Raw genomic sequence first — 71470 nt, 5'->3', positions numbered from 1 at the left:
GTGTGGAAGAAGAATAAGAAGTATGAGAGATAACAATAAAGATAACAATAGAGATATTTTTCAAGCACTCTAATAAAAGGAGGATGGGGTCAGAATTTTACCCACTACTGCACAGTCACTAGGCTTCCAGTGTACAGAGTTACATGTAGCATCTACAGTTTCTGCTCCTGAGCAGAATCACTGTAATAATTATAATTGTACTGGATAAAGATGGCAAAGCAGCGCAGAAGGACACTCACTAGCTTTTCTTCTGACTGTGTAAGATTTCTGCATTGCTTATGCGAGTGTGTGACGCAGCATCTGAACTGTGTGTGTGTGTTACATAACACACTAATGTGGGGTGGGTGTGTATGCAGGGTCTTCTCTGCCTGAATTAGACTGTATAGATACCACCAGCACTGTTACTCCTGCCACATGATACCAAAGGACACTTACACAACCCACAGAGGAGGAGAAACATAGAGACAGACAGACAGAGGGTGGTAGAGAGAATGAAAAGTAGTAAAGATCATGTCTTACTTTTCATTGTGAATTAAAAGCAGAGAGAATTTCACGAACGAACTATGTCGGCTTGAAAAAACCACCTTAAATACACTGCCAACTGATGCATTAAATCCTGTGCCATCTTAAATTTACTGATACCTTAAATTCACTGATGCATTAAATCTAGTGTCACCTTAAATTCACTGACACTTCAAACTTAAATACAATGGCACTTTAAAATTTACTTATACATTAAATCCTGTGCCACCTTAAATTCAGTGCTACCTTAAATACAGCTCCAACTTAAATCCATTATTTGTCCCTTAAGCATGTGAGTCTGTGTGTGCCGTGTATGAGTGTCTGTGTGAGTGATGTGAGTGTGTGAGTGATGTGACATCACTTGTGGCAGTTTTTTGACCTGATACTTTTGTATTTCCACTCATGTTGTTTTTCAGAAATGTACTTTTATTTGTGTTATCATATTATACCCATGTATAAACTTCACCTCAAATCAAATTTAACTTGTTAAGAATCCCTTAACACATTTCCCTTGCTTGATCCTTCACAGTGTGCAGTTGGAGGCTGAAGCTCAGCTGTAGCGCGCTGTCGCCCCGTCGTTCGAATACTGCAATGCCACGAATATGTTTATCACCAAAGTACACTGAGTACTTATTCATTAGTGAATATCAGTATTTTGCCCTATATTCAAGTTCACCCTGTGAAAAAGCTACACTCTAAAAAGTGCTGGGCTGAGTGGAATTTAATTGGGCTATTTTCACTCTGCTGGGTAGTTTTTGTGTAGAAAATGATATATAATAAATGGAAGTGGAAATTACAAACAAATACAAAATCTCAGACAGTAACCCAATGAAAAAGTCCAAATGAACCCGGTCCTGGGTCAGAGTAGCTATATTTTACTATATTTAACTCTAATGATGGTGATGAAAACAATCTGACCAGTATCAAATCTGATGTACATGCTTACCTACCTGCTTAGAGGAGAACAGGACCTTCTGTTTGAGTTGTTTGCACATGTGACATGTGAAGCATGTCGGCTCTTAAATAGTCTCTAAGGAGTGGCATTTGTATCTAAGACATTTGTATCTATCAATGTAGATTAGCAACATGTTTTAACTGATTTACTAAACTCTTAAAGATACATGGTGATATTAAGGATGACAACACTTTGGGTGGTTGGTTAGTGTAGTGGGTAACACCTCTGCCTTCTACACTGTAGACTGGGGTTCAATCCCCACCTGGGTAAACACACTACACCAATACAAGTCCTTGGGCAAGACTCCTAACACCACCTTCGCCTACCTGTGTAAAATGATGAGATTGTAAGTCGCTCTGGGTAAGAGCATCTGCCAAATGCCGTAAATGTAAACACTATCAAGGATGGCAGCTTTCAAAACCTTTCACACAGCTTGTAGTGGTATTGGTTTCATCTCATTTAATACTTCTGCACAAACAACAGAGCTTGATCTGTGCTGGAGCAAGCTGGCTTCAGATCAGGCAGCTCTCAGATTGACAACTATTTTAGTGGATTTAGTGGATCATTCATATTTTAAATACATTCATAATATTGTCTAAAACCAACCTGATACAGCAAAATAGGAAAACTTTTTCTTCACTTTTACTTGTTGTCTTAAATTCAGCTTCAAGGGCTCTTCCATATAACATGATGCCCATATGCTTCAAATCAAAATGATCAAACAATCCAAGCAATTTTTTGGCTCTAAACTCATTGGACACCATTTTACACGTGTCTCTGATGTCGACTGAATGGAGGGTTTTGTAATGCTGGGAAGCGATGATGAGGCAGGCGCATACGCTGAGAGAAGCGAGATTTGTTAGTGGCAAATCCAATATCAGGGTCTAGACAGTCCAGGGTCAAACAGCCAACACAGAGAGATGGAGGGACAGACATAACAAAGAGGAATACAGACTAAACACAAAAACAGAGACTAGGAAAAACAATGGACGCCAGAAGATACAACACCAAAAGACACAATACAAGCAATACACTACAAAGACCAGCAAACTAACAGTGGAAAACACAGGGCTTAAATACAGAAACAATAAGGGTTAACAATACACAGGTGGAAAACAGGTGAGAACAATCAAGGCCTGAGTCTAGAAACAAGGGGGCAGGACCGGGAAGAAACAAAACAAGGAATCACATGGACAAGACCACAACAAAACAAAAGCACATGGAGGACTGGGAGGGGCCAATCGTGACAGGTCTCCAGTATGATGGGTCACTGTCATTGCTGGCGATGCTCATGGGGGCTCGGACCCTGATTTCTTTTCTGGAAAGCTGCTTTGTGACGTCTGTTGTAAAAGGCGCTATATAAATAAACTTCGACTTGACTTGACGTACAATCTCATGATACAATGGAATGGAAAGGGCGACTCTATGGGTTCAGGAAACATTTTAACTGTATCCCTGCACTGTATTATTTAGATAGATGTATAAAGTTAGAGAAACATATATAAAGGAAAATGTGCCACTACTGCTGTGACAGTTCGTCCCTCAAAAGAGCTTAATAACACTGAGCAACACCACTGACGTCAATTTATAACTGCTCATGTATTAAATGTGGTTTAGATTAGAGAATCCCTTAGTCATAAGATCCAGTATCATGTGGAAACTTCACACTGAGTTCTGTGACAGGTCCCCCTTTTTTGTTAGTTGTTCTGGGACCACCTCAACCTTCCAGATCCATTGTTAGTTGTTCCCGGGCCTGGAAGTGGATGTAAGGCTCAGGCCTGTCTTGAGTTCGCCTTGCATGGAATCTGTATGAAGGTTTAAATGTGTGCACATGTGCAGGGGTCATGCTGCAAGCGCTGTGAGAGTAGTGCATGTGTGAGCTGTGGATGCTAATAATACCTTGGCCTTTGGATGAGCGGACAACCACAGCCTGAACACCTAATGAGAGAATTCAGGGGATTCTCATGATGTTTGTAGTTATGGCTGTGGTCGGGGTGTGAAAGAGGTCAGTGGTAAACTAAACTCAGAGCTTAAACTAAACATATAGCTTGAGTTACATGTTGAAAGCTTGAGCGCATGCATACAATCTGTTTTCTGTTTTCAACATGCCGATTTCTTGTCACGCTGCAGGCCTCAGGATTGGTGGGAAGTTTCCCTGAGTCTGTCAGTTAACGCTGGACTAGGTAATGTTGTAGAAATCAGGAAGCGTAAGCTGGTTGTTAAAAAATTCCTACCCCCTACTTTTAGCCCTCTCCTGAGCCCTCCCAGAGCCACTCCTAACTAAAATGCAGACATCATGAAACATGGCTAGCTAGTTTAGCATTGTTAGCCAAGCTGTAGGCATAGCTACATAAGTAGCTACATTGGCAACATGATTAAGACAAAACAACAAACCAGATAATTACCTGTCCAACAGAAAAATAGCAACCTCAGTTTTGACACTACTGGAAAGCTCCACCAATGTTCACTATGGTTTGACCTTTGGCTTTATCCAACCTCTTTTTATTCAAAGCCTCTTTCACTTCTGTCCTTTTTTCTTTTTTTCTTTAGCAGTGCATGCTGTTGTGTAACTTTCTCTGCCATTCTTGTAAACTCACTGCCTTTCAACTGAGTGTGTGTAGAGACTCTGCACATGTGCAAATGTACAGAGCGCATGAACATGGGCAGGTTGTGAGGTAGGTGGGTAAGGACTTTAGCTTGCAAAAAATTGTTATCCATCGAATTGTTAGACATTACTGAGATAATAATATAAAATATCTCTTTTTCTTTCAAGTTCAGCTCTGGAGACTTTCTGGTAGAACCTGTTTGTGCTTTTATTCGCCCCATTAGTCGCTTCCGATTGAGCTCCTGAACTGGGACATTGCTTCAGACCTGAGAAATTTGTCAGGGTTAAATCAGGGTTAAAATTAGGCAAAAACACGTGTAGTAAAGGACCAACTTTAGTCTATACACATGTGGAACTTTGGTCTGCTAGTTTAATTGGCTCTCACCTTGAAGTATGAACATATTTAATTTTAATTAAAAGGAACTACTGATCAGTGCCCTAACCAGCAAGCTAGATTCTTGCCCAGGATGCAGGCTTTGAAATCAAACTCCAGATGCTAATTGGACCAGTATTTGTCACCCAACTGATGCACAACCAATCAGGCATCAGTGTTGTACGTGTCAGTCATGGGAGAAGTCGTGTTGGCTGGTGAAGAAGGAGCTGTGAGTGAACATTATCACAGTGATGATAAATGTAGCAGTGGACGAGCTGAGGTTTGTAACATGACCCCAAAACAATTAAGCACTGCACTCTCAGAGATAAAGGTACAAAGGGCTGCATCCAGAAACCATAAATGTTACTGTTTTTTACCACCAGTCCTTCTCCTCTTCCTCTCCTCTCTGACCCAGAGTTCATGACATCATCTCACCAGCTGTCTGAGTACTGGAGGAGACGAGAGAAGCCACTTCAAGCAGCTGCTGAATAGACTTCCAGCCTTGGACACATCAATGTATGCTGTCCAGTAAGAGGGTTACAGATCTAGAGTGACATCACTGCACACACGGCCAGATGGTTTATATATTCTTTGGGTTGTGTTCACTGTTAGAAGTAAAGGTTCTGCGTTAAAGCCTGAAGCATGTAGTGTCAATACAACTTATGTTCCCTGACTAAAGGTACTGAGATGTACCCTTGAAGGTACCACCCCAGTGACAAAATAGGCACTGCCCCAGTGCCTTTTTTTTCTGAGAGTGTATCTTGTACTTGGTGCTATTTCTTCTGGTGCAAATTCCATCTTTTTCCGGGGAAGACGAGGAGCAGTAGGAAGGGAGGGGGAGGACAGAAGCAGTAGCAAGAGTTTCTGGACATGGCCAAACTGTCACTGGGGTGGCACCCCTCACATCACTGGGGTGGTGCCCTCAAGCGTACGCCTTCAGTATTTTTAGTTAGGCCACATAATTGTGCCATAATCTATGGCAATTATATATTTTTTATTATATTGTATTCCATTGCACACTATGAATATGACTGTTTCACCAGTAAAGTGAAGGTCATGTACCTTTAAGCCTAATATTCAGATAGGATCTCATTATTGTTGTGGGTGTATTGTCATTCAGACATGAAATGAAAGGAAAATGTTTGAGTCCCGTGTTCTAAGTGTGGTTAAAATTTATGGCCTCCCCCATCTGAATCTGAACCCCTCTGTCCTCCCCCCCACCAGTGGACTCGTATTGCGTGAAGTCAGCTGTAATCCCTCAGCACTGCAGCTAGGCTTCTCTGGGTCCGTCCTGCTGATGACCCCAGACTGTGAACATGTCACTAGACTGGCGTACAGAAGACTTAGGAACGTCTGAATTAGGAATGCAAGCATACTCATTGGAGTTGTGTTGAAGTTTAGTGCTGTTCTTGCTCAAACCGCTCTGTGTGTGTGTGTGTGTGTGTGTGTGTGTGTGTGTGTGTGTGTGTGTGTGTGTGTGTGTGTGTGTGTGTGTAATGCGAGTCAGTACAGGTTGTCCATTTTATTAACGACTAATGTGTCACTGGGTGTGGACAATGTCCAAAGCTACCAGCTCAAGGCATCTATAAGGGCCAGGGATGGACTGTCCATTGGTAAGAAGGGGACAATTCTTGGTGGGACGCTGAAAGAGCAAGAAAGAGAAACTACATTAAAGTAGTCATGTTTCTAATGTGGTGGGAATATAGACCACCCAGGATAAGTACTGGACTGCATATACCTAGAAATGTTTTGGAGAGTAAGTAAGTAAATAAGTAAGTAAGTAAGTAAATAAGTAAGTAGGCAAGAATTTATTAATAAAGCACATTTAAACCTAAAGAGCTATACAGACAGGATAAGTTTAAAACACCCATTAAAAGACAACAAAGAACAAGATCCAGTACAATCAATTCACAATCAAAGCTAACCAATAAAAATAGCCTTTTAATGTAGATCTACAAGCATCAGTAGAGGATGCAGTCCTAAGGTCCAGAGGTAGACTGTTCCACAGACTTGGAGCCGTGACAGCAAAGGCCTCGTCACCTTTGAGTCTCAGCTGAGACAGCCAGTAGCAACTGACCCGATGATCTCAGGGCCCTGTAGAAAGGCTAGGGTTGGAGCAGATCTCCATTGCAAGATGGTGCAGATCAATTTATTAAATAAATACATTTTAAACAAATAAAATTAGAATTTTCTATATTTCTGCACGAATTTGACCTAAAACATCATCATATTTTCACACAAGTCCTAATTATAGATAAATAGAACCAAATTTACCAAATGAGACAAAAATATGAGACCTGGTCATTTATTTATTGAGGTAAATGATTCAATATTGAATATCTGTGAGTGGCAAAAGTATGTGAACCTTTGCTTTCAGTGTCTGGTGTGACCCAGACAATAACTGTGCAGCAATAACTGTAACTAAACATTTCCAGTAACTGGTGATTAGTCCTGCACATCAGCTGGGTGGAGTTTTAGCCCTCTGTACAGAACAGCTTCAATTCTGTTTTGTTGGTGAGTTTCCTCTCATGAACTGCTGCTTCATTTCCTTCCACAACATTTCTATAGGATTGAGGTCATTAACCGTATTCTTCTTTAACCTTCTTTGGTAGAACAACTTTAGGGTCGTTTTCTAGCTGCATGACCCACGTTCAATCAATGATGACAAACCGTCCTGGCCCAGATGCAGCAAGACAGGCCCAAATCATGATACTACCACCACCATGTTTCACAGACGGGATAAGGTTCTCATGTTGGAATGCAGTGTTTTTTCTTTCTTCAAACATAATGCTTCTCATTTAAACCAAAAAATCTATTTTGGTCTCATTTGTCCACAAAGCATTGTTCCAATAGTCTTCTGGCTTGTCCATGTGATCTTAGGGAACTGCAGACGGACAGCAAGAGAGTAGCGCTTGGAGAGTAGCACCTTTCTCTGTGCTACCCTGCCATGCAGACCTTTGTTGTTCAATGTTCTCCTGATGGTAGACTAATGAACATTAACATTAGCCACTGTGAGACAGGCCTTTAGGTGCTTAGAAGTTACTGGGTTTCTTTGTCACCTCACAGACTATTACAGGCCGTGCTCTTGGGGTGATTCTTATTGGTTGACCACTCCTGAGGAGCGTAACGATGGTCTTGAATTTGCCTGACGGTGGATGGTGGAGTCTGAACTCTTTAGAGATTATTTTGTGAACTTTTCTAGCCTGATGGGCGTCAACAACTCTTCTTCTGAGGTCCTCAGAAATCTCCTTTAATCATGCCATAATGCACTTCCACAAGTGTGTGGTGAAGATCAAACTGTGATAGACCCCTGTTCTTTAAATAAAACAGGGTGGTCACTCACACCTGATTGCCATCAAAACCACCTGATCCTAATGTCGCCTTCATATTATCTGCTAATCCTAAAGGTTCATTTACTTTTGCAGTTTATTAGCATTATAATCTCAACTAATTACAGTCAGTTTAATTAGCATGTGTGCTAGTGGACACAGAGCACTAATGAACTGTCATTCTCTCAATAAATAAAAGTAAGATTTTATTCATTTTTGTATATAATAACTTGAATTTCATGTGAGTTATATAAAGTAATTACTTTTTATATAAAGGTTTTGCAGCTAGACCACACAGCTAACTGATGGGCTATGGGTAAATTATTATAAAAAAAACAAACTTGGCGAACATTTTTACAATATTACTAATAACATTCATGCTTTCATTCCTTTAATCCGAACCCAGTTCTTCAATAGTGCCTCATATCTCTTTATTTCAGATAAATATATTGTTTAGTAAGTACAAATAAATGAAAAACACTTTTTTTGTACCTGATTAGCTTCAAGAATGCAGTAAACATCTCCATCACTAGAGGGAGCTGCTAAACCAGTAACACATACGAGTCTTCCTGTAAAAAGTCATGTGTTTAAAAAGAGACGATCACAATGTTCTCAGGTCTGTTCGTGGACAGAAACACAGTAAATGAAGATTTAATTTACAGAAATATTACAAACACTACTCAATCATTCTGGTGTTAAACTCTGTAAATGATCAGAAGTTTACACTCTTGAAGTGTTTGTAGAATTAAAGATGAACAGATCACAGACCCTCAAACACACTTTGACCTGGTGGTCATTCAGATCACTGTGTTGTTTACTGTGTGGGGTCACCGGATCCAGTTCATTAGGTAATGAGGGGAAAAGACCATGAGCCCTGTGCAGTTTGTAGGCTGTGGGGGATAAAAAGTTCTTTGTAGACTGAGGATCATCACAGACGCTGCAGTCTATCCTGCCTTGTCCTATTTAGCCCTGGCCTTTACATCGATGTTTCCACTTATGTGTAGTTTACCTTTTTCCCAGGTGGCTGCTGTTGTTGTCTTTGGTATAAGAAGCTAAAATTAGCTTCATACTTTGTTTTTCAGCCTTTGTTTTTGCCTCAAGATTATTAAAATCAATAGGCCTGTTTATTGAGGTAATTTGTAGAAAAACAGTGGCTGTTTTACTGTAAAGACGTTTAGAAATGATTTATAGGCATTTATAGATGTTTATGTTAGTGTATGTTAGTGTGTAAACTGATTTCTTTCACTTTAGAATATAAGCTGCTAAAATGTTGGTATGTAGTTTACATGAACTTACACACCGTTTGTAACAAAAGTGACTTTTCTTGCCAGTGTGATGAGGGTGCTATCCCACATCTGACACCGGTTTAGAAGAGAAAGCACAGAACAGGTCCTGCTTTTGCTGCAAATATGTGTTCTTTATTCAACACTGAACCCACAGGAGAGGTCACCACTATCCACACACTCCACCCTGATGGGTGGAAGATTCTGAATCTATTCACAAGGTAACCATGAAATTTAACTGACAAATCATTATTTATCACATAATCTCACAGATGATCCAACACCATAAACCAAGAACCCGGCGTAGAGCGGCTGAGTGAATGTGGTGTGGACTGTGTGTAGGAGGGTCATTGTGTCAGAGACGCTGTAGAAGGACAGAGTTCCTGCACTGTGATCCACATACACTCCTATTCTGGAGGATGATGGTCCTGAGATCTTAGTCTCAATGTTGTTGTGCAGGAAAGTGAGAGAGGAAGAATAACACAGACTCCAGGACTGACTGTTGCGTCCAAACTCAGAAACATTACCCCGTCCTTTCCTGCTGATCCCTTTATATGAGACTGATATGCACACAGACCCTCCACTGCTGCACTCAACCTCCCAGTAACAGCGTCCACTCACACTCTCCTTACACAACACCTGAGGCCAGCTGTTAAATCTCTCTGGATGGTCAGAGTATGACTGGACTTTATTACTGTCCGTCACAACTCTGTTCTTCTCAGACAGAATGAGTTGAGTATGTGCTGTGTTAGGATCCAGAGTCAGCTGACAGAAATCTAAAAAGAGAAAATTAGATTTTATTTAAATGATTTATTTGATAAAAATTCTGTGTCAGTGTTTTTCATCTTTAAACATTTCCATGTAAATAATTTAGACTCATAATTAAGTAATAATAATAACGAGTAATGAGAAATAATTAGACTCATGAATAAAGTTCACCAAAAACAACAGATCAATCACATTTAAACAGGACAGACATACCAACTATATCTGTGTGTGTGTGTGTGTGTGTGTGTGTGTGTGTGTGTGTGTGTGTGTGTGTGTGTGTGTGTGTGTGTGTTTGTTATTCTTACACTGCAGAAAATCTTCTCTGGTTTTTGGTTCTGAGGATAAAATCTGAACTGCTGCAGCTGTGGAGACACAACAGACCAACACAGTCAATAGAATAGAATAGAATAGAATAGAATAGAATAGAATAGAATAGAATAGAATAGAGGGACTGAGTGAGACGTCATGCAGATGAAAATAAACAAATGATCATGTTAAAACTGGAAAGTGTCATTTTGTGTGTCGTCTTTTAGTAGAACACAAAAAATAAACTTGATTTTATTCCCAAACAATTATTCCAGGATAAAATCTAGTTCTCTCCTGTTTATTCAGATCTTTCCCATTTCAGTAGTGAATATTAAAGGGTGTCTAATGTCGACTGTCACTGTAAAACTGAACAGGTTGTTGAGTCACTGTGTTTCTGTAAAAACGCCACATTTATGTTTAAACATGCTGACAAAACAAACAGCACTTAATATTCATCACAGGATTATTTCATGTTTATAACAGATACATAAACATGAGAGTTCTTAGTTGATGAACACAGATCAGTCACTATTACATTCCCTCTTTCCTTCTTCCTTTTTTCTTTCTCTCCATCTAACGAGAGGAATAAAAGCAGATTAGATCATTTCTACTGTGTTTGGGAAACTTCCTCTTTACTCTCTGTTCAAGTACAGATTTCCATCCTTATGCTCCACAGCAGGACAGCTCCTCTTACCATGAGGAGGGATTTTACTGAACTCCTCTCTGCAGAGCTCCTCTAGTCGCTCCTTCAGCTCAGAGAGAGATCTCCTCACTCCATCAAATGAGAGGTGCTGATGGACAGTGATGCTGGGTGAGTCCTCAGATCCAGAAGAGACACAGAGAGACTGGAAACTCTACAGAGAGAACAAACGCAGTGGAGGAAGATAAAGGAGTACAGGAGAAATGAAGGAGCTCCAATTAGACTAAAGACAGACTTGTGATCACAGACAGGTAGATTTACTGCTGCCTTAATGAACTTTAGCTGAGAGGAGCTTTAGAAGCTGGATGAGGAGCAGGTTCCTCTGCAGATCAGTGATTGTTACCTGGAGGAAATGGATGTGATCCTCTGTGTGTGAAAGCTGCTCCAGCTCAGTGTGTCTCCTCTGTAGATCAGCGATCTCCTGCTCCAGTTTCTCCAGGAGTTCTTCAGCTCCACTCAGTTCAGCCTCCTCCTGAGCTCTGATCAGCTCTGTTGCCTCAGAGCGCTTTTTCTCAATGGAGCGGATCAGTTCAGTAAAGATCCTCTCACTGTCCTCCACTGCTGACTGAGCACAGCGCTGTGAGGACAAGGACACACCAGATGGAGGAACATTTCACCTCTTAAACTGCAGCCGCATTATTCATTCATCTCAAGGTTTATCAGAGGAATTTTTCAGGAACAATATGAAACTAAAGGAAATCTAGAGTCACATTCAGGATCTTAAAGGGTTAAAAGAAAAGTTAAAATATCAAATATGCTCAGTTTTCCCCAAATGACCTTCACTGTAGTTTAAATGTAATGGAAGCTTATCTCTATTATCATGGTGTAAACTGCATGTCTATATTCTCACAGTTAACAAACCACACTGAGCTGTTAAATCATGTAGAACAGTCTTGTTTGTAGTGACTGACACTGAAAATAACATCTATAAAATAAAGAAGAAAACTTTTGTAGCTATGTGACATTATTTTGTCCGTGTTTACAGGTAACAGTGTGTCATACAGTGTCAGAAACCACATAAACATGTCTATCAGGCCTTTTTCAGCCAGACAGCCCAAAGGTGAGTTTTTGTCAGATCTGATTTGAGCTGAACAGATTTCCTGCAGTCTGAATGAAAAAAGCCACTTCAAACCACTTCAAGCCACATTTGTTTACCACTGGAGAAAAAGGCGCTGTGCAGGTTCGTATTTCAGTCAACAAGGTGCAAAAAATATGAAGCTACAACAGCGGTTTTAATGTCTAACTCTGTACCTTAAATAAGTTTTTCCCAGGAAAAAGACACATTATTACCTTTTCATGACCGAATGTTTTAAATCGAGCACTAAAATAAAAGGCTGGAGACGAGATGGACGGTGTGGAGTCAATACAACTTCAAGATGTACTTGCAGTAGAATATGATACATTTGTGCTTCCTGACTAAAGGTACTGAAGTCAGACCCTTGTCAGCACCACTCTGACAGTTTACGACCTTTTTCTGAAAGGGCAGGTGATTTTTAACCTGATTCTAATCAGATTTATGGATATGTGACTCAGATTGAATAGTCAGATCAGGTTTCATGTGTTTTTCATCATTCAGGGCGACAGTTAATGTTACATCGTCACAACTGGCCCCACCCAGTTGTCCATGTGCTTCCTTGTTTTGTTTCTTCCCGGTCCTGCCCCCTTGTTTCCAGACCCTGCCCTTGATTGTACCACCTGTGTTTATCACCTTTGTCTTGTTAACATTCGTTGTCTCTGTATTTAAGCCCTGTGTTTGTCTGTAGTTGTTGCCTGGTCTGGTTTTCTGTAGTTGTGGTCAGCGTATGTGTCTCGTGGTTGCTCCCCGGCATTACATACAGCTGAAACATGGAGAGTAGAAGCTTTTAACAGACATTTAAGAAACATTTAGTTTTACTTTATATGTTGTAGTTTACAGTGACTGATTCATTAAAAGACGCATACATTAGTGTCACATTCTCGTCGTACTGCAGTCGATAAAAAGTGAAACACTTTACTTTTATTTGCAAGCAATCAGATCAGATTTGTGTGTCCAGACATTACCAGCCTTTCTGTGTAGGTTGCCATGACAACGATGTGTCAGTAAATATGTAGCTAAGCTGGTGACGCTTATTTCAAACATGAAAAATGGAGGTACATCATCTCTCCCGCCAAACCCTTCAGAATTATCTGGAAAAACCATGAACTGCTCTTCTTGAATCCCAGCACATTCATCACTCTGGATTTGACCACGTTCGCGTTTGTCGCCTTGTGAGTGACACGAAATACACTTCACAATCTGATTTGAGCGTCCAGACTGAGACACATCTGTAAAAATCAGATTGGAATCGCATTTCAAACCACTTCCAAATATGGTTTGGATCCGATTTGCAAAAATCAGATTTTATGTGGCTTTTCTGTGTCCAGACTATCACAAATAAATCTGGATACAATCTGATTACGCCAATAATCAGATCTAGGCTGGGAACACAGCCATAAAGTCAGATCACCAGTAATCAACGAACGACACAACACCAGTGCTGTCAACAGTCTGACACCACTGAGCAGGTAGCAGCTGGCTGTGAGCGATGTACTATACGGTTCCCCCACACTATACACTATATACAATTACCCACATCTTAGTGGATTGAATACATGTACAAATCAGCTGCCAATCACCTGATACTGTGATTAATAAGTCAAATCATGTAAATCTGATTTTTCACCAAACAGTTCCTTTAAAGCTGAACCTTCATTTCCTCTCTTACTGTGATTCTAGATGACTTACTGTCCACACTGTGGAGGAGAGACTGACTGAGCTCTGAAACACCAAATCTCTGCTCAGTTCTCACCTTAAGAGTCTTCACAGCCTGTTTCAGCTCCTGCTGCTCCTTCTGTTTCTCCTGGATTCTCTGCTGGAATTTACTCTGAATCTCCTTCAGCTGATTCTATGAACAAAGACATTTTGTGATGTTTGAGTTTTTGTGAATTAAGACATAAAAACATCTTGTTCTCTGCAGTTTGCTCTCTGTCATGTGATCACTGTAAGACTGGAAGATGGGTGTTGGCTGGTCACATGATCACTGGCTGGTCTGACCGTTTGCTGAAAACTACCTCACGCAGTTTCTCTGAAAACTCACTGCTTGAAGTCAAGACCTGAAAGATCAGTTTAAACTGTTTACCTGATTAATGAAGCTCATTCTAGACTACAAACCCAATTAGCCTGAACTGAACACAAATGATTTCTAGTTCTCACCTGTTTCTCAGTTCTCTCTGTTGCAGCTGGGACTGTATCGTGACCTTTGTGATCTGCCATCGTACATAAATAGCAGATGCAGCTTCGGTCAGTACGACAGTAGATCTTGATCACTTCATCGTGCTGAGAGCAGATCTTCTCCTGTAGCTGTGAGGAGGCTTTGACCAGCTTGTGCTTTTTCAGTCCAGGAACTTCATAGTGAGGTGTAAGATGAGTTTCACAAAAGGAGGCCAGACACATCAGACAGGACTTGATGGCTTTGAGTTTTCTCCCAGTGCAGAAATCACACTCCACATCTCCAGGTCCAGCGTAACGGGGAGCAGGAGGAGCAGCTCGGAGTTCTGTCTTCTTCAGTTTCTCCACCACTTCAGCCATTACATTGTTTCTGCGTAGAACAGGCCTTGGAGTGAAAGTCTCTCTGCACTGGGGGCAGCTGTAGACCCCCCTCTGATCATCCTGATCCCAGCAGCCATTAATACACACCTTACAGAAACTGTGTCCACAAGGAAGACACACTGGATCCTTCAGCAGATCCAGACAGACTGGACAGCTGAACTGGTCGTGATCTACTGAAATACTGGCCATTGTCCTGCACGTCTAGACGGAGAGGGAGCAGCTCTCTGAGATCAATTTCGTTTTCTCTGAACTGAGGAGGAGGGACTTCCTGGTTTTCTGCTGGTTAATGTGTCACAGAGAGAGGGTGGAGAAAGAGAGGAGGGGGGAAATAATCAAACTTGTAGAGCCATTCAGATCAGCCATTGGATTAAAATGACTCCAAAAGTTCTAAGTTATGAAACATTAGCTAGTTATTATGCCAACTATTATGTAAAGTATTACCTAACTTGGTAGCTACCTAGCCTGTTGATATTTCTAGCTTTATCTCACTCCACCTGGTTAACTCAGCTAATGAATTCACTAGGCTAAACCTTTTTGTTTGAGAATGGACACCATCCATTTTCACCTCCAGTACAACAGCATTTCATAGCTTGAAGCTTGTTATTGCTGAAACCCTCATCTATAAAGTGCAACCAAATGAAGAACTGCAAGTTGAACATCAGTGGGTTCTGTTATCAAGACTTCTTTAACCACGATACTTTACATTGACTGTGTTCTGCCTTCACTAGATGAGGCTAGCAGGTAGCTAACAGGCTAACAAGCTGCTTCAACAATACTGGGACCTTTAAAGATGGATTGAAGGCAAAATTGTGCATTGAATAAAGAATGTCTCTTAAGTGGCTGTGGATGTTCAGACAATGAAGTTCAGGGCAGTGAAAGAAACATCAGGATGACGCCACTTGGGTAAGAGCACAGTTGAGTGGTGAGAATGAAACGGACTGCCACCACACTGCATGAGGCCTAAAGAGAGGATGTTCCTTCAGGAGGACTGAAAACAACAAAGCTGATTAGATATTTCACAATTCTATTGTTTACATCCTCTAACATGCCTCAGTCAACACGTGACAGAAACGCTCATCTGCTGTTGAGACAGGTGTGAGCTTAGTACTGATATCTGTAGCTGTTAAAAGCTGTGGTGAAAGAGAATTTCACCATTTTTAAGCACAATTTCATCATTAAGATGCAAAAAAGTAGTTTGATATAAAATGGTCCGTTGTGGAAAAGCTGACAGAGTCAGAGTTGTTCACAGTGGCGGTGACAAGAACCAGACGTTTGAAGGGTTCAATGCCTCTAATCTCTCTCACAGAGAATTATTACATTAAATGATTATTAATAAGAGCTAAACTCGATTACCACATGCTGTAGGGCTCTGAGACTTGCAGTATCACACATTACAGCACCGTGAAGAAGTAAATTCATAAATACTGATACAATGTTGGTGATACTGCCATATCAATATTTTGAACACAGCTGTAATGGCAAATAACATTAATGAATTGAAGGAATAAAGCACAGATATTTGAGTCCAGTAACCCAGCTTGACCTGAACATTCTGCTCTTCTGTACTACAATAAATATGGTAAGAAATATATTTGTTTGAAATACCCATCAAATCTAAACATGTGTCTGGCACTCATATAGTTGTATTGAAACATTTTTTAAAGTTGAGTCTCACCAGTTGCTCAGCTCCAGATGATTTCTGATGAGAAACATCTAAAACAAAACAGACACATGAGGTAAAATGCAACAATACAATAACAGCAAAGAATAAGAATGAACTTCAACACAAAACAAACTAGTCATTATGTATTACTGACTAAAATGTAGCTGAATAAACTGTAGATTATTAATGTAAAGCACAAATAACATTTTAAAAATACTCTGGAATGTACAAATCCACCAGTGTTACTAGAGTAAATAACAAATTACTGCCCCTCTCTGTTTACAGTGCGCTGCTGGGATGAGACAGCTGTCCAGATGTGAAGCTGGGCGGTCACTGTGTTTACAGTGCGCTACTGGGATGAGACAGCTGTCCAGATGTGAAGCTGGGCGGTCACTGTGTTTACAGTGCGCTGCTGGGATGAGACAGCCTCTCCAGATGTGAAGCTGGGCGGTCACTGTGTTTACAGTGCGCTGCTGGGATGAGATAGCTGTCCAGATGTGAAGCTGGCCGTTCACTGTGTTTACAGTGCGCTGCTGGGATGAGACAGCTGTCCAGATGTGAAGCTGGGGGGTCACTGTGTTTACAGTGCGCTGCTGGGATGAGACAGCTGTCCAGATGTGAAGCTGGGGGGTCACTGTGTTTACAGTGCGCTGCTGGGATGAGACAGCTGTCAAGATGTGAAGCTGGGGGGTCACTGTGTTTACAGTGCGCTGCTGGGATGAGACAGCTGTCCAGATGTGAAGCTGGGCGGTCACTGTGTTTACAGTGCGCTGCTGGGATGAGACAGCTGTCCAGATGTGAAGCTGGGCGGTTACTGTGTTTACAGTGCGCTGTTGGGATGAGACAGCTGTCCAGATGTGAAGCTGGGGGGGTCACTGTGTTTACAGTGCGCTGCTGGGATGAGACAGCTGTCCAGATGTGAAGCTGGGCGGTCACTGTGTTTACAGTGCGCTGCTGGGATGAGACAGCTGTCCAGATGTGAAGCTGGGCGGTCACTGTGTTTACAGTACGCTGCTGGGAGGAGACAGCTGTACAGATGTGAAGCTGGGCGGTCACTGTGTTTACAGTGCGCTACTGGGATGAGACAGCTGTCCAGATGTGAAGCTGGGGGGTCACTGTGTTTACAGTGCGCTGCTGGGATGAGACAGCTGTCCAGATGTGAAGCTGGGCGGTTACTATGTTTACAGTGCGCTGTTGGGATGAGACAGCTGTCCAGATGTGAAGCTGGGGGGTCACTGTGTTTACAGTGCGCTGCTGGGATGAGACAGCTGTCCAGATGTGAAGCTGGGCGGTCACTGTGTTTACAGTGCGCTGCTGGGATGAGACAGCTGTCCAGATGTGAAGCTGGGATGAGACAGCTGTCCAGATGTGAAGCTGGGCGGTTACTGTGTTTACAGTGCGCTGCTGGGATGAGACAGCTGTCCAGATGTGAAGCTGGGCGGTTACTGTGTTTACAGTGCGCTGCTGGGATGAGACAGCTGTCCAGATGTGAAGCTGGGCGGTCACTGTGTTTACAGTGCGCTGCTGGGATGAGACAGCTGTCCAGATGTGAAGCTGGGCGGTCACTGTGTTTACAGTGCGCTGCTGGGATGAGACAGCTGTCCAGATGTGAAGCTGGGCGGTTACTGTGTTTACAGCGCGCTGCTGGGATGAGACAGCTGTCCAGATGTGAAGCTGGGCGGTCACTGTGTTTACAATGCGCTGCTGGGATGAGACAGCTGTCCAGATGTGAAGCTGGGCGGTCACTGTGTTTACAGTGCGCTGCTGGGATGAGACAGCTGTCCAGATGTGAAGCTGGGCGGTCACTGTGTTTACAGTGCGCTGCTGGGAGCGGCTGCTAAGCTGAACATCCTCGTTTCTGGGAGCTGAGCGCGTCGCCAGGCGGGCGGCGCTGTCTCGGTAAGGAATGTAAGAGTCGGTCTGGACGAGGTTTAACACTCGCTAAACAAACACGATTAACCTGCCCGCGTCAGCGCCGTGACCGGGACCCTCACTGTAAACCGCTCCTAACGGTCGCGTTCGGCTTTAAACGGGAGAACACGGCGCTCGCGCTTCAACGATCAAGAGGCGGAGTCGAGCGCTCTGATTGGTCTAAACTCCCGCCAGTCATTTGTTTGTCCTCCCACAGATTTTTTCCCGGTTTGCGTCTCTGCTGGACTGAATGAACTGCGTTTGTTTGTTTGTTTGTTTGTTTGTTTGTTTGTTTTTTAATCTAGACCGAGCAGAAAAGTGCAAAGCCTTGAAATAAGACAGCTGTACATGATTATTATACACAGCATCGCTGAAGAGGCCGTGTCTTAATATATTAAAGTCAAAGTATGAAGTTGGACATTTAAACAAAATCTATTTATTATGTCATTTTACTTGGTGAATCAACAGCTCTTTATATTGCTACTCAAATACATTTGTTTATTGTTGTTTGTGTTTTCCAAATACCTGGAGATGATAATTCTGAAAGTTATACACAGCATATAAAAGAGTTTGTTCTCTGTCTGTTGTGCCATGAAAAGTCCTAATGGTCTAACTCTGGGCAGCCCTGGTCCACTTAAGAAGATAAACAGAAGTGTAGATGTTGAAGAGAGTGAACTAAACGGTCAGTGTGCATCAAGTTTTGGTTGTATGCGATCTCTAAAATACTCGGGTTAGCCGTTCATGTACTTTTGCTTCCTATTAGTCCAAAGTTGTTTCATCTTGTACAAAGTCCTGGACGTTCCACAGACGTCAAGATTCCTGCATACTTAAGTGGTTCAGTAATTAGGTGGATCCAAGCTTTTGAAATGTTTATGAAAATACTGCCAGATGCCAGAGACATTCTTTTGCAGTAGTTATGAAAAGAAAAGAAAAAATCCCCCTAAAACATTTTTTAAACTCATTCAGGGTGGAGAGCGGTGCAGTCAGGGGGTAACACAAAACAGCCCCCAAAGAAAATCGAAACTTCTCGGATTTACCATTTTTATGAGATTTTCCCATCGTCAGTATATAACAACGGCTTTGTGTTGTAGACATCGCTGCCCCTGGTTCCTCTCACCATCACTGAGTTGGTACGTGGGCGCAGCACTTTCTCAGGAAAAGCCAAACAAACAGAGCATCACCGCATTCATTCATGTAACAGGACTGATTTATTGTCTATGGTACAGCTCACATAGAGCTCTCCTGTCTCTCCTCCAGGAGAAGCTCTGCTGATGCTTCTTTTCATTTCACACCATTTACATCTTTAAATACATGTTATTCATAATTTCATGATTTTCAAAATACTGAAAAGTGGCAACCCTTTCTCCCAGTAAGGGTTTTCAATCATGCATGGTACTGAGTTCACCCCAAATCCATCCACAAAAAGAAAGGAGAAAAAAAAATGTTGTTCAGTATCAAAATAAACAGCATCCATCGAGTAAAAGCCAAAAACATGAGACATCTCACACGCACGAATGAACACCCATCGGCATTTCTGTATTTACTTCACTATAAAAGAACAATCTGTCTTGCTGCTGTGATTGTTGTAGAAGTTGCAAGAGCTGAAGTGATGCAGCCACACGGTCAGCCACCGCTCGCACTCTAGAACAGGACTATACACCCGTCATACAGCAGGGACAGCCTCCTTCCAACCTGACGCTATGCATTTGAAGCTCAATAACAGGGAGCAGTGAACTCCCGATGAATTAAAGGCAGAGGTACCAAAGAGGCTCTGGGACAGGTTTAGATGCAGACTAAGGGAACAGAAGCTACTAAATACCACCACAGTCATTCCCATCAAAGGTACAACGGTTCAAGTCAAAGGTTTGAACACAGCTGATTGGTTTTCACGGCATTTTTAACCCAGTGGTCACCAACTGTCCTCCTAAAGATCTACTTTCCAACCTGCATCTAACATTCTGCCCCTTCTTCACCTACCACTAATGCATCTGACCCAGCCCATCAAACCCTTCAATCGTGTCTTCTAACTTTTGACTGATACTGTAGGTGATGATCATAGAAAAAAGGAGCTATTTTCACATAAAAACCTGACTCATCTGCAGTTCACACCACGGTCACAAGAGGGCAGCAGATAACAGAGCCCCACCTAAAACAGAAAATGGGCCTGGCCAGGAGAAAACAATCAAAAGACACACCAGCGTTTTGGGAAAACTGTAAGACAACCAGGTATAATTTCTCTCGACATCCTGATTATAGGCATCATCGACCAGGCTGTTAGCACTGACGCTAAAACGGATCCACTCTTCTGAGAAACGTTAGAACTTTAAATAGAAAGCAAAATACCATCTGCAGCCACCGTGAACAGAGAGGGGACCCTGTTGAGTTATTTAAGCGTCAAGTCGTTCAGGACAACAAGTCCAGCATAGATTTAACCTCCAAATCAAATCACAGCACAATCACCGCCAGCTGCAGAATATTCTAGAACATGGATTCCCAAGTATGCAGCCATGCACACACTCATACGGGCTGTATCGACTCGGCTTGTGCACATTTCCAGAACGTCACAGGAGCTCATGTTGAACAAGACGGAAGGAGCACACCTGAACTCATTAAGACTGGATTCCTCAGTCTTAACTCACAATCCATGCCCACAAATGCACTCTTCCAAAGCAGCCACAGAGAATTTGGACAAGCTTTGCCGTCATAGGCTGTATCCCAAAGGGAGAGGAGGGACACTTTTACAATCAAATAAAAATGTGGTTAAAATGATAAAAAACGAATACGCAGTTCAGTGTCCAAACTTTTGACTGGTCGTCTACATGAATTGAACAGCTTGGTTTTTTGGACTGAACTGTATTTGTGATGAGTCGGCAATTTTCTCCAAAATTATTAAAGATTCAGACTAAAAAAATAACACAGTTCATAAACCAAACAGTGTAAATAATATTCTGAGTGTATCTATAAAGTAACGATCATATTTAATAGATAAATCATTATTTATCACATAATCTCACAGATGATCCAACACCCCAAACCCAGAACCCGGCATAGAGCGGCTGAGTGAAAGTGGTGTGGACTGTGTGTAGGAGGGTCATTGTGTCAGAGACGCTGTAGAAGGACAGAGTTCCTGCACTGTGATCCACATACACTCCTATTCTGGAGGATGATGGTCCTGAGATCTCAGTCTGAGTGTTGTTGTGCCAGAAACTGAGAGAGGGTGAACACCGCAGACTCCAGGACTGACTGTTGCATCCAAACACACAATCATTACCCCGTCCTTTCCTGCTGATCCCTTTATATGAGACTGATATGCGCACAGACCCTCCTCCACTGCTCCTCCACTCAACCTCCCAGTAACAGCGTCCACTCACACTCTCCTTACACAACACCTGAGAGTACCAGTAAAATCTCTCTGGATGGTCAGAGTATGACTGGACTTTATAACTGTACGTCACCACTCTGTTCTTCTCAGACAGAATGAGGTAAGGATTTGCTGTGTTAGGATCCAGAGTCAGCTGACAGAAATCTAAAAAGAGAAAATTACATTTCATTTAAATGATTAATTTGATAAAAATTCTGTGTCAGTGTTTTTCATCTTTAAACATTTCCATGTAAATAATTTAGACTCATAATTAAGTAATAATAATAACGAGCAATGAGAAATAATTAGACTCATGAATAAAGTTCACCAAAAACAACAGATCAATCACATTTAAAAAGGACAGACATACCAACTATATCTGTGTGTGTGAGTGTGTGTGTGTGTGTGTGTGTGTGTGTGTGTGTGCATGTGAGTGAGTGTGTGTGTGTGTGTGTGTGTGTGTTTGTTATTCTTACACTGCAGAAAATCTTCTCTGGTTTTTGGTTCTGAGGATAAAATCTGAACTGCTGCAGCTGTGGAGACACAACAGACCAACACAGTCAATAGAATAGAATAGAATAGAATAGAATAGAATAGAATAGAATAGAGGGACTGAGTGAGACGTCATGCAGATGAAAATAAACAAATGATCATGTTAAAACTGGAAAGTGTCATTTTGTGTGTCGTCTTTTAGTAGAACACAATAAATAAACTTGATTTTATTCCCAAACAATTATTCCAGGATAAAATCTATTTCTCTCCTGTTTATTCAGATCTTTCCCATTTCAGTAGTGAATATTAAAGGGTGTCTAATGTCGACTGTCACTGTAAAACTGAACAGGTTGTTGAGTCACTGTGTTTCTGTAAAAACACCACATTTATGTTTAAACATGCTGACAAAACAAACAGCACTTAATATTCATCACAGTATTATTTCATGTTTATAACAGATACATAAACATGAGAGTTCTTAGTTGATGAATACAGATCAGTCACTATTACTTTCCCTCTTTCCTTCTTCCTTTTTTCTTTCTCTCCATCTAACGAGAGGAAGAAAAGCAGATTAGATCATTTCTACTGTGTTTGGGAAACTTCCTCTTTACTCTCTGTTCAAGTACAGATATCCATCCTTATGCTCCACAGCAGGACAGCTCCTCTTACCATGAGGAGGGATTTTACTGAACTCCTCTCTGCAGAGCTCCTCTAGTCGCTCCTTCAGCTCAGAGACAGATCTCCTCACTCCATCAAATGAGAGGTGCTGATGGACAGTGATGCTGGGTGAGTCCTCAGATCCAGAAGAGACACAGAGAGACTGGAAACTCTACAGAGAGAACAAACGCAGTGGAGGAAGATAAAGGAGTACAGGAGAAATGAAGGAGCTCTAATTAGACTAAAGACAGACTTGTGATCACAGACAGGTAGATTTACTGCTGCCTTAATGAACTTTAGCTGAGAGGAGCTTTAGAAGCTGGATGAGGAGCAGGTTCCTCTGCAGATCAGTGATTGTTACCTGGAGGAAATGGATGTGATCCTCTGTGTGTGAAAGCTGCTCCAGCTCAGTGCTTCTCCTCTGTAGATCAGCGATCTCCTGCTCCAGTTTCTCCAGGAGTTCTTCAGCTCCACTCAGTTCAGCCTCCTCCTGAGCTCTGATCAGCTCTGTTGCCTCAGAGCGCTTTTTCTCAATGGAGCGGATCAGTTCAGTAAAGATCCTCTCACTGTCCTCCACTGCTGACTGAGCATAGCGCTGTGAGGACAAGGACACACCAGATGGAGGAACATTTCACCTCTTAAACTGCAACCGCATTATTCATTCATCTCAAGGTTTATCAGAGGAATTTTTCAGGAACAATATGAAACTAAAGGAAATCTAGAGTCACATTCAGGATCTTAAAGGGTTAAAAGAAAAGTTAAAATATCAAATATGCTCAGTTTTCCCCAAATGACCTTCACTGTAGTTTAAATGTAATGGAAGCTTATCTCTATTATCATGGTGTAAACTGCATGTCTATATTCTCACAGTTAACAAACCACACTGAGCTGTTAAATCATGTAGAATAGTCTTGTTTGTAGTGACTGACACTGAAAATAACATCTATAAAATAAAGAAGAAAACTTTTGTAGCTATGTGACATTATTTTGTCCGTGTTTACAGGTAACAGTGTGTCATACAGTGTCAGAAACCACATAAACATGTCTATCAGGCCTTTTTCAGCCAGAGGTGAGTTTTTGTCAGATCTGATTTGAGCTGAACAGATTTCCTGCAGTCTGAATGAAAAAAGCCACTTCAAACCACTTCAAGCCACATTTGTTTACCACTGGAGAAAAAGGTGCTGTGCAGGTTCGTATTTCAGTCAAAAAGGGGCAAAAAATATGAAGCTACAACAGCGGTTTTAATGTCTAACTGTGTACCTTAAATACGTTTTTCCAAGGAAAAAGACACATTATTACCTTTTCATGACCGAATGTTTTAAATCGAGCAGTAAAATAAAAGGCTGGAGACGAGATGGACGGTGTGGAGTCAATACAACTTCAAGATGTACTTGCAGTAGAATATGATACATTTGTGCTCCCTGACTAAAGGTACTGAAGTCAGACCCTTGTCAGCACCACTGTGACAGTTTACGAACTTTTTCTGAAAGGGCAGGTGATTTTTAACCTGATTCTAATCAGATTTATGGATATGTGACTCGGATTGAATAGTCAGATCAGGTTTCATGTGTTTTTCATGATTCAGGGCGACAGTTAATGTTACATCGTCACAACTGGCCCCACCCAGTCGTCCATGTGCTTCCTTGTTTTGTTTCTTCCCGGTCCTGCCCCCTTGTTTCCAGACCCTGCCCTTGATTGTACCACCTGTGTTTATCACCTTTGTCTTGTTAACATTCGTTGTCTCTGTATTTAAGCCCTGTGTTTGTCTGTAGTTGTTGCCTGGTCTGTTTTTCTGTAGTTGTGGTCAGCGTATGTGTCTCGTGGTTGCTCCCCGGCATTACATACAGCTGAAACATGGAGATACTTTATATGTTGTAGTTTACAATGACTGATTCATTAAAAGACGCATACATTAGTGTCACATTCTCGTCGTACTGCAGTCGATAAAAAGTGAAAGACTTTACTTTTATTTGCAAGCAATCAGATCAGATTTGTGTGTCCAGACATTACCAGCCTTTCTGTGTAGGTTGCCATGACAACGATGTGTCAGTAAATATGTAGCTAAGCTGGTGACGCTTATTTCAAACATGATAAATGGAGGTACATCATCTCTCCCGCCAAACCCTTCAGAATTATCTGGAAAAACCATGAACTGCTCTTCTTGAATCCCAGCACATTCATCACTCTGGATTTGACCATGTTCGTGTTTGTCGCCATGTGAGTGACACAAAATACACTTTACAATCTGATTTGAGCGTCCAGACTGAGACACGTCTGTAAAAATCAGATTGGAATCACATTTCAAACCACTTCCAAATATGGTTTGGATCCGATTTGCAAAAATCAGATTTTATGTGGCTTTTCTGTGTCCAGACTATCACAAATAAATCTGGATACAATCTGATTACGCCAATAATCAGATCTAGGCTGGGAGTCTGAACACAGCCATAAAGTCAGGTCACCAGTAATCAACGAACGACACAACACCAGTGCTGTCAACAGTCTGACACCACTGAGCAGGTAACAGCTGGCTGTGAGCGATGTACTATACGGTTCCCCACACTATACACTATATACAATTACCCACATCTTAGTGGATTGAATACATGTACAAATCAGCTGCCAATCACCTGATACTGTGATTAATAAGTCAAATCATGTAAATCTGATTTTTTACCAAACAGTTCCTTTAAAGCTGAACCTTCATTTCCTCTCTTACTGTGATTCTAGATGACTTACTGTCCACACTGTGGAGGAGAGACTGACTGAGCTCTGAAACACCAAATCTCTGCTCAGTTCTCACCTTAAGAGTCTTCACAGCCTGTTTCAGCTCCTGCTGCTCCTTCTGTTTCTCCTGGATTCTCTGCTGGAATTTACTCTGAATCTCCTTCAGCTGATTCTATGAACAAAGACATTTGATGAGTTTGTGTAAATTAAGACCTACAAAGTTAAAGATGTGAAATAGGTTTATACAGTTATAACACACTGTCCTGTGATCACTGTAAGACTGGAAGACGGGTGTTGGCTGGTCACATGATCACTGGCTGGTCTGACCTGTTTACTGAAAACTACCTCACGCACAGTTTGAAAACTCACTGCTTGAATTCTAGACCTGAAAGATCAGTTTAAACTGTTTACCTGATTAATGAAGCTCATTCTAGCCTGAACTGAACCCAAATGATTTCTAGTTCTCACCTGTTTCTCGGTTCTCTCTGTTGCAGCTGAGACTGTATCGTGGCCTCTGTGTTCCTCCATCATACATAAATAGCAGATGCAGCTTCGGTCAGTACGACAGTAGATCTTGATCACTTCATTGTGCTGAGAGCAGATCTTCTCCTGTAGCTGTGAGGAGGCTTTGACCAGCTTGTGCTTTTTCAGTCCAGGAACTTCATAGTGAGGTTTAAGATGAGTTTCACAAAAGGAAACTAGACACGTCAGACAGGACTTGATGGCTTTGAGTTTTCTCCCAGTGCAGAAATCACACTCCACATCTTCAGGTCCAGCGTAACGGGGAGCAGGAGGAGTACGTCCTAGACGTCCTGCACGTCTAGACGGAGAGGGAGCAGCTCTCTGAGATCAGTTTCGTTTTCTCTGAACTGAGGAGGAGGGACTTCCTGGTTTTCTGCTGGTTAATGTGTCACAGAGAGAGGGTGGAGAAAGAGAGGAGGGGGGAAATAATCAAACTTGTAGAGCCATTCAGATCAGCCATTGGATTAAAATGCCTCCAAAAGTTCAAGGTTATGAAACATTAGCTAGTTATTATGCCAACTATTATGTAAAGTATTACCTAACTTGGTAGCTACCTAGCCTGTTGATATTTCTAGCTATATCTCACTCCACCTGGTTAACTCAGCTAATGAATTCACTAGGCTAAACCTTTTTGTTTGAGAATGGACACCATCCATTTTCACCTCCAGTACAATAGCATTTCATAGCTTGAAGCTTGTTATTGCTGAAACCCTCATCTATAAAGTGCAACCAAATGAAGAACTGCAAGTTGAACATCAGTGGGTTCTGTTATTGTTATACTGGGACAGTGAAGGTGGAGCAGTTTGGAGATAAAGCCAGAGAGGCCAGGTTGAGATGGTTTGGACATGTGTTGAGGAGGAATAGTGGATATTTTGGGCAAAAAATGTTGGAGATGGAGCTGCCAGGTAGAAGGAGAAGAGGTAGACCTCAGGGAAGGTTTAGGGATGTAGTGAAGGTGGACATGGAGATGGTTGGTGTGAAAGTAGAGGAGGCAGTGGATAGGGCAAGATGGAGGCAGATGATCCGCTGTGGTGACCCCTAAAGGGAGCAGCTGAAAGAAGAACTATTATACTATTTATAGTTGCTTAATTTTTTAAACTTTTAAAATAATAATAATAAGAAGAAGGAGAACAAGAATAATAATAAATACACATAAATAACAATAATGTAATTTAAAGGGGTATGGAAAATCACGATTTTACAGTTTTGTATTTCCTTGTTAATCTGTTAAAATTGTAGAATACTTCTACACTCAAATCATTTACTCTGCAATCCAAAGCATAGCCCATGAAAAAGCGCCCATATAGGTTTCAGAAATATAGATTACACTTACTGTTTATTGTTTTCACAACTGTCTATATGCACAATACAATAGTGTCATCACACGTGACGTGTTCTACAGACAAGGGCAAACACAAACCAATGAATCTGGCTTTAGGGTCTGCTGATATTCTTCTTTGTCAGAGATATGAGGAAAATGCATTTGTTGAAAAATCAATTTTAAGATTTGAAATGACTTTTGGATCTGCAAACACAAGCAGGCTGAATTTAAAGGGGACCTATTATGCTAATTTGCAATGTTCATCATTTTATTTTTGGGGTGTACTATATTTGATAGCCGTGTTGCAGAAACATTATTTTTCTCCTACTGCAAATCTCTACTCACCCTCTGTCTGAAACGCTCCGTTAGAGCTCCTGTGTCTTTAAGCCCCTCCATCCTGATGAGCCCAGTATGTTCTGATTAGTCAGTTCGCTCACTTGGTTCTGACCGGTTAAACGCCAGAGTGGTTCCACCAATACACGGCCTCCAGTAGATGCGATGCACTGTGCTGTGTGAGGGCATGCCGAGCTCGCTGGTAGGTGGGCAAAAGGATTGTGTTATGGGATTACTTCATCTTGTAACAAAGGGAAAAGGGGTGGGGAGCTCCGGCCCTCAGGTAGCTGAGAAAAGTGGTTTCTGTGGGAGAGAGTTTCTCCCTCTGGCATGGACTTTCAGCTTTGTATCTTCATCAAAAAGCTACATAACACACTAAATTAAAGGGAAAACATTATATATTCCCTTTATGAGTAGAATATAATGTACAGTATTCATACTTATCCTGATCTAAAACACAAAGAAACGGGACAAGGCTTTAAATAATACCTATGCATGAACTCCAGCGTGGCACCCAGCTCACACGCATAGCTGATGTGAAAGAAACATCAGGATGACGCCACTTGGGTAAGAGCACAGTTGAGTGGTGAGAATGATACGGACTGCCACCACACTGCATGAGGCCTAAAGAGAGGATGTTCCTTCGGAAGGACTGAAAACAACAAAGCTGATTAGATATTTCACAATTCTATTGTTTACATCCTCTAACATGCCTCAGTCAACATGTGACAGAAACGGTCATCTGCTGTTGAGACAGGTGTGAGCTTAGTACTGATATCTGTAGCTGTTAAAAGCTGTGGTGAAAGAGAATTTCACCATTTTTAAGCAAAATTTCATCATTAAGATGCAAAAAAGTAGTTTGATATAAAATGGTCCGTTGTGGAAAAGCTGACAGAGTCAGAGTTGTTCACAGTGGCGGTGACAAGAACCAGACGTTTGAAGGGTTCAATGCCTCTAATCTCTCTCACAGAGAATTATTATATTAAATGATTATTAATAAGAGCTAAACTCAATTACCACATGCTGCAGGGCTCTGAGACTTGCAGTATCACACATTACAGCACCGTGAAGAAGTCAATTCATAAATACGGATACAATGTTGGTGATACTGCCATATCAATATTTTGAACACAGCTGTAATGGCAAATAACATTAATGAATTGAAGGAATAAAGCACAGATATTTGAGTCCAGTAACCCAGCTTGACCTAAACATTCTGCTCTTCTGTGCTACAATAAATATGTTAAGAAATATATTTGTTTGAAATACCCACCAAATCTAAACATGTGTCTGGCACTCATCTAGTTGTATTGAAACATTTTTAAAGTTGAGTCTCACCAGTTGCTCAGCTCCAGATGATTTCTGATGAGAAACATCTAAAACAAAACAGACACATGAGGTAAATGCAGCAATACAATAACAGCAAAGAATAAGAATGAACTTCAACACAAAACAAACTAGTCATTATGTATTACTGACTAAAATGTAGCTGAATAAACTGTAGGTAATTAATGTAAAGCACAAAGAACATTTTAAAAATACTCTGGAATGTACAAATCCACCAGTGTTACTAGAGTAAATAACAAATTACTGCCCCTCTCTGTTTACAGTGCGCTACTGGGATGAGACAGCTGTCCAGATGTGAAGCTGGGCGGTTACTGTGTTTACAGTGCGCTGCTGGGATGAGACAGCTGTCCAGATGTGAAGCTGGGCGGTCACTGTGTTTACAGTGCGCTGCTGGGATGAGACAGCTGTCCAGATGTGAAGCTGGGCGGTCACTGTGTTTACAGTGCGCTGCTGGGATGAGACAGCTGTCCAGATGTGAAGCTGGGCGGTCACTGTTTTTACAGTACGCTACTGGGATGAGACAGCTGTCCAGATGTGAAGATGGGCGGTCACTGTGTTTACAGTGCGCTGCTGGGATGAGACAGCTGTCCAGATGTGAAGCTCGGGGGTCACTGTTTTTACAGTGCGCTGCTGGGATGAGACAGCTGTCCAGATGTGAAGCTCGGGGGTCACTGTGTTTACAGTGCGCTGCTGGGATGAGACAGCTGTCCAGATGTGAAGCTGACTGTTCAGTGTGTTTACAGTGCGCTGCTGGGATGAGACAGCTGTCCAGATGTGAAGCTGGGCGGTCACTGTGTTTACAGTGCGCTGCTGGGAGCGGCTGCTAAGCTGAACATCCTCGTTTCTGGGAGCTGAGCGCGTCGCCAGGCGGGCGGCGCTGTCTCGGTAAGGAATGTAAGAGTCGGTCTGGACGAGGTTTAACACTCGCTAAACAAACCCGATAAACCTGCCCGCGTCAGCGCCGTGACCGGGACCCTCACTGTAAACCGCTCCTAACGGTCGCGTTCGGCTTTAAACGGGAGAACACGGCGCTCGCGCTTCAACGATCAAGAGGCGGAGTCGAGCGCTCTGATTGGTCTAAACTCCCGCCAGTCATTTGTTTGTCCTCCCACAGATTTTTTGCCGGTTTGCGTCTCTGCTGCACTGAATGAACTGCGTTTGTTTGTTTGTTTGTTTGTTTGTTTGTTTGTTTTTTAATCTAGACCGAGCAGAAAAGTGCAAAGCCTTGAAATAAGACAGCTGTACATGATTATTATACACAGCATCGCTGAAGACGCCGTGTCTTAATATATTAAAGTCGAAGTATGAAGTTGGACATTTAAACAAAATCTATTTATTATGTCATTTTACTTGGTGAATCAACAACTCTTTATATTGCTACTCAAATACATTTGTTTATTGTTGTTTGTGTTTTCCAAATACCTGGAGATGATAATTCTGAAAGTTATACACAGCATATAAAAGAGTTTGTTCTCTGTCTGTTGTGCCATGAAAAGTCCTAATGGTCTAACTCTGGGCAGCCCTGGTCCACTTAAGAAGATAAACAGAAGTGTAGATGTTGAAGAGAGTGAACTAAATACTCAGTGTGCATCAAGTTCTGGTTGTATGCGATCTCTAAAATACTCGGGTTAGCCGTTCATGTACTTTTGCTTCCTATTAGTCCAAAGTTGTTTCATCTTGTACAAAGTCCTGGACGTTCCACAGACGTCAAGATTCCTGCATACTTAAGTGGTTCAGTAATTAGGTGGATCCAAGCTTTTGAAATGTTTATGAAAATACTGCCAGATGCCGGAGACATTCTTTTGCAGTAGTTATGAAAAGAAAAGAAAAAATCCCCCTAAAATATTTTTTAAACTCATTCAGGGTGGAGAGCGGTGCAGTCAGGGGGTGTCGTAACACAAAACAGCCCCCAAAGAAAATCGAAACTTCTCGGATTTACCATTTTTATGAGATTTTACCATCGTCAGTATATAACAACGGCTTTGTGCTGTAGACATCGCTGCCCCTGGTTCCTCTCACCATCACTGAGTTGGTACGTGGGCGCAGCACTTTCTCAGGAAAAGCAAAACAAACAGAGCATCACCGCATTCATTCATGTAACAGGACTGATTTATTGTCTATGGTACAGCTCACATAGAGCTCTCCTGTCTCTCCTCCAGGAGAAGCTCTGCTGATGCTTCTTTTCATTTCACACCATTTACATCTTTAAATACATGTTATTCATAATTTCATGATTTTCAAAATACTGAAAAGTGGCAACCCTTTCTCCCAGTAAGGGTTTTCAATCATGCATGGTACTGAGTTCACCCCAAATCCATCCACAAAAAGAAAGGAGAAAAAAAAATGTTGTTCAGTATCAAAATAAACAGCATCCATCGAGTAAAAGCCAAAAACATGAGACATCTCACACGCACGAATGAACACCCATCGGCATTTCTGTATTTACTTCACTATAAAAGAACAATCTGTCTTGCTGCTGTGATTGTTGTAGAAGTTGCAAGAGCTGAAGTGATGCAGCCACACGGTCAGCCACCGCTCGCACTCTAGAACAGGACTATACACCCGTCATACAGCAGGGACAGCCTCCTTCCAACTTGACGCTATGCATTTGAAGCTCAATAACAGGGAGCAGTGAACTCCCGATGAATTAAAGGCAGAGGTACCAAAGAGGCTCTGGGACAGGTTTAGATGCAGACTAAGGGAACAGAAGCTACTAAATACCACCACAGTCATTCCCATCAAAGGTAAAACGGTTCAAGTCAAAGGTTTGACCACAGCGGATTGGTTTTCACGGCATTTTTAACCCAGTGGTCACCAACTGTCCTCCTAAAGATCTACTTTCCAACCTGCATCTAACATTCTGCCCCTTCCTCACCTGCCACTAATGCATCTGACCCAGCCCATCAAGGCCTCCTGAAGAAGTTAATCAGCTGGAGCAGATGTAGTTGGAACTAGATTCAACAAGAAAGTAGTTTGGGGGACCACAGATCTTACGGCTTGGCCTTCAATGCTTGACATTTGTTTCTAAGACGAATATAAACGAGAAGTTGAACAGGTGCAAACTTGAATAGGCTTTTTTTAATGCTTATATTTTTCTCGTCTTCATTACTGATCTAAAACGAGAAAGACAAACCCTTCATTCGTGTCTTCTAACCTTTGACTGATACTGTAGGTGATGATCATAGAAAAAAGGAGCTATTTTCACATAAAAACCTGACTCATCTGCAGTTCACACCACGGTCACAAGAGGGCAGCAGATAACAGAGCCCCACCTAAAGCAGAAAATGGGCCTGGCCAGGAGACAATCAAAAGACACACCAGCGTTTTGGGAAAACTGTAAGACAACCAGGTATAATTTCTCTCGACATCCTGATTATAGGCATCATCGACCAGGCTGTTAGCACTGACGCTAAAACGGATCCACTCTTCTGAGAAACGTTAGAACTTTAAATAGAAAGCAAAATGCCATCTGCAGCCACCGTGAACAGAGAGGGGACCCTGTTGAGTTATTTAAGCGTCAAGTCGTTCAGGACAACAAGTCCAGCATGGATTTAACCTCCAAATCAAATCACAGCACAATCACCGCCAGCTGCAGAATATTCTAGAACATGGATTCCCAAGTATGCAGCCATGCACACACTCATACGGGCTGTATCGACTCAGCTTGTGCACATTTCCAGAATGTCACAGGAGCTCATGTTGAACAAGACGGAAGGAGCACACCTGAACTCATTAAGACTAGATTCCTCAGTCTTAACTCACAATCCATGCCCACAAATGCACTCTTCCAAAGCAGCCACAGAGAATTTGGACAAGCTTTGCCGTCGTAGGCTGTAACCCAAAGGGAGAGGAGGGACACTTTTACAATCAAATAAAAATGTGGTTAAAATGATAAAAAACGAATACGCAGTTCAGTGTCCAAACTTTTGACTGGTCGTCTACATGAATTGAACAGCTTGGTTTTTTGGACTGAACTGTATTTGTGATGAGTCGGCAATTTTCTCCAAAATTATTAAAGATTCAGACTAAAAAAATAACACAGTTCATAAACCAAACAGTGTAAATAATATTTTGAGTGTATCTATAAAGTAACGATCATATTTAATAGATAAATCATTATTTATCACATAATCTCACAGATGATCCAACACCACAAACCAAGAACCCGGCGTAGAGCGGCTGAGTGAAAGTGGTGTGGACTGTGTGTAGGAGGGTCATTGTGTCAGAGACGCTGTAGAAGGACAGAGTTCCTGCACTGTGATCCACATACACTCCTATTCTGGAGGATGATGGTCCTGAGATCTCAGTCCGAATGTAGTTGTGCAGGAAAGCGAGAGAGGAAGAACACCGCAGACTCCAGGACTGACTGTTGCGTCCAAACACACAATCATTACCCCGTCCTTTCCTGCTGATCCCTTTATATGAGACTGATATGTACACAGCTCCTCCACTGCTCCACTCAACCTCCCAGTAACAGCGTCCACTCACACTCTCCTTACACAACACCTGATCCCAGTACTTAAATCTCTCTGGATGGTCAGAGTATGACTGGACTTCATTACTGTACGTCACCACTCTGTTCTTCTCAGACAGAATGAGGCGAGGATTTGCTGTGTTAGGATCCAGAGTCAGCTGACAGAAATCTAAAAAGAGAAAATTTGATTTTATTTAAATGATTTATTTGATAAAAATTCTGTGTCAGTGTTTTTCATCTTTAAACATTTCCATGTAAATAATTTAGACTCATAAATAAGTAATAATAATTACGAGTAATGAGAAATAATTAGACTCATGAATAAAGTTCACCAAAAACAACAGATCAATCACATTTAAACAGTACAGACACACCAATTATATCTGTGTGTGTGTGTGTGTGTGTGCATGTGAGTGTGTGTGTGTGATGGTTTGCATGTGAGTGTGTGGGTGTGCATGTGTGTGTGTGTGTTTGTGTGTGTGTTTGTGTTTGTTATTCTTACACTGCAGAAAATCTCTGGTTTTTGGTTCTGAGGATAAAATCTGAACTGCTGCAGCTGTGGAGACACAACAGACCAACACAGTCAATAGAATAGAATAGAATAGAATAGAAAAGAGGGACTGAGTGAGACGTCATGCAGATGAAAATAAACAAATGATCATGTTAAAACTGGAAAGTGTCATTTTGTGTGTCGTCTTTTAGTAGAACACAAAGAATAAACTTGATTTTATTCCCAAACAATTATCATCATCATCATCGTCGTTGCCCGCTTAGTCCAAACAGGGTCGCGGTAGCAGTTGGGAGAGCAGAGAATCCCAGATGACCCTGTCCCCCGCAACTTCCTCCAGCTCATTCCCGGGGACCCCAAGCCGCTCCCAGGCCAACTTGGAGACATAATCCCTCCAGCGGGTCCTAGGGCGGCCCCGGGGTCTTGTCCCGGTAGGCCGTGCCTGGAACACCCCCACCGTGAGGCGTCCAGGGGGCATCCGGATCAGATGCCCGAACCACCTCAACTGGCTCCTCTCAATGCAGAGGAGTAGCGGCTCTACTCTGAGCTCCTCAGAGATTGGATAGCCCGGAGTAGTAGCCCCGGCACCCCATACTCCCAGAGGACCTCCCACAAGATATCTCGAGGAACACGGTCATAAGCCTTCTCCAAGTCCACAAAACACATGTAGACTGGGTTGGCAAACTCCCATGCCCCCTCAACAATCTGTGAGAGGGTGAAAAACTGATCCATTGTTCCACGGCCAGGACGGAATCCACATTGTTCCTCCTCAGTCTGAGGTTCAACTATCGGTCGGAGTCTCCTTTCCAGCACCTTTGCATAGACTTTCCCAGGGAGGCTGAGCAGTGTGATACCCCGATAATTGGCACACACCCTCCGGTCCCCCTTTTTAAAAATAGGGACCACCACCCCAGTCTGCCAGTCCAAGGGTACTGTTCCCGAGGTCCATGCAATATTGCAAAGGCGTGTTAGCCATGACAGCCCCACAATATCCAGAGCCTTAAGCATTTCTGGACGAATCTCATCCACCCCCGGTGCCTTACCACTGAGGAGCTTACCAACTACCTCAGTGATCTCCACCAGGGAAATGGAACTTGACACCCCAGAAGCCTCTGGCCCTGACTCCCGTGAGGGAGGCACGTCTCCCGGATTAAGAAGTTCCTCAAAGTGCTCCTTCCACCGACCGACAATATCCTCATTTGAAGTCAGAGTTTCTCCACCCTTGCCGAATTCAGCTTGGGCGCAGCCACCCCGACCCCTCCTGAGTCGCCGGACAGTTGTCCAGAACCTCTTTGAGGCCGAATGAAAGTCTTTTTCCAAGGCCTCACCAAACTCCTCCCATGCCCTGGATTTTGCTTCTGCCACAGTTGCAGCTGCCACCTTTTTTGCCTGTAGGTACCTATCTGCTGAATCGGGAGTCCTTCGGGCCAACCAGTCCCTAAAGGCCTCTTTCTTCAGCTTGACGGCCTCCCTCACCACCGGTGTCCACCAGGAGGTTCTTGGGTTACCCACGACAGGCACCCACAAGCTTTTGGCCACAGCTACGCCTGGCAGCTTCCACAATGGAAGTTTTGAACAGGGTCCATTCAGACTCCATGTCCCCTACCTCCTCCGGGACGTGAGAAAAGCTCTCCCGGAGGTGGGAGTTGAAATCATTCCGAACAGGGGCCTCTGAAAGTTGTTCCCAGCACACCCTCACTATTCGCTTGGGCCTACCGGGTCTGACCATCAGTCTTCCCTGCCATCTGATCCAACTCACCACCAGATGGTGATCAGTTGACAGCTCAGCACCTCTCTTCACCCTAGTGTCCAGAACATATGGTCCCATGTCAGATGAAACGACAACAAAGTCGATCATTGACCTTTGACCCAAGGAGCTCTGGTACCATGTACACTTATGAACATCCTTGTGTTCGAACTTGGTGTTCGTTATGGACAATCCATGCCTGGCACAGAAGTCCAATAACAACTCACCATTCGGGTTTAGATCGGGCAGGCCGTTCTTCCCAATCACGCCTCTCCAGGTCTCCCAGTCATTGTCAACGTGAGCATTGAAGTCTCCCAGTAGGACTATGGAGTCTGTAGGCGGGACCCTTTCCAGAACCCCGCCCACTCGCTCCAGGAAGGCCGAATACTCTGACCTGTTGTTTGGTGCATACGCACAGACAACAGTCAAAGTTTTCCTCTCTGCAATTTTAATTCGCATTGAGGCGACCCTCTCGTCCACCGGGACAAACTCCAACTGCCTGGTCACCAGCCGGGGACTTGTGAGTATCCCCACACCTGCCCGGCGCCTCTCACCCTGTGCAACCCCTGAGTAGGAGAGAGATCAACCCCTATCCAGGAGTTTGGTTCCAGAGCCGACACTGTGGGTGGAGGTGAGCCCAACTATATCTAGTTGGTACCTCTCAACCTCCTGCACAAGTTCCGGCTCCTTCCCCCCCAGTGAGGTTACGTTCCATGTACCAAGAGCTAGTTTCTGCTGCAGGGGCCTAGGCCAACTAGGGCCTCCCCGCCATCTCCCACTGCCAATATGGCACTGCACCGCTCCCCCATACTGGACCTTGCGGGTGGTGGGCCCACATGGCCTCCCCACGTTGCCTCTTCGGGCTGAGCCCAGCCAGATTACGTGGGCTGCCCGGCCACCAGGTGCTCGCCGTGGAACTCTACCCCCAGGTCTGGCTCCAGGGGTAGGTCCCGGTGAACCTTTCCCGGGCAGGGTACACGATTTTTTATGTACCAAATTCATGGAGAATAAAGCAAACAATTATTCCAGGATAAAATCTATTTCTCTCCTGTTTATTCAGATCTTTCCCATTTCAGTAGTGAATATTAAAGGGTGTCTAATGTCGACTGTCACTGTAAAACTGAACAGGTTGTTGAGTCACTGTGTTTCTGTAAAAACGCCACATTTATGTTTAAACATGCTGACAAAACAAACAGCACTTAATATTCATCACAGTATTATTTCATGTTTATAACAGATACATAAACATGAGAATTCTTAGTTGATGAATACAGATCGGTCACTATTACATTCCCTCTTTCCTTCTTCCTTTTTTCTTTCTCTCCATCTAACGAGAGGAATAAAAGCAGATTAGATCATTTCTACTGTGTTTGGGAAACTTCCTCTTTACTCTCTGTTCAAGTACAGATTTCCATCCTTATGCTCCACAGCAGGACAGCTCCTCTTACCATGAGGAGGGATTTTACTGAACTCCTCTCTGCAGAGCTCCTCTAGTCGCTCCTTCAGCTCAGAGACAGATCTCCTCACTCCATCAAATGAGAGGTGCTGATGGACAGTGATGCTGGGTGAGTCCTCAGATCCAGAAGAGACACAGAGAGACTGGAAACTCTACAGAGAGAACAAACGCAGTGGAGGAAGATAAAGGAGTACAGGAGAAATGAAGGAGCTCCAGTTAGACTAAAGACAGACTTGTGATCACAGACAGGTAGATTTACTGCTGCCTTAATGAACTTTAGCTGAGAGGAGCTTTAGAAGCTGGATGAGGAGCAGGTTCCTCTGTAGATCAGTGATTGTTACCTGGAGGAAATGGATGTGATCCTCTGTGTGTGAAAGCTGCTCCAGCTCAGTGCGTCTCCTCTGTAGATCAGCGATCTCCTGCTTCAGTTTCTCCAGGAGTTCTTCAGCTCCACTCAGTTCAGCCTCCTCCTGAGCTCTGATCAGCTCTGTTACCTCAGAGCGCTTTTTCTCAATGGAGCGGATCAGTTCAGTAAAGATCCTCTCACTGTCCTCCACTGCTGACTGAGCACAGCGCTGTGAGGACAAGGACACACCAGATGGAGGAACATTTCACCTCTTAAACTGCAGCCGCATTATTAATTCATCTCAAGGTTTATCAGAGGAATTTTTCAGTAACAATATGAAACTAAAGGAAATCTAGAGTCACAATCAGGATCTTAAAGGGTTAAAAGAAAAGTTAAAATATCAAATATGCTTTTCCCCAAATGACCTTTACTGTAGTTTAAATGTAATGGAAGCTTATCTCTATTATCATGGTGTAAACTGCATGTCTATATTCTCACAGTTAACAAACCACACTGAGCTGTTAAATCATGTAGAATAGTCTTGTTTGTAGTGACTGACACTGAAAATAACATCTATAAAATAAAGAAGAAAACTTTTGTAGCTATGTGTCACAGTTGGCCCCTCCCAGTCCTGTCCATGTGCTCATGTTTTGGTTTTGTAACTCCGCCCCTGATTGTTTTCACCTGTCCCTCATTGTTCTGTGTATTTAAGCCCTGTGTTTGCCCTTTGTTTTCGCTGGTCGTTGTATGCTTGTCGTTTTGGTGTTGTTTGGCGTAACCAGCTGTTTATCATGTCTTACCCTCAATCTGTTCGTGTTGGCTCTTTGACCCTGGACCGTTATGACCCTGATTTTGGATTTGCCCTCAATAAAAGTCGCTTATCTCCGCACTTGCGTCCACTACCTCGCTCCTCGTTACAGAACGACCAGCTGCCTATGGACGCAGCAGGTAAGCGACACACTGGCTTGTGGCAGTTCCGTTGGGACGAAACTCTGGCGGTTTCCACGCAGCCCGAGTTACCCACGTCCCAGCGCTGCCCCGCCAGTGAGAGTGAATCCCCTGGCGCTGTGGGAACACGAGCGTCTCGTCGGTCACGCAGGAAAGCGAAGGACCTTCCCGCCTTGTGTCCGGGCGACGAGAGCTCAGATAAGCGCCTTGGGTCCACTCGGCTTGAACAACGCTGCAGGGAGGAACGACCTGCAGCGCAAGTCGAGGTGAGACGGAAGGAGCATTCAGATGACCCGTTTTTTGGAACTCGGCTCGTTCGCAAGCGCCACTGCGAGCTGCCTATCGCTCGAGTGAGCCTTGGGAACGGTCGAGTGGGTCCAGTGTCTGTCTGTTCCTCCAGGTTGGAGCAGAGGTCCCCAGCCCGAAAGCCTGATCCCGTGGCCGCACCCCGCGGCACTCCTGATCCCGTAACTACACCCCGCGGCACTCCTGATCCCGTGGCCGCACCCCGCGGCAAGCCTGCGCCTCCGGACCCGCCGCCAGTCGCCGCGCCTCCGGACCCGCCGCCAGTCGCCGCGCCTCTGGACCCGCCGCCAGTTGCCGCGCCTCCGGACCCGCCGCCAGTGCTGGTGGACGTCGTAGCAGGCCCGCCTGCCTCCGTGGATGTCGTAGCAGGCCCGCCTGCCTCCGTGGACGTCGTAGCAGGCCTGCCTGCCTCCGAGGACGTTACATCCCCTTTGTTCCCACCCATCCCGCCCTCGCCTGTGTCTGTTCCCCCTGGGCCTTCCGTTTCTGTCTCTGTTCCCCGTGGTCCTTCTGTGCCTCCTGTGTCTGTTTCTGTTCCTTTGTTTCTGCCCTGTTCGGTCCCTGGTTTTGTCCTGTTCCCTACTGTTGTGTCTGTCTCGGTTCCTGTTCCTGTTGTGGTTCCCGTTCCTGTGTCTCCTTTTGTTTCTGTTTCTGTTTCTGTGCCCGTTTCTGTTCCTGTGTCTGTCTTGGTGCCTGTTCCCCTGTCTTTTGCGTGGTCTGTTGTTCGTTCTTGTTTTCCTCGTCCTGTGTCTCCAGTCGTCTCTCGGTCGGCGTCGTTTTGTGTTGTGCCTCCTCGTCCTCCCTCCGTTTTTTGTCCTCGTTTTGTTTCTTCTGTTCCTGTGTCTGGTGTGTCTCCGTCTGTGTCTGGTCCTGCCTCTTGTGGTCCTGCCTCTTGTGGTCCTGCCTCTGTGCCCGTTTCTGCCTCTGTGCCCGTTTCTGCCTCTGCTCCTGAGTCTGTGCCTGTTGTCTAGTTTGGTTTTGTCTTTCTGGGTTTTGCTTACTTGTTTTGTTTTCGGTTATGTGTGGCACGCCTCGGTGTGCGTGCCTTTGGGGGGGGGGTACTGTCACGGTTGGCCCCTCCCAGTCCTGTCCATGTGCTCATGTTTTGGTTTTGTAACTCCGCCCCTGATTGTTTTCACCTGTCCCTCATTGTTCTGTGTATTTAAGCCCTGTGTTTGCCCTTTGTTTTCGCTGGTCGTTGTATGCTTGTCGTTTTGGTGTTGTTTGCCGTAACCAGCTGTTTATCATGTCTTACCCTCAATCTGTTCGTGTTGGCTCTTTGACCCTGATTTTGGATTTGCCCTCAATAAAAGTCGCTTAGCTCCGCACTTGCGTCCGCTACCTCGCTCCTCGTTACACTATGTGACATTATTTTGTCCGTGTTTACAGGTAACAGTGTGTCATACAGTGTCAGAAACCACATAAACATGTCTATCAGGCCTTTTTCAGCCAGACAGCCCAAAGGTGAGTTTTTGTTGGATCTGATTTGAGCTGAACAGATTTCCTGCAGTCTGAATGAAAAAAGCCACTTCAAGCCACATTTGTTTACCACTGGAGAAAAAGGCGCTGTGCAGGTTCGTATTTCAGTCAACAAGGTGCAAAAAATATGAAGCTACAACAGCGGTTTTAATGTCTAACTGTGTACCTTTAAATACGTTTTTCCCAGGAAAAAGACACATTATTACCTTTTCATGACCGAATGTTTTAAATCGAGCAGTAAAATAAAAGGCTGGAGACGAGACGGACGGTGTGGAGTCAATACAACTTCAAGATGTACTTGCAGTAGAATATGATACATTTGTGCTCCCTGACTAAAGGTACTGAAGTTGGACCCTTGTCAGCACCACTGTGACAGTTTACGACCTTTTTCTGAAAGGGCAGGTGATTTTTAACCTGATTCTAATCAGATTTATGGATATGTGACTCGGATTGAATAGTCAGATCAGATGTCATGTGTTTTTCATCATTCAGGGCGACAGTTAATGTTACAGCGTCACAACTGGCCCCACCCAGTCGTCCATGTGCTTCCTTGTTTTGTTTCTTCCCGGTCCTGCCCCCTTGTTTCCAGACCCTGCCCTTGATTGTACCACCTGTGTTTATCACCTTTGTCTTGTTAACATTCCTTGTCTCTGTATTTAAGCCCTATGCTTGTCTGTAGTTTTGCCTGGTCTGTTTTTCTGTAGTTGTGGTCAGCGTATGTGTCGCATGGTTGCTCCCCGGCATTACATACAGCTTAAACATGGAGAGTAGAAGCTTTTAACAGACATTTAAGAAACATTTAGTTTTACTTTATATGTTGTAGTTTACAGTGACTGATTCATTAAAAGACGCATACATTAGTGTCACAGTCTCGTCGTACAGCAGTCGATAAAAAGTGAAACACTTTACTTTTATTTGCAAGCAATCAGATCAGATTTGTGTGTCCAGACATTACCAGCCTTTCTGTGTAGGTTGCCATGACAACGATGTGTCAGTAAATATGTAGCTAAGCTGGTGACGCTTATTTCAAACATGAAAAATGGAGGTACATCATCTCTCCCGCCAAACCCTTCAGAATTATCTGGAAAAACCATGAACTGCTCTTCTTGAATCCCAGCACATTCATCACTCTGGATTTGACCACGTTCGTGTTTGTCGCCTTGTGAGTGACACAAAATACACTTCACAATCTGATTTGAGCGTCCAGACTGAGACACATCTGTAAAAATCAGATTGGAATCGCATTTCAAACCACTTCCAAATATGGTTTGGATCTGATTTGCAAAAATCAGATTTTATGTGGCTTTTCTGTGTCCAGACTATCACAAATAAATCTGGATACAATCTGATTATGCCAATAATCAGATCTAGGCTGGGAGTCTGAACACAGCCATAAAGTCAGATCACCAGTAATCAATGAACGACACAACACCAGTGCTGTCAACACTCTGACACCACTGAGCAGGTAACAGCTGGCTGTGAGCGATGTACTATACGGTTCCCCTACACTATATACAATTACCTACATCCTAGTGGATTGAATACATGTACAAATCAGCTGCCAATCACCTGATACTGTGATTAATAAGTCAAATAATGTAAATCAGATTTTTCACCAAACAGTTCCTTTAAAGCTGAACCTTCATTTCCTCTCTTACTGTGATTCTAGATGACTTACTGTCCACACTGTGGAGGAGAGACTGACTGAGCTCTGAAACACCAAATCTCTGCTCAGTTCTCACCTTAAGAGTCTTCACAGCCTGTTTCAGCTCCTGCTGCTCCTTCTGTTTCTCCTGGATTCTCTGCTGGAATTTACTCTGAATCTCCTTCAGCTGATTCTATGAACAAAGACATTTGATGAGTTTGTGTAAATTAAGACCTGCAAAGTTAAAGATGTGAAATAGGTTTATACAGTTATAACACACTGTCCTGTGATCACTGTAAGACAGGAAGACGGGTGTTGGCTGGTCACATGATCACTGACTGGTCTGACCGTTTGCTGAAAACTACCTCACGCAAAGTTTCTCTGAAAACTCACTGCTTGAATTCAAGACCTGAAAGATCAGTTTAAACTGTTTACCTGATTAATGAAGCTCATTCTAGACTACAAACCCAATTAGCCTGAACTGAACCCAAATGATTTCTAGTTCTCACCTGTTTCTCGGTTCTCTCTGTTGCAGCTGAGACTGTATCGTGGCCTCTGTGTTCCTCCATCATACATAAATAGCAGATGTAGCTTTGGTCAGTACGACAGTAGATCTCGATCAGTTTGTCGTGCTGAGAGCAGATCTTCTCCTGTAGCTGTGAGGAGGCTTTGACCAGCTTGTGCTTTTTCAGTGCAGCAACTTCACTGTGAGGTTTAAGATGAGTTTCACAAAAGGAGGCCAGACACGTCAGACAGGACTTGATGGCTTTGAGTTTTCTCCCAGTACAGAAATCACACTCCACATCTCCAGGTCCAGCGTAACAGGGAGCAGGAGGAGCAGCCCGGAGTTCTGTCTTCTTCAGTTTCTCCACCACTTCAGCCAGCATGTTGTTTCTGCGTAGAACAGGCCTTGGAGTGAAAGTCTCTCTGCACTGGGGGCAGCTGTAGACCCCCCTCTGATCCTCCTGATCCCAGCAGCCATTAATACACACCTTACAGAAACTGTGTCCACAGTGGATGGTCACTGGATCCTTCAGCAGATCCAGACAGACTGGACAGCTCAGCTCGTCGTGATCTACTGAAATACTGGCCATTGTCCTGCACGTCTAGACGGAGAGACAGCAGCTCTCTGAGATCAGTTTCGTTTACTCTGAGCTGGGTGTGCTCCTGTAGGTTAAAGTGTTCTATTGAGGGTGGAGAAAGAGAGAATGATAAGAATGAGGAACAAACAGAGAGGCTGAAGTGACAGAGTCAGAATTTTTAGGTAGAATTTTGACAAAACGTCATGGCCAGTTAATCTTCAAATCTGTTTCCTCATATTTTGGGGACTAAACTGTGTGCAGTGTGGGTTTGGATTCATTTGCAGAACCATAAACCCTTTTATAGTCCAGTAATGTTAGAAAAACTGCTCATCTAATCATAAATAGACTGGATTAGCTACACTCAGCCAGTGAGTTCTAAGGTCTGTGTTTACATTGTCTTGTCTTCTCCATTCAAAATGCACTGTGGACGGTGCTACTCTGAGGACTGGATTGAGAACCAGTGATGTAGTGTTCTTCACTGGTAATTAGGGGGGTCATGGTCCTGTTCTAGGGGTCAGAGGGACTGGTGGGTGGGTGTGAATCAGTGCTTGAACATTAAGATTTGATCAGTGCTTCTGCTTTATGTCAGCTGACATGCTGGTGACGTCACAAAAGAAATCAAACTTGCACTGGTTGAAACTTTTAGCAGGAAACGTCTCCTGTTGATTTTCTCCTGTAGAAAGAGTTTAAAAACAATAACAGTTTAAAGGCAGAACATTGTGTGTGCGATAACAGTTATTGAGGAAGCATAGAGAATTCAGTCAGTGCAGGTGTAACAACTTCAATACAGCACTGATAAACTGACCTGATGCTCTGTCTCTTCTGAGGGTCTTGCATTTGCTTTTTTTATGGATACCACAAAATGTTGTTGGTGCTGATGTGACATGTAAAACTCAATGATATTGATATTTCAGTTTTGGGTGTTAAAAATGGAGACAGTTCAGTTTAATATATTTTTATACCTCAGCTGCACTAAGAAGGATGTGCAAGATGACCACAACCACCTCAAAACATGTTCACTTGCTGTAAAAGTATCTCAGCTGATAGACTGCAGACATGAGTCACTCAAACCCAGATGAAACCTTTCCCACCCAATGAGAGCAGGTCTACACTACCAGTCTGGGTCTGAGCTCCTCAGTGCTGCAGTCAGGAAAGAAGTTTGCTGGGAATCAAACTTGGCTCCAGTGATGTTGTAATCCAGTATAACTAACCACAGTTATTAGTATTTTCACTTCTGAAGCTGTTACTATCAATTTACCAAACAGTACTATTACACAATCACCCCTATGAAACCAAAAAGGAAGGACTTGTGTACCCTGCCTGGATCAGGGTTACCGGGGCCCCACCCTGGAGCCAGGCTTGGGGGAGGGGCTCGCCAGCGAGCGTCTGGTGGCCGGGCATTCACTCATGGTGCCCGGCCGGCCCCAGCCCGAAGGAGCTACATGAGTCCCCCCTCCCATCGACCCACCACCGGTGGGAGGGGCAGTAGTAGGGGTGTGGTGCATTGTGGATCGGGCAGTGTCCGAAGGCGTGGGCCTTGGCGTTCTGATCCTCGGTTGCTGAAACTGGCTTTTAGAACTTGGAACGTTACCTCACTGGCGGGGAAGGAGCCTGAGTTGGTGCGCGAGGTCGAGAGATACCGGCTAGATATAGTCGGGCTCACCTCAACACACAGCTTGGGCTCTGGGTCCAATCTCCTTGAGAGGGGCTGGACTTTTTTCTTTTCTGGAGTTGCCCATGGTGAGAGGCGGCGGGCAGGTGTGGGCTTTCTCATAGCCCCTTGTCTCGGTGCCTGTATGTTGGGGTTTTCCCCGGTGGATGAGAGGGTACCATCCCTACGCCTTCGGGTTGGGGAATGGGTCCTGACTGTTGTCTGTGTTTATGCACCGAACAACAGTTCAGAATACCCAGCCTTCATACCCAGCCAGAGTCCTTGGGAGGGGTGCTTGAAAGTGCTCCTCCTGGAGACTCGATTGTCCTACTGGGGGACTTCAGCGCTCATGTGGGCAACGACAGTAAGACCTGGAGGGGTGTGATTGGGAGGAATGGCCTCTCTGATCTGAACCCGTGTGGTGTTCAGTTTTTGGACTTCTGTGCAAACCACAGTTTGTCCATAACGAACACCATGTTTGAACACAAGGATGTCCATAAGTGCACATGGCACCAGGACACCCTAGGCCGCAGTTCAATGATTGACTTTGTAGTCGTGTCAGCGGACTTTCGGCCATGTGTATTGGACACTCGGGTAAAGAGAGGAGCTGAGCTGTCAACTGATCACCACCTGGTGGTGAGTTGGATCAGGTGCTGGGGGAAGATGCCGGTCAGACCAGGCAAACCCAAACGTATAGTGAGGGTTTGCTGGGAACGTCTGGCAGAACAACCTGTCAGATTGATCTTCAACTCACACCTCCGTCAGAACTTTGACCAGATATCGGGGGAGGTGGGGGACATTGACTCAGAATGGGCCATGTTCCGCTCCTCCATTGTTGAAGCGGCTGACTGTAGCTGTGGTCGCAAGGTAGTTGGTGCCTGTCGGGGCGGTAATCCTCGAACCCGGTGGTGGACACCCCAGGTGAGAGATGCCGTCAAGCTGAAGAAGGAGTCCTACCGGACATGGTTGGCCTGTAGGACACCAGAGGCAGCTGGCAGGTATGGACAGGCCAAGCGATCTGCGGCTTCAGTCGTTGCCAAGGCAAAAACCTGGGTGTGGGATGAGTTCGGTGAGGCCTTGGAAAGTGACTTTAAGTCGGCTCCGAAAAGATTCTGGCAAACCGTCAGGCGACTCAGAAGGGGAAAGCAGTGTGCCACTAGCACTGTATATAGTGGAGATGGTGTGCTGCTGACTTCGACTGAAGACGTCATTGGGCGGTGGAAGGTATACTTTGAGGACCTTCTCAATCCCACCAACACGTTCTCCAGTGAGGAGGCAGAGTCTGGGGACACGGGAATAGGCTTGTCCATTACTGAGGCCGAAGTCGCTAAGGTAGTTAAAAAGCTCCTTGGCAGCAGGGCTCCAGGGGTGGATGAGATCTGTCCCGAGTTCCTCAAGGCTCTGGATGTTGTGGGGCTGTCTTGGCTGACACGCCTTTTCAACATTGCGTGGACATCGGGGGTGGTGCCACTGGATTGGCAGACTGGGGTGGTGGTGCCTCTTTTTAAAAAGGGGGACCGGAGGGTGTGTTCCAACTATAGGGGAATCACACTCCTCAGCCTCCCTGGCAAGGTCTATGCAGGGGTACTGGAGAAGAGAGTCCGGCTCATAGTCGAACCTCGGATTCAGGAGGAGCAGTGCGGGTTCCGCCCTGGTCGTGGAACACTGGAGGGTTCATGGGAGTTTGCCCAACCAGTCCACATGTGCTTTGTGGATTTGGAGAAGGCATTCGAATGTGTTCCCCGGGGTATTCTGTGGGAGGTGCTTCGGGAGTACGGGGTACTCTTTGCTACGAGCCATTCAGGCCCTGTACAAACAAAGCAGGAGTTTGGTTCGCATGGCCGGCAGTAAGTCAGACTTGTTCCCAGTGAGAGTTGGACTCCGTCAGGGCTGCCCTTTGTCACCGATTCTATTCATAATTTTTATGGATAGAATTTCTAGTCGCAGTCAGGGGATGGAGGGTGTCCGGTTTGGTGACCTCAGGGTCACATCGCTGCTGTTTGCAGATGATGTGGTCCTATTGGGGACATCAGGCCGTGAACTTCAGCTTTCACTGGATCGGTTTGCAGCCGAGTGTGAAGCGGCCGGGATGAGGATCAGTACCTCCAAATCCGAGGCCATGGTTCTCACGCGGGAAAGGGTGGAGAGCCCTCTCTGGGTCGGGGATGAGCTCTTGCCTCAAGTGGAGGAGTTTAAGTATCTCGGGGTCTTGTTCACGAGTGATGGTATAAGGGAGCGGGAGATTGACAGGTGGATTGGTGCTGGGTCAGCAGTGATGCGGGCTCTTTACCGGTCTGTTGTGGTAAAGAAAGAGCTGAGCCATAAGGCAAGGCTCTCGATCTACTGGTCGATCTATGTTCCCACCCTCACCTATGGTCATGAGCTTTGGGTAATGACCGAAAGAACGAGATCGCGAATACAAGCGGCCGAAATGAGTTTCCTCCGCAGGGTGGCTGGACTCTCCCTTAGAGATAGGGTGAGAAGTTCGGTCATCCGGGAGGGACTCAAAGTAGAGCCGCTGCTTCTCCACGTCGAGAGGAGCCAGTTGAGTTGTTTCGGGCATCTGGTTAGGATGCCTCCCTTGGGAGGTGTCACAGGCAAGTCCACCGGGGAGGAGACCCCGGGGAAGACCCAGGACACGCTGGCGTGACTATATCGCCCAGCTGGCCTGGGAGCGCCTCGGAATCCGTCCCAGGGAGCTAGTGGAAGTGGCTGGGGAAAGGGAGGTCTGGGCCTCATTGCTCAGGATGCTGCCCCCGCGACCTGAACCCCGGAGAAGCGGAAGATGATGGATGGATGGATAGATACTATTACACATAACGAAACACTAATATAAACCAAAACAGATGTATGAAGAGGCATTAAAAATGCTGCAGCTTAAGCTTCTTTGTTTGAGGTGGACCAAATCTGTTCAGTTGGATTTGTGTCCTGAATCAGTTTGCAGTACAGACCAGTCTGACTGTGGAGACGTGAGCAGCTAAAGCTCGTTGTTTTATTTATTTATTTTTTGTTAAGCACAAGTAAAACATAAAAAAACATGACAAGGAAAAGATACACATTTTCCTATATTTTGCAATGGCTTAAAATAATTGGTAAAGTATGTAAAATGCAGCGAAGGAGGGATTGTGTTCATATGTAAATCAATATAGGATGCATCCATCCATCCATCCATCATGTAAACCATATTTTTAAATGGTAAATACTACAAGGACAACATAACAAATGTTGAAACTGAGAAATTGTTTTTTGAAAACTATTTGCCTATTTTGAATTTGATGCCAACAACACATTACAAAAAAGGACAGCGGCCTGTTTACCACTGACTTTCATCCCCTCTTTAAACAAATGTAGAATGAAGAATTGAAATGTAGAATTATATACTGTCAGTGTGTGCTAGCAGCCCAAAAAGCAGTTACAGAATCCATGTTAAATCAGTGTTAATGCATCTACACTCACCGGCCACTTTATTATGTTTAGTGTTTAGTTGCTTGTTAACACAAATAGCTAATCAGCCAATCACACGGCTGCAACTCACTGCATTTAGGCGTGTAGAGGTGGTCAAGACAACTTGCTGAAGTGCAGACCGAACATCAGAATGGGGAAGCAAGGGGATTTAAGAGACTTTGAACGTGGCGTGGTTGTTGGTGCCAGACGGGCTGGTCTGAGTATTTCAGAAACTGCTGATCTACTGGGATTTTCACGCACAACCATCTCTAGGGTTTACAGAGAATGGTCAGAAAAAGAGGAAATATCCAGTGAGTGATCAGTTGTGTGGACGAAAATGCCTTGTTGATGTGAGAGGTCAGAGGAGAATGGGCAGACTTGTTCCAGATGATAGAAAGGCAACAGGAACTCAAATAACCAACCAAAATCTCTGAGGAACGTTTCCAACACCTTGTAGAAAGTCTGCCATGAAGAATTAAGGCACTTCTGAAGGCAAAAGGGGATCCAACCTTTTACTAGATACCTAATAAAGTGGCCAGTGAGTGTTCATTGACTTCCCTGAGTCAACATTTTAAACTAAAGTTGAGTGTTAATCACCTGAATTTATGTTGACACATTTAAAGCTTAACAAAAAAACACAACAACAATGCTCCTTCAATTTTCAACCTCTGAGAATGGTCCACCATAAATAAAATACCTGCTCTGCGGGGGTCCTGGACCAGTGAAGAACCGGGGTCTAACAAAGTATGCAGAGAAACAGATGGTCTACAGTCTGTAAGTGTAAGTGCAGCTATACAGTAAGTGGAGCTTCTAAAATGGACAAAAAGTGTAGATACAAGGCCGTCTACTTAATGAAGTGGCCAGTATATTCAGTGTCATCACTGCCAGCTTTACAATCAGGCGACTTTCGTCTCACGGTCAACTACAAATGAATGTAGCATGAAGTGAAGCACAGCCAGCAGCAATCAGCAGCCAAGCCCAGTAGCAAGCATGAAGAGCCAGCCTAGCAGTTGATGGCAAGCCACAGCAGGCACTCGAGAGCCACAGCAACATCATGACAGCTGCTGCCAGGTGGGCCCATACACTTGCAGCGCTATAATGCTAACATCTCTGGGACCTGCACAAGGCTCATCTGTATGTAATGACAAGATACTATGGGTGCAATGTTGAGCTGGCAGCAATGCAGCTGAGCCTGTTACTGGAGTGAAAAACAAAAAAGCTTTTGCTTTCAAATTTAAGCTCTGACAGCTCAAAGAAACTGCTCTGGAATCAGAGCAAACGTAAACGAAAACATTTGGGAGTGGTTGAGGCCAAACAAGTAAATTTAATGAAGCAGTCGTTCCCAACCAAGCACAACATGTGCTAACACCTGAGTTATTCCACAATTCACTGTCATGAGAGGACCTTGAGCAACACAGTTGTATTGTGCCGATGGCGTAGCATTGGACAAGTACATGTGGCAGTTGTTTTGTGCCAATGGTGTAGAGTTGGACAAGTACATGCGCCAGTTGTCTTGTGCCAATGCCTTGGCGTTGGACAAGTACATGTGGCAGTTGTCTTGTGCCGATAGCATAGCGTTGGACAAGTACATGTGGCAGTTGTCTTGTACCAATCGCGTAGCGTTGGACAAATACATGTGGCAGTTGTCTTGTGCCGATGGCGTAGAGTTGGAGAAGTACATGTGGCAGTTGTCTTGGGCCGATGGCTTAGCGCTGGACAAGTGCATGTGGCAGTTGTCTTGTGCCGATGGCTGAGCGTTGGACAAGTACATGTGGCAGTTGTCTTGGGCCGCTGGTTTAGCGCTGGACAAGTACATGTGGCAGTTGTCTTTTGCCAATGGCGTAGAGTTGGACAAGCACATGCGCCAGTTGTCTTGTGCCAATGCCTTGGCGTTGGACAAGTACATGTGGCAGTTGTCTTGTGCCGATGGCGTAGCGTTGGACAAGTACATGGGCCAGTTGACTTGTGCCGATGGTGTAGCGTTGTAGAAGTACATGCGGCAGTTGTTTTGTGCCGATGGCGTAGTGATGGAGAAGTACATGCGGCAGTTGTTTTGTGCCGATGGCGTATCATCGGACAATTACATGGGCCAGTTGACTTGTGCCGATGGCGTAGCGTTGGACAAGTACATTTGTAACAGAATAATAAATAACTTTATTTTAAGTAGACTCATTTTAGTAGAATTCGCCAATATTTGTTCTAAAAAGGAAATACAACAGTATATATGGTTCTATGAGTAAACAGCGACACTCGCTGGTTGGAGGGAGTATTGCATACCTTATAAAGCAGCCCCCTACCGTATCCGGTTCAGTTCGGTTCTGCCACTGAAGGGATGTGGTAGGTTCAGACGTCTTCTCCTCTCTTTTTAAGTACTATGAGTTTTACTGTTGTACTTTCAGGAAAAGAATTGGTGCATTGAAGTAACACAGTATGTACATTTTAGTTTCTGTCAGTGTTGCTTTGTTGCTTCGTAGGAGAAAGTCACTAAGCACGAGTTGTTACCGGTTATCAGTCGCAGCTAGTTATGCTAGCTCTGTACACCATGTGGTCTGAATGCTATAGCGAACTGATGCGATTTCTTTGGTGCCTTATAGCTGTAAGATTGTACGATACTGACTAGCTGCTGAATTCCCTCTGACTATACTCAAACAGGCTCCAGCAGATGAACTCCAGTAAAAGCTCAGAACCAACTTGTCGTGAAGTGTGATTTACTGAAGGACCTGCAACCAGGGGGTTACTAGGGGTTTGTGTCCCGAAGGTTACAAGGGGGCAACGAATTAGGAAGTTACATGTGCACAATGTGCCAATGGCTTAGCGCTGGACAAGTACATGCGGCAGTTGTCTTGTGCCGATGGCTTAGCGCTGGACAAGTACATGCGGCAGTTGTCTTGTGCCGATGGCTTAGCGCTGGACAAGTACATGCGGCAGTTGTCTTGTGCCAATGGCTTAGCACTGGACAAGTACATTAACTAGTACATTTGCTAGTTGTCTTGTGCCGATGGCGTAACATTGGACAAGTACATGCGACAGTTCTCTTGTGCCCTTGGTCTAACGTTGGACAACTTCTTGGGCCACTTGTCTTGTGCTGATGGGGTAGCCTTGGACAAGTATACACACTCGTTGTCTTGTGCCCGTGCTCTAGCGTTGGACAAGTACAATCAAGACATTTATTGGGTGTCTCTGCAAGAGATTCTGTGCGTGAATACAACTATCAGCACTGCTTTGTCTGATCCCCTCAGACCAGCGCAAAACACACTAACACACCACCACCACGTCAGTCTTACTGCAGTGCTGATAATGATCCATCACCCAAATAGTACCTGCCCTGTGAGGGTCCATGGGAGCCCTGTCCACTAAAGAACAGGATAAAAGTGGGATGGGGTTATCTGCAGGATCTGTTTGCCAGGGTTGGGTCTGATGCTGTATTTCTTTGGAAATTCTTTTTAGGGTCAGCATGTACAGCAAAGGCAACACTCAAATAAAATGGAAATGAGGGGTGCTGAATGTAGGAGGTGCTTAGTTACAGCAGTGTGTGTTTGGTGAGGTTGAACTACACGACTCAGAAGCCATGTTATCATTTTGCAGTCAGTGTTATAAGGACATCTTTACTTCTCTAAGAGAAAAATAAATACGTTTTTGGTGATGAAAATCACAGCTGTTGGGGGCTCTGATGTCATGTCTTCTTGCACGTACATTTCTCCTCTAAATATCACTGGATCTTCTGAATTATGAGGCCTTTAAGGAGTTCAATTCTTGCTTGATGCTCATTAAAGTGTTTGACATTGAACTGGTAATCTTCCCAAAATACCTGAAACCTACAAGCAGTTTCAGTTGTGGTAGTTAAGTAGCTTTGGCAGTTTTAGGCAACAGTTTTAGCGGCTGGTGTTTTCAGAAATAGAGTTGAAGTTTGATAAAATACATTTACATGCGGTGTCATATGAGTGTACAGGAGTCTTAGTTTACTTGCAGTGTGAATGAATCATTATTTGCATTAAAATAAACAACCCAACATAAATCTGAGGATCCAGTGACGTTTGAGGGAAAATTGTACAGAGTAATACATTTTAATTCACCACATGGTGTTACAGCAGCTGTATTCAAAAAGACCCCATGCGTGTTGGAGGGAACTGGGTTAGAGGGGATGGGGGGTGAGTCAGTGCTTGAACATAAACAGAGGTGCTTGTGCTTTATGATGTCTGAGATGTTGATGATCTGCTGCAGGTAATCAGACTTGTGCTGGTAGAAACCAGAGGTTGAACATTAATAGAGAATCAGTGCTTGTGACTCGATGATCTCATTGAAGAAGAACTTGTGCTGGTAGGAGCTTCTGGCAGGAAGAAGAGTCTGAAAAGTTCTCCTGTTGAAAGCAGAGCAGAACATTTTTGTGCGTTAGAACAATAAGGCAGCATAGGCTGGAGGAGAGAAACAGACCTGTGAGAGAATTCGCCAGGACCCAGCACAGGATGTGTCTCAGTAGAATCTGCATTGCTGGAGGGCCGATCGCAGAAACTGTAAGAGAACAAAACAAACACACACGCCTTCAACCATCCAGTGGCTCCAGTGTTGTGATGCAACCTTACTGTCCTTTTGCTCCACTTGGCAGCAAAAGCACAAAATGCTTCTAGTCCAGAAACGATGAAGATTCTTCAGTGAAAATCCAGAACAGGCATTTTACCTGGAAAGTGCTTGAAATTAAACATCTGTAATTAAAACATAAAAGTTTAACAGCAGTCAAAATATCCAAAGTACTTCCTTTCTGAGAGAAATCACCCAATAACAGACTCAACGTCTTACATTTAAGAAGAATATTTGTTGTTTATTTAAAAAGTGCTTGGTTAACAGTGAAGTACTGTTTTCTCTGCCGAAGTGCTCAGCAATTGCCTTGCACAATGAAGCACTTCAAATTCGTCCAGCGTCGTTTATTTGTATGCCTCTTTTTTGCCGATCAATCACAGGTTTTGTCACAGACTGTGCCACAGCATTCGTCCGTCTGACATGTGCGGGACTCGGCAAGCGAAGCCTCAGTGGGATGTTCACAGTTGTTTTCTCACCAATTTCTTCATATCGTTCAGGGAAAGCCGATGAATGTCGTCTCCACAACACTACAATACTTTCAGCAGTGAGTGTCGCACGATAGATGACAGTGGGGTATGAAGACGAGTATGACCCCTTAAGCAGTGCATCCAGGCAGCCCACTAGCTGCTGTATAGTGTAGATGAAGCAGCCATTATGAGAAGCCTCTGAATGGCTGGGATGAAGAGGTCATATACACAGAAACCACATGAAACAAAACATTAAGGAAACTGGTGTAAAGTAACAGCTGTATTGACCAATGCATTTACACCACAACACATCACCACCACCACACCGCTTCCTGTCAGTGGACTTCACCTCTACAACATTCCAAATGCTTTTCCAAAATAGTACACAGCAGTGATGAGCTTCCAAGTACGCATAGCACGGTTCAAGGCCGGCTGTAGTGTCTTCAGCCAATTATAGGCTTCCCTCAGCCTCTGCAGCATTGAGGCAGGATACCTTGTCCATGCGTTGTACCCAGCTTCATCCTCAGGCATTGGTATATTCACTGTGATCAGTGTTTCAGTCCGTGACATTGTAGTGAGACGCAGAGAGCCGATGAAATGAGACGTGAGGCAGGCGGGACGGGAATTTATAGAGAGTAACAGCCAATCAGGATTCTTTACATAAGATGGGCTGATATGCTGGAGGCAGTCCTTGTGTTTTTTCACTGGAGTGAGTATCAGGATTCTTTCCTGACAAGATTGTTCTAGAAGCTTACTTTTCTTCCTGGAAAAGTTAGAATCCCTTTTAGTATTCCCAAAACATGAGAAATACATAAATATGAAATAAAATGAAATTAAATTTAAAATACCTTCATAATGATAATAAAGAAAAACATCTGTAAACTTCCCAGTCAGTTCCTGCAGTTCTGTGCTCGGAAAATATTACAAAGTACACAAGTTGAGAAAACAGACCATTTCGGGAACGTGGTGATTTTTTTGAGCCAAGTGTTTGGCGAATAAAAATCAACTGGATCTTCTTGTTGTTGGTCAAATATGAGTTATGAAGATTTGCCTGTTTGTTTTTTCATCAGTTAATAAATTACTGGATTTGCTTTTGATTATTGTTTGTTTTCTGTTTTTTGTTCATTTTAATTGTGATTTTGAATGTTTTTTCTCTGTGTATGTACGTCTCTATCTTACCATTTTAATATCAAGATAACTCTGAATGCTTTTTGATAACAGATCAATTTACTTTTCATTAATTATAGATCATCATTCAGCACCAATGTAGCATCTAAACATGTCTTAGAAGAAGGGTCCTCACTGTGGACACAGCATTTGAGTCAAATTACAGTGGTTTAAACTGATGACACAGATCATGAGTGTGTCCTCAAGCATGCACTCAGACCCTCCTCATAAAGTTTTAGTACCCCCATCCATAAATCTCTAGTTTTTCTCTTACTGAGAGTCACGACTGAAGCCATTTAGACATGTTGTGCCCAAATGTTGTGCCGGTTGTTGGTCTGTTAGGGACTTACCCGAGATCCTGTACAACCGGTTATTATGCAAATATTCCCTTCAGGGTTACTGTATGAGCACAAGACCACACTGTCAGGTAAAGTTTAGTAATGATCCAGCTGTCCGTCAAACAATGGAGTGAAAGCAGAAAAAGTCTTTAGAATTGTTTACTTTTTAAAAGACTCACACAGATGGAGAAAAACAACGTAAAAGCCAATATCAGCTGATTATCCTTTTTTCAGTTTCACTGTACCTGAATATGTGCTATGAGCTAGCTGAATGTAGCAGTGCTAAGAGAGAAACGTGGACGTTTGAAGGACATTAAAGGCTGTTTTTCTGAGCTGTGCTGATGAGTTATGGTTAGTGTTATGGTAACACATGAGGAACAAAGATATTATTCTGTCATAATAAAAACTGAACGTGTACTGTAGCAGCTTATTACCAAAGATGTGTTAATGAAAGTTCTCTGACCCATATTAACAAGTGGTGTTGGATAACTGACCCTGCTGACCATGACAAAGTGATTGACAGGTACACACAATGGTTGTCTTGTGCCCATGGAGTACATAAGGCAGTTGTCTTGTGCCGATGTTGTAGCATTGGACAATACATGGGCCAGTTTTTAGTGCCGTTGGTGTAGCGCTGGATAAGTACATGGGCCAGTTGTCTTTTTTCCGATGGCGTAGCGTTGGACAATACATGCGGCAGTTCTCTTGTGCCCTTGGTCTAACGTTGGACAAGTTCTTGGGCCACTTGTCTTGTGCTGATGGGGTAGCCTTGGACAAGTATATACACTAGTTGTCTTGTGCCCGTGCTCTAGCTTTGGACAAGTACAAACAAGACAAGATATTTATTGGGTGTCTCTGCAAGAGATTCTGTGCGTAAATACAACTATCAGCACTGCTTTGTCTGATCCCCTCAGACCAGCGCAAAACACACTAACACACCACCACCACGTCATTCTTACTGCAGTGCTGATAATGATCCATCACCCAAATAGTACCTGCCCTGTGAGGGTCCATGGGAGCCCTGTCCACTAAAGAACAGGATAAAAGTGGGATGGGGTTATCTGCAGGATCTGTTTGCCAGGGTTGGGTCTGATGCTGTATTTCTTTGGAAATTCTTTTTAGGGTCAGCATGTACAGCAAAGGCAACACTCAAATAAAATGGAAATGAGGGGTGCTGAATGTAGGAGGTGCTTAGTGACAGCAGTGTGTGTTTGGTGAGGCTGAACAACATCATGACTCAGAAGCCATGTTATCATTTTGCAGTCAGTGTTATAAGGACATCTTCGCTTCTCTAAGAGGAAAATAAATACGGTTTTGGTGATGAAAATCACAGCTGTTGGGGGCTCTGATGTCATGTCTTCTTGCACGTACATTTCTCCTCTAAATATCACTGGATCTTCTGAATTATGAGGCCTTTAAGGAGTTCAATTCTTGCTTGATGCTTGTTAAACTGTTTGACATTGAACTGGTAATCTTCCCAAAGTACCTGAAACCTACAAGCAGTTTCAGTTGTGGTAGTTAAGTAGCTTTGGCAGTTTTAGGTAACAGTTTTAGCGGCTGGTGTTTTCAGAAATGGAGTTGAAGCTTGATAAACTACATTTACATGCGGTGTCATATGAGTGTACAGGAGTCTTAGTTTGCTTGCAGTGTGAATGAATCATTATTTGCATTGAAATAAACAACCCAACATAAATCTGAGGATCCAGTGACGTTTGAGGGAAAATTGTACAGAGTAATACATTTTAATTCACCACATGGTGTCACAGCAGCTGTATTCAAAAAGACCCCATGCGTGTTGGAGGGAACTGGGTTAGAGGGGATGGGGGGTGAGTCAGTGCTTGAACATAAACAGAGGTGCTTGTGCTTTATGATGTCTGAGATGTTGATGATCTGCTGCAGGTAATCAGACTTGTGCTGGTAGAAACCAGAGCTTGAACATTAATAGAGAATCAGTGCTTGTGACTCGATGATCTCATTGAAGAAGAACTTGTGCTGGTAGGAGCTTCTGGCAGGAAGAAGAGTCTGAAAAGTTCTCCTGTTGAAAGCAGAGCAGAACATTTTTATGTGTTAGAACAATAAGGCAGCATAGGCTGGAGGAGAGAAACAGACCTGTGAGAGAATTCGCCAGGACCCAGCACAGGATGTGTCTCAGTAGAATCTGCATTGCTGGAGGGCCGATCGCAGAAACTGTAAGAGAACAAAACAAACACACACGCCTTCAACCATCCAGTGGCTCCAGTGTTGTGATGCAACCTTACTGTCCTTTTGCTCCACTTGGCAGCAAAAGCACAAAATGCTTCTAGTCCAGAAACGATGAAGATTCTTCAGTGAAAATCCAGAACAGATATTTTACCTGGAAAGTGCTTGAAATTAAACATCTGTAATTAAAACATAAAAGTTTAACAGCAGTCAAAATATCCAAAGTACTTCCTTTCTGAGAGAAATCACCCAATAACAGACTCAACATCTTACATTAAGGAAGAATATTTGTTGTTTATTTAAAAAGTGCTTGGTTAACAGTGAAGTACTGTTTTCTCTGCCGAAGCGCTCAGCAATTGCCTTGCACAATGAAGCTCTTCAAATTCGTCCAGCGTCGTTTATTTGTATGCCTCTTTTTTGCCGACCAATCACAGGTTTTGTCACAGACTGTGCCACAGCATTCGTCCGTCTGACATGTGCGGGACTCGGCAAGCGAAGCCTCAGTGGGATGTTCACAATTGTTTTCTCACCAATTTCTTCATATCGTTCAGGGAAAGCCGATGAATGTCGTCTCCACAACACTACAATACTTTCAGCAGTGAGTGTCGCACGATAGATGACAGTGGGGTATGAAGACGAGTATGACCCCTTAAGCAGTGCATCCAGGCAGCCCACTAGCTGCTGTATAATGTAGATGAAGCAGCCATCATGAGAAGCCTCTGAATGGCTGGGATGAAGAGGTCATATACACAGAAACCACATGAAACAAAACATTAAGGAAACTGGTGTAAAGTAACAGCTGTATTGACCAATGCATTTACACCACAACACATCACCACCACCACACCGCTTCCTGTCAGTGGACTTCACCTCTACAACATTCCAAATGCTTTTCCAAAATAGTACACAGCAGTGATGAGCTTCCAAGTACGCATAGCACGGTTCAAGGCCGGCTGTAGTGTCTTCAGCCAATTATAGGCTTCCCTCAGCCTCTGCAGCATTGAGGCAGGATACCTTGTCCATGCGTTGTACCCAGCTTCATCCTCAGGCATTGGTATATTCACTGTGATCAGTGTTTCAGTCCGTGACATTGTAGTGAGACGCAGAGAGCCGATGAAATGAGACGTGAGGCAGGCGGGACGGGAATTTATAGAGAGTAACAGCCAATCAGGATTCTTTACATAAGATGGGCTGATATGCTGGAGGCAGTCCTTGTGTTTTTTCACTGGAGTGAGTATCAGGATTCTTTCCTGACAAGATTGTTCTAGAAGCTTACTTTTCTTCCTGGAAAAGTTAGAATCCCTTTTAGTATTCCCAAAACATGAGAAATACATAAATATGAAATAAAATGAAATTAAATTTAAAATACCTTCATAATGATAATAAAGAAAAACATCTGTAAACTTCCCAGTCAGTTCCTGCAGTTCTGTGCTCGGAAAATATTACAAAGTACACAAGTTGAGAAAACAGACCATTTCGGGAACGTGGTGATTTTTTTGAGCCAAGTGTTTGGCGAATAAAAATCAACTGGATCTTCTTGTTGTTGGTCAAATATGAGTTATGAAGATTTGCCTGTTTGTTTTTTCATCAGTTAATAAATTACTGGATTTGCTTTTGATTATTGTTTGTTTTCTGTTTTTTGTTCATTTTAATTGTGATTTTGAATGTTTTTTCTCTGTGTATGTACGTCTCTATCTTACCATTTTAATATCAAGATAACTCTGAATGCTTTTGATAACAGATCAATTTACTTTTCATTAATTATAGATCATCATTCAGCACCAATGTAGCATCTAAACATGTCTTAGAAGAAGGGTCCTCACTGTGGACACAGCATTTGAGTCAAATTACAGTGGTTTAAACTGATGACACAGATCATGAGTGTGTCCTCAAGCATGCACTCAGACCCTCCTCATAAAGTTTTAGTACCCCCATCCATAAATCTCTAGTTTTTCTCTTACTGAGAGTCACGACTGAAGCCATTTAGACATGTTGTGCCCAAATGTTGTGCCGGTTGTTGGTCTGTTAGGGACTTACCCGAGATCCTGTACAACCGGTTATTATGCAAATATTCCCTTCAGGGTTACTGTATGAGCACAAGACCACACTGTCAGGTAAAGTTTAGTAATGATCCAGCTGTCCGTCAAACAATGGAGTGAAAGCAGAAAAAGTCTTTAGAATTGTTTACTTTTTAAAAGACTCACACAGATGGAGAAAAACAACGTAAAAGCCAATATCAGCTGATTATTCTTTATTTCAGTTTCACTGTACCTGAATATGTGCTATGAGCTAGCTGAATGTAGCAGTGCTAAGAGAGAAATGTGGACGTTTGAAGGACATTAAAGGCTGTTTTTCTGAGCTGTGCTGATGAGTTATGGTTAGTGTTATGGTAACACATGAGGAACAAAGATATTATTCTGTCATAATAAAAACTGAACGTGTACTGTAGCAGCTTATTACCAAAGATGTGTTAATGAAAGTTCTCTGACCCATATTAACAAGTGGTGTTGGATAACTGACCCTGCTGACCATGACAAAGTGATTGACAGGTACACACAATGGTTGTCTTGTGCCCATGGAGTACATAAGGCAGTTGTCTTGTGCCGATGTTGTAGCATTGGACAATACATGGGCCAGTTTTTAGTGCCGTTGGTGTAGCGCTGGATAAGTACATGGGCCAGTTGTCTTTTTTCCGATGGCGTAGCGTTGGACAATACATGCGGCAGTTCTCTTGTGCCCTTGGTCTAACGTTGGACAAGTTCTTGGGCCACTTGTCTTGTGCTGATGGGGTAGCCTTGGACAAGTATATACACTAGTTGTCTTGTGCCCGTGCTCTAGCTTTGGACAAGTACAAACAAGACAAGATATTTATTGGGTGTCTCTGCAAGAGATTCTGTGCGTAAATACAACTATCAGCACTGCTTTGTCTGATCCCCTCAGACCAGCGCAAAACACACTAACACACCACCACCACGTCATTCTTACTGCAGTGCTGATAATGATCCATCACCCAAATAGTACCTGCCCTGTGAGGGTCCATGGGAGCCCTGTCCACTAAAGAACAGGATAAAAGTGGGATGGGGTTATCTGCAGGATCTGTTTGCCAGGGTTGGGTCTGATGCTGTATTTCTTTGGAAATTCTTTTTAGGGTCAGCATGTACAGCAAAGGCAACACTCAAATAAAATGGAAATGAGGGGTGCTGAATGTAGGAGGTGCTTAGTGACAGCAGTGTGTGTTTGGTGAGGCTGAACAACATCATGACTCAGAAGCCATGTTATCATTTTGCAGTCAGTGTTATAAGGACATCTTCGCTTCTCTAAGAGGAAAATAAATACGGTTTTGGTGATGAAAATCACAGCTGTTGGGGGCTCTGATGTCATGTCTTCTTGCACGTACATTTCTCCTCTAAATATCACTGGATCTTCTGAATTATGAGGCCTTTAAGGAGTTCAATTCTTGCTTGATGCTTGTTAAACTGTTTGACATTGAACTGGTAATCTTCCCAAAGTACCTGAAACCTACAAGCAGTTTCAGTTGTGGTAGTTAAGTAGCTTTGGCAGTTTTAGGTAACAGTTTTAGCGGCTGGTGTTTTCAGAAATGGAGTTGAAGTTTGATAAAATACATTTACATGCGGTGTCATATGAGTGTACAGGAGTCTTAGTTTGCTTGCAGTGTGAATGAATCATTATTTGCATTGAAATAAACAACCCAACATAAATCTGAGGATCCAGTGACGTTTGAGGGAAAATTGTACAGAGTAATACATTTTAATTCACCACATGGTGTCACAGCAGCTGTATTCAAAAAGACCCCATGCGTGTTGGAGGGAACTGGGTTAGAGGGGATGGGGGGTGAGTCAGTGCTTGAACATAAACAGAGGTGCTTGTGCTTTATGATGTCTGAGATGTTGATGATCTGCTGCAGGTAATCAGACTTGTGCTGGTAGAAACCAGAGGTTGAACATTAATAGAGAATCAGTGCTTGTGACTCGATGATCTCATTGAAGAAGAACTTGTGCTGGTAGGAGCTTCTGGCAGGAAGAAGAGTCTGAAAAGTTCTCCTGTTGAAAGCAGAGCAGAACATTTTTATGTGTTAGAACAATAAGGCAGCATAGGCTGGAGGAGAGAAACAGACCTGTGAGAGAATTCGCCAGGACCCAGCACAGGATGTGTCTCAGTAGAATCTGCATTGCTGGAGGGCCGATCGCAGAAACTGTAAGAGAACAAAACAAACACACACGCCTTCAACCATCCAGTGGCTCCAGTGTTGTGATGCAACCTTACTGTCCTTTTGCTCCACTTGGCAGCAAAAGCACAAAATGCTTCTAGTCCAGAAACGATGAAGATTCTTCAGTGAAAATCCAGAACAGATATTTTACCTGGAAAGTGCTTGAAATTAAACATCTGTAATTAAAACATAAAAGTTTAACAGCAGTCAAAATATCCAAAGTACTTCCTTTCTGAGAGAAATCACCCAATAACAGACTCAACATCTTACATTTAAGAAGAATATTTGTTGTTTATTTAAAAAGTGCTTGGTTAACAGTGAAGTACTGTTTTCTCTGCCGAAGCGCTCAGCAATTGCCTTGCACAATGAAGCTCTTCAAATTCGTCCAGCGTCGTTTATTTGTATGCCTCTTTTTTGCCGACCAATCACAGGTTTTGTCACAGACTGTGCCACAGCATTCGTCCGTCTGACATGTGCGGGACTCGGCAAGCGAAGCCTCAGTGGGATGTTCACAATTGTTTTCTCACCAATTTCTTCATATCGTTCAGGGAAAGCCGATGAATGTCGTCTCCACAACACTACAATACTTTCAGCAGTGAGTGTCGCACGATAGATGACAGTGGGGTATGAAGACGAGTATGACCCCTTAAGCAGTGCATCCAGGCAGCCCACTAGCTGCTGTATAATGTAGATGAAGCAGCCATCATGAGAAGCCTCTGAATGGCTGGGATGAAGAGGTCATATACACAGAAACCACATGAAACAAAACATTAAGGAAACTGGTGTAAAGTAACAGCTGTATTGACCAATGCATTTACACCACAACACATCACCACCACCACACCGCTTCCTGTCAGTGGACTTCACCTCTACAACATTCCAAATGCTTTTCCAAAATAGTACACAGCAGTGATGAGCTTCCAAGTACGCATAGCACGGTTCAAGGCCGGCTGTAGTGTCTTCAGCCAATTATAGGCTTCCCTCAGCCTCTGCAGCATTGAGGCAGGATACCTTGTCCATGCGTTGTACCCAGCTTCATCCTCAGGCATTGGTATATTCACTGTGATCAGTGTTTCAGTCCGTGACATTGTAGTGAGACGCAGAGAGCCGATGAAATGAGACGTGAGGCAGGCGGGACGGGAATTTATAGAGAGTAACAGCCAATCAGGATTCTTTACATAAGATGGGCTGATATGCTGGAGGCAGTCCTTGTGTTTTTTCACTGGAGTGAGTATCAGGATTCTTTCCTGACAAGATTGTTCTAGAAGCTTACTTTTCTTCCTGGAAAAGTTAGAATCCCTTTTAGTATTCCCAAAACATGAGAAATACATAAATATGAAATAAAATGAAATTAAATTTAAAATACCTTCATAATGATAATAAAGAAAAACATCTGTAAACTTCCCAGTCAGTTCCTGCAGTTCTGTGCTCGGAAAATATTACAAAGTACACAAGTTGAGAAAACAGACCATTTCGGGAACGTGGTGATTTTTTTGAGCCAAGTGTTTGGCGAATAAAAATCAACTGGATCTTCTTGTTGTTGGTCAAATATGAGTTATGAAGATTTGCCTGTTTGTTTTTTCATCAGTTAATAAATTACTGGATTTGCTTTTGATTATTGTTTGTTTTCTGTTTTTTGTTCATTTTAATTGTGATTTTGAATGTTTTTTCTCTGTGTATGTACGTCTCTATCTTACCATTTTAATATCAAGATAACTCTGAATGCTTTTTGATAACAGATCAATTTACTTTTCATTAATTATAGATCATCATTCAGCACCAATGTAGCATCTAAACATGTCTTAGAAGAAGGGTCCTCACTGTGGACACAGCATTTGAGTCAAATTACAGTGGTTTAAACTGATGACACAGATCATGAGTGTGTCCTCAAGCATGCAATCAGACCCTCCTCATAAAGTTTTAGTACCCCCATCCATAAATCTCTAGTTTTTCTCTTACTGAGAGTCACGACTGAAGCCATTTAGACATGTTGTGCCCAAATGTTGTGCCGGTTGTTGGTCTGTTAGGGACTTACCCGAGATCCTGTACAACCGGTTATTATGCAAATATTCCCTTCAGGGTTACTGTATGAGCACAAGACCACACTGTCAGGTAAAGTTTAGTAATGATCCAGCTGTCCGTCAAACAATGGAGTGAAAGCAGAAAAAGTCTTTAGAATTGTTTACTTTTTAAAAGATTCACACAGATGGAGAAAAACAACATAAAAGCCAATATCAGCTGATTATTCTTTATTTCAGTTTCACTGTACCTGAATATGTGCTATGAGCTAGCTGAATGTAGCAGTGCTAAGAGAGAAACGTGGACGTTTGAAGGACATTAAAGGCTGTTTTTCTGAGCTGTGCTGATGAGTTATGGTTAGTGTTATGGTAACACATGAGGAACAAAGATATTATTCTGTCATAATAAAAACTGAACGTGTACTGTAGCAGCTTATTACCAAAGATGTGTTAATGAAAGTTCTCTGACCCATATTAACAAGTGGTGTTGGACAACTGACCCTGCTGACCATGACAAAGTGATTGGCAGGTAAACACAATGGTTGTCTTGTGGCTGTGGAGTAGTGTGTGACAGCTAACTACACTGGTTGTCTTGTGCCCATGGTGGTGGAGCATTGGACAAATACATACACCAGTTTTCTTATGCCCCTGGTGTACATACGCAAGTTGTCTTGAGCCGATGGTGTATCAGTGGACAATACATGGGCCAGCTTTTTAGTGCCATTGGTGTAGCGCTGGATAAGTACATGGACCAGTTGTCTTGTGCCGATGGGGTAGCCTTGGACAAGTATATACACTAGTTGCCTTGTGCCCGTGCTCTAGCTTTGGACAAGTACAAACAAGACAAGATATTTATTGGGTGTCTCTGCAAGAGATTCTGTGCGTAAATACAACTATCAGCACTGCTGTGTCTGATCCCCTCAGACCAGCGCAAAACACACTAACACACCACCACCACGTCAGTCTTACTGCAGTGCTGAGAATGATCCACCACCCAAATAGTACCTGCCCTGTGAGGGTCCATGGGGGTCCTGACCACTAAAGAACAGGATAAAAGTGGGATGGGATTATCTGCAGGATCTGTTTGCCAGGGTTGGGTCTGATGCTGTATTTCTTTATGGAAATTCTTTTTAGGGTCAGCATGTACAGCAAAGGCAACACTCAAATAAAATGGAAATGAGGGGTGCTGAATGTAGGAGGTGCTTAGTGACAGCAGTGTGTGTTTGGTGAGGCTGAACAACATCATGACTCAGAAGCCATGTTATCATTTTGCAGTCAGTGTTATAAGGACATCTTCGCTTCTCTAAGAGGAAAATAAATACGGTTTTGGTGATGAAAATCACAGCTGTTGGGGGCTCTGATGTCATGTCTTCTTGCACGTACATTTCTCCTCTAAATATCACTGGATCTTCTGAATTATGAGGCCTTTAAGGAGTTCAATTCTTGCTTGATGCTTGTTAAACTGTTTGACATTGAACTGGTAATCTTCCCAAAGTACCTGAAACCTACAAGCAGTTTCAGTTGTGGTAGTTAAGTAGCTTTGGCAGTTTTAGGTAACAGTTTTAGCGGCTGGTGTTTTCAGAAATGGAGTTGAAGCTTGATAAACTACATTTACATGCGGTGTCATATGAGTGTACAGGAGTCTTAGTTTGCTTGCAGTGTGAATGAATCATTATTTGCATTGAAATAAACAACCCAACATAAATCTGAGGATCCAGTGACGTTTGAGGGAAAATTGTACAGAGTAATACATTTTAATTCACCACATGGTGTCACAGCAGCTGTATTCAAAAAGACCCCATGCGTGTTGGAGGGAACTGGGTTAGAGGGGATGGGGGGTGAGTCAGTGCTTGAACATAAACAGAGGTGCTTGTGCTTTATGATGTCTGAGATGTTGATGATCTGCTGCAGGTAATCAGACTTGTGCTGGTAGAAACCAGAGCTTGAACATTAATAGAGAATCAGTGCTTGTGACTCGATGATCTCATTGAAGAAGAACTTGTGCTGGTAGGAGCTTCTGGCAGGAAGAAGAGTCTGAAAAGTTCTCCTGTTGAAAGCAGAGCAGAACATTTTTATGTGTTAGAACAATAAGGCAGCATAGGCTGGAGGAGAGAAACAGACCTGTGAGAGAATTCGCCAGGACCCAGCACAGGATGTGTCTCAGTAGAATCTGCATTGCTGGAGGGCCGATCGCAGAAACTGTAAGAGAACAAAACAAACACACACGCCTTCAACCATCCAGTGGCTCCAGTGTTGTGATGCAACCTTACTGTCCTTTTGCTCCACTTGGCAGCAAAAGCACAAAATGCTTCTAGTCCAGAAACGATGAAGATTCTTCAGTGAAAATCCAGAACAGATATTTTACCTGGAAAGTACTTGAAATTAAACATCTGTAATTAAAACATAAAAGTTTAACAGCAGTCAAAATATCCAAAGTACTTCCTTTCTGAGAGAAATCACCCAATAACAGACTCAACATCTTACATTTAGGAAGAATATTTGTTGTTTATTTAAAAAGTGCTTGGTTAACAGTGAAGTACTGTTTTCTCTGCCGAAGCGCTCAGCAATTGCCTTGCACAATGAAGCTCTTCAAATTCGTCCAGCGTCGTTTATTTGTATGCCTCTTTTTTGCCGACCAATCACAGGTTTTGTCACAGACTGTGCCACAGCATTCGTCCGTCTGACATGTGCGGGACTCGGCAAGCGAAGCCTCAGTGGGATGTTCACAATTGTTTTCTCACCAATTTCTTCATATCGTTCAGGGAAAGCCGATGAATGTCGTCTCCACAACACTACAATACTTTCAGCAGTGAGTGTCGCACGATAGATGACAGTGGGGTATGAAGACGAGTATGACCCCTTAAGCAGTGCATCCAGGCAGCCCACTAGCTGCTGTATAATGTAGATGAAGCAGCCATCATGAGAAGCCTCTGAATGGCTGGGATGAAGAGGTCATATACACAGAAACCACATGAAACAAAACATTAAGGAAACTGGTGTAAAGTAACAGCTGTATTGACCAATGCATTTACACCACAACACATCACCACCACCACACCGCTTCCTGTCAGTGGACTTCACCTCTACAACATTCCAAATGCTTTTCCAAAATAGTACACAGCAGTGATGAGCTTCCAAGTACGCATAGCACGGTTCAAGGCCGGCTGTAGTGTCTTCAGCCAATTATAGGCTTCCCTCAGCCTCTGCAGCATTGAGGCAGGATACCTTGTCCATGCGTTGTACCCAGCTTCATCCTCAGGCATTGGTATATTCACTGTGATCAGTGTTTCAGTCCGTGACATTGTAGTGAGACGCAGAGAGCCGATGAAATGAGACGTGAGGCAGGCGGGACGGGAATTTATAGAGAGTAACAGCCAATCAGGATTCTTTACATAAGATGGGCTGATATGCTGGAGGCAGTCCTTGTGTTTTTTCACTGGAGTGAGTATCAGGATTCTTTCCTGACAAGATTGTTCTAGAAGCTTACTTTTCTTCCTGGAAAAGTTAGAATCCCTTTTAGTATTCCCAAAACATGAGAAATACATAAATATGAAATAAAATGAAATTAAATTTAAAATACCTTCATAATGATAATAAAGAAAAACATCTGTAAACTTCCCAGTCAGTTCCTGCAGTTCTGTGCTCGGAAAATATTACAAAGTACACAAGTTGAGAAAACAGACCATTTCGGGAACGTGGTGATTTTTTTTGAGCCAAGTGTTTGGCGAATAAAAATCAACTGGATCTTCTTGTTGTTGGTCAAATATGAGTTATGAAGATTTGCCTGTTTGTTTTTTCATCAGTTAATAAATTACTGGATTTGCTTTTGATTATTGTTTGTTTTTCTGTTTTTGTTCATTTTAATTGTGATTTTGAATGTTTTTTTCTCTGTGTATGTACGTCTCTATCTTACCATTTTAATATCAAGATAACTCTGAATGCTTTTTGATAACAGATCAATTTACTTTTCATTAATTATAGATCATCATTCAGCACCAATGTAGCATCTAAACATGTCTTAGAAGAAGGGTCCTCACTGTGGACACAGCATTTGAGTCAAATTACAGTGGTTTAAACTGATGACACAGATCATGAGTGTGTCCTCAAGCATGCACTCAGACCCTCCTCATAAAGTTTTAGTACCCCCATCCATAAATCTCTAGTTTTTTCTCTACTGAGAGTCACGACTGAAGCCATTTAGACATGTTGTGCCCAAATGTTGTGCCGGTTGTTGGTCTGTTAGGGACTTACCCGAGATCCTGTACAACCGGTTATTATGCAAATATTCCCTTCAGGGTTACTGTATGAGCACAAGACCACACTGTCAGGTAAAGTTTAGTAATGATCCAGCTGTCCGTCAAACAATGGAGTGAAAGCAGAAAAAGTCTTTAGAATTGTTTACTTTTTTAAAAGACTCACACAGACGGAGAAAAACAACGTAAAAGCCAATATCAGCTGATTATTCTTTATTTCAGTTTCACTGTACCTGAATATGTGCTATGAGCTAGCTGAATGTAGCAGTGCTAAGAGAGAAACGTGGACGTTTGAAGGACATTAAAGGCTGTTTTTCTGAGCTGTGCTGATGAGTTATGGTTAGTGTTATGGTAAACACATGAGGAACAAAGATATTATTCTGTCATAATAAAAACTGAACGTGTACTGTAGCAGCTTATTACCAAAGATGTGTTAATGAAAGTTCTCTGACCCATATTAACAAGTGGTGTTGGATAACTGACCCTGCTGACCATGACAAAGTGATTGACAGGTACACACAATGGTTGTCTTGTGCCCATGGAGTACATAAGGCAGTTGTCTTGTGCCGATGTTGTAGCATTGGACAATACATGGGCCAGTTTTTTAGTGCCGTTGGTTGTAGCGCTGGATAAGTACATGGGCCAGTTGTCTTTTTTCCGATGGCGTAGCGTTGGACAATACATGCGGCAGTTCTCTTGTGCCCTTGGTCTAACGTTGGACAAGTTCTTGGGCCACTTGTCTTGTGCTGATGGGGTAGCCTTGGACAAGTATATACACTAGTTGTCTTGTGCCCCGTGCTCTAGCTTTGGACAAGTACAAACAAGACAAGATATTTATTGGGTGTCTCTGCAAGAGATTCTGTGCGTAAATACAACTATCAGCACTGCTTTGTCTGATCCCCTCAGACCAGCGCAAAACACACTAACACACCACCACCACGTCAGTCTTACTGCAGTGCTGATAATGATCCACCACCCAAATCGTACCTGCCCTGTGAGGGTCCATGGAGGTCCTGACCACTAAAGAACAGGATAAAGTGGGATGGGATTATCTGCAGGATCTGTTTGTCAGGGTTGGGTCTGATGCTGTATTTCTTTATGGAAATTCTTTTTAGGGGTCAGCATGTACAGCAAAGGCAACACTCAAATAAAATGGAAATGAGGGGTGCTGAATGTAGGAGGTGCTTAGTGACAGCAGTGTGTGTTTGGTGAGGCTGAACAACATCATGACTCAGAAGCCATGTTATCATTTTGCAGTCAGTGTTATAAGGACATCTTCGCTTCTCTAAGAGGAAAATAAATACGGTTTTGGTGATGAAAATCACAGCTGTTGGGGGCTCTGATGTCATGTCTTCTTGCACGTACATTTCTCCTCTAAATATCACTGGATCTTCTGAATTATGAGGCCTTTAAGGAGTTCAATTCTTGCTTGATGCTTGTTAAACTGTTTGACATTGAACTGGTAATCTTCCCAAAGTACCTGAAACCTACAAGCAGTTTCAGTTGTGGTAGTTAAGTAGCTTTGGCAGTTTTAGGTAACAGTTTTAGCGGCTGGTGTTTTCAGAAATGGAGTTGAAGCTTGATAAACTACATTTACATGCGGTGTCATAGAGTGTACAGGAGTCTTAGTTTTGCTTGCAGTGTGAATGAATCATTATTTGCATTGAAATAAACAACCCAACATAAATCTGAGGATCCAGTGACGTTTGAGGGAAAATTGTACAGAGTAATACATTTTAATTCACCACATGGTGTCACAGCAGCTGTATTCAAAAAGACCCCATGCGTGTTGGAGGGAACTGGGTTAGAGGGGATGGGGGGTGAGTCAGTGCTTGAACATAAACAGAGGTGCTTGTGCTTTATGATGTCTGAGATGTTGATGATCTGCTGCAGGTAATCAGACTTGTGCTGGTAGAACCAGAGCTTGAACATTAATAGAGAATCAGTGCTTGTGACTCGATGATCTCATTGAAGAAGAACTTGTGCTGGTAGGAGCTTCTGGCAGGAAGAAGAGTCTGAAAAGTTCTCCTGTTGAAAGCATGAGCAGAACATTTTTATGTGTTAGAACAATAAGGCAGCATAGGCTGGAGGAGAGAAACAGACCTGTGAGAGAATTCGCCAGGACCCAGCACAGGATGTGTCTCAGTAGAATCTGCATTGCTGGAGGGGCCGATCGCAGAAACTGTAAGAGAACAAAACAAACACACACGCCTTCAACCATCCAGTGGCTCCAGTGTTGTGATGCAACCTTACTGTCCTTTTGCTCCACTTGGCAGCAAAAGCACAAAATGCTTCTAGTCCAGAAACGATGAAGATTCTTCAGTGAAAATCCAGAACAGATATTTTACCTGGAAAGTGCTTGAAATTAAACATCTGTAATTAAAACATAAAAGTTTAACAGCAGTCAAAATATCCAAAGTACTTCCTTTCTGAGAGAAATCACCCAATAACAGACTCAACATCTTACATTAAGGAAGAATATTTGTTGTTTATTTAAAAAGTGCTTGGTTAACAGTGAAGTACTGTTTTCTCTGCCGAAGCGCTCAGCAATTGCCTTGCACAATGAAGCTCTTCAAATTCGTCCAGCGCGTTTATTTTGTATGCCTCTTTTTTGCCGACCAATCACAGGTTTTGTCACAGACTGTGCCACAGCATTCGTCCGTCTGACATGTGCGGGACTCGGCAAGCGAAGCCTCAGTGGGATGTTCACAATTGTTTTCTCACCAATTTCTTCATATCGTTCAGGGAAAGCCGATGAATGTCGTCTCCACAACACTACAATACTTTCAGCAGTGAGTGTCGCACGATAGATGACAGTGGGGTATGAAGACGAGTATGACCCCTTAAGCAGTGCATCCAGGCAGCCCACTAGCTGCTGTATAATGTAGATGAAGCAGCCATCATGAGAAGCCTCTGAATGGCTGGGATGAAGAGGTCATATACACAGAAACCACATGAAACAAAACATTAAGGAAACTGGTGTAAAGTAACAGCTGTATTGACCAATGCATTTACACCACAAACACATCACCACCACCACACCGCTTCCTGTCAGTGGACTTCACCTCTACAACATTCCAAATGCTTTTCCAAAATAGTACACAGCAGTGATGAGCTTCCAAGTACGCATAGCACGGTTCAAGGCCGGCTGTAGTGTCTTCAGCCAATTATAGGCTTCCCTCAGCCTCTGCAGCATTGAGGCAGGATACCTTGTCCATGCGTTGTACCCAGCTTCATCCTCAGGCATTGGTATATTCACTGTGATCAGTGTTTCAGTCCGTGACATTGTAGTGAGACGCAGAGAGCCGAATGAAATGAGACGTGAGGCAGGCGGGACGGGAATTATAGAGAGTAACAGCCAATCAGGATTCTTTACATAAGATGGGCTGATATGCTGGAGGCAGTCCTTGTGTTTTTTCACTGGAGTGAGTATCAGGATTCTTTCCTGACAAGATTGTTCTAGAAGCTTACTTTTCTTCTGGAAAAGTTAGAATCCCTTTAGTATTCCCAAAACATGAGAAATACATAAATATGAAATAAAATGAAATTAAATTTAAAATACCTTCATAATGATATAAAGAAAAAACATCTGTAAACTTCCCAGTCAGTTCCTGCAGTTTCGTGCTCGGAAAATATTACAAAGTACACAAGTTGAGAAAACAGACCATTTCGGAACGTGGTGATTTTTTTGAGCCAAGTGTTTGGTGAATAAAAATCAAGTGGATCTTCTTGTTGTTGGTCAAATATGAGTTATGAAGATTTGCCTGTTTGTTTTTTCATCAGTTAATAAATTACTGGATTGCTTTTGATTATTGTTTGTTTTCTGTTTTTGTTCATTTTAATTGTGATTTTGAATGTTTTTTCTCTGTGTATGTACGTCTCTATCTTACCATTTAATATCAAGATAACTCTGAATGCTTTTTGATAACAGATCAATTACTTTTCATTAATTATAGATCATCATTCAGCACCAATGTAGCATCTAAACATGTCTTAGAAGAAGGGTCCTCACTGTGGACACAGAATTTGAGTCAAATACAGTGGTTTAAACTGATGACACAGATCATGAGTGTGTCCTCAAGCATGCACTCAGACCCTCCTCATAAAGTTTTAGTACCCCATCCAAAATCTCTAGTTTTCTCTTACTGAGAGTCACGACTGAAGCCATTTAGACATGTGTGCCCAAATGTTGTGCCGGTTGTTGGTCTGTTAGGGACTACCCGAGATCCTGTACAACCGGTTATTATGCAAATATTCCCTTCAGGGTTACTGTATGAGCACAAGACCACACTGTCAGGTAAAGTTTAGTAATGATCCAGCTGTCCGTCAAACAATG

General features: G+C 43.3%; 3 protein-coding genes across 4 annotated transcripts; all 3 read right to left on the bottom strand.

Moving 5' to 3' along the window:
- Positions 1-9177: 9177 nt before the first annotated feature.
- Positions 9178-14748, bottom strand: LOC108444032 (E3 ubiquitin/ISG15 ligase TRIM25-like). The gene is made up of 6 exons (XM_037533570.1): positions 14074-14748; positions 13670-13765; positions 11185-11418; positions 10836-10995; positions 10141-10197; positions 9178-9843 (listed from the first exon to the last, which is right to left on the bottom strand). The coding sequence occupies exons 1-6, from the start codon at positions 14656-14658 to the stop codon at positions 9317-9319; spliced, it is 1659 nt and encodes a 552-aa protein (XP_037389467.1). The 5' UTR covers positions 14659-14748; the 3' UTR covers positions 9178-9316.
- A 6288-nt stretch (positions 14749-21036) lies between these two features.
- Positions 21037-26004, bottom strand: LOC108437037 (tripartite motif-containing protein 16-like). Its single transcript, XM_037533708.1, has 6 exons — positions 25749-26004; positions 25357-25452; positions 22915-23148; positions 22566-22725; positions 21881-21937; positions 21037-21569 (listed from the first exon to the last, which is right to left on the bottom strand). Exons 1-6 carry the CDS (start codon positions 25809-25811, stop codon positions 21037-21039), a joined length of 1143 nt encoding a protein of 380 aa, XP_037389605.1. The 5' UTR covers positions 25812-26004.
- Positions 26005-32677: 6673 nt separating this feature from the next.
- On the bottom strand, positions 32678-42842 carry LOC108444031 (tripartite motif-containing protein 16-like). Of its 2 annotated transcripts, XM_037533571.1 has the most exons (6): positions 42222-42842; positions 41810-41905; positions 37330-37563; positions 36981-37140; positions 33780-33833; positions 32678-33446 (listed from the first exon to the last, which is right to left on the bottom strand). In XM_037533571.1, exons 1-6 carry the CDS (start codon positions 42804-42806, stop codon positions 32920-32922), a joined length of 1656 nt encoding a protein of 551 aa, XP_037389468.1. In that variant the 5' UTR covers positions 42807-42842; the 3' UTR covers positions 32678-32919. The 2 variants fall into 2 exon arrangements, with proteins under 2 accessions (XP_037389468.1, XP_037389469.1); XM_037533572.1 differs by lacking the exon at positions 33780-33833.
- Between the last annotated feature and the right edge of the window lie 28628 nt (positions 42843-71470).

The sequence above is a fragment of the Pygocentrus nattereri genome, chromosome 23, assembly GCF_015220715.1.
Source record: "Pygocentrus nattereri isolate fPygNat1 chromosome 23, fPygNat1.pri, whole genome shotgun sequence".
NCBI classification, from domain to species: domain Eukaryota; kingdom Metazoa; phylum Chordata; class Actinopteri; order Characiformes; family Serrasalmidae; genus Pygocentrus; species Pygocentrus nattereri.
This window is presented reverse-complemented; position numbering and strand designations above follow the sequence as displayed.

Excerpts from the sequence above, each read along its gene's own strand:
- LOC108444032 (XM_037533570.1), bottom strand. The coding sequence starts at position 14,658 with ATGGCCAGTATTTCAGTAGATCACGACCAGTTCAGCTGTCCAGTCTGT. Across the intron at positions 10,198-10,835 it reads CAGTAAAATCCCTCCTCATG|CTGCAGCAGTTCAGATTTTA; the intron begins GTAAGAGGAGCT and ends GTGTCTCCACAG. Across the intron at positions 9,844-10,140 it reads CAGAGAAGATTTTCTGCAGT|ATTTCTGTCAGCTGACTCTG; the intron begins GTAAGAATAACA and ends TTCTCTTTTTAG.
- LOC108437037 (XM_037533708.1), bottom strand. The coding sequence starts at position 25,811 with ATGATGGAGGAACACAGAGGCCACGATACAGTCTCAGCTGCAACAGAG. Across the intron at positions 25,453-25,748 it reads CAGAGAGAACCGAGAAACAG|AATCAGCTGAAGGAGATTCA; the intron begins GTGAGAACTAGA and ends CTTTGTTCATAG. Across the intron at positions 23,149-25,356 it reads AGGCTGTGAAGACTCTTAAG|CGCTATGCTCAGTCAGCAGT; the intron begins GTGAGAACTGAG and ends TTGTCCTCACAG.
- LOC108444031 (XM_037533571.1), bottom strand. The coding sequence starts at position 42,806 with ATGGCCAGTATTTCAGTAGATCACGACGAGCTGAGCTGTCCAGTCTGT. Across the intron at positions 37,141-37,329 it reads ATCACATCCATTTCCTCCAG|AGTTTCCAGTCTCTCTGTGT; the intron begins GTAACAATCACT and ends TTCTCTCTGTAG. Across the intron at positions 33,447-33,779 it reads AACCAGAGATTTTCTGCAGT|ATTTCTGTCAGCTGACTCTG; the intron begins GTAAGAATAACA and ends TTCTCTTTTTAG.